This window comes from Amblyraja radiata, chromosome 2 (genome assembly GCF_010909765.2).
Source record: "Amblyraja radiata isolate CabotCenter1 chromosome 2, sAmbRad1.1.pri, whole genome shotgun sequence".
In the NCBI taxonomy this organism is placed as follows: domain Eukaryota; kingdom Metazoa; phylum Chordata; class Chondrichthyes; order Rajiformes; family Rajidae; genus Amblyraja; species Amblyraja radiata.
In genome coordinates this window covers 35,816,298-35,888,386 of record NC_045957.1, presented here as the reverse complement: position 1 = coordinate 35,888,386, position 72,089 = coordinate 35,816,298, and the positions used below count along the sequence as shown (strand labels likewise).

General features: G+C 43.3%; 1 long non-coding RNA gene across 1 annotated transcript; it reads left to right on the top strand.

Moving 5' to 3' along the window:
* Positions 1-31,963: 31,963 nt before the first annotated feature.
* LOC116984137 lies at positions 31,964-46,554 on the top strand. Its single transcript, XR_004414893.1, has 3 exons — positions 31,964-32,101; positions 36,605-36,609; positions 46,544-46,554. It is a non-coding gene; the product is annotated as an uncharacterized LOC116984137 (long non-coding RNA).
* Positions 46,555-72,089: the final 25,535 nt, after the last annotated feature.

Below are 72,089 nucleotides of genomic sequence, written 5' to 3'. Positions count from 1 at the left end.
TCAGACTGATGTGGGGGTGGTGGGGGCAGGAAGAAGAAAGGAAGAGGTGGAGACAGTGGGCTGTGGGAGAGCTGGTGAAGAGTGTTGTTTCTGATGACAAGTCTGCGACCAGTGATGTACCTACCACAAGGGTTTGTGCTGGGACGTTAGATCTATGTGATATCATTAGCAGGTAGCATCTGTGGAGGGAATGGGCAGGCACCATTTCAGGTCTGGAATCCATCTTCAGTGGATACAAGATTGGCTTGAGTCGGAGGTAGTGCTTAGAGGTAGGGGGTGCTTTTATCTGATTAATGGTCTATGACCACAAGGGTTGGTGCTGGTACCCTTTGAAGTTTGTGATATAATTAACGTTGAATGTAAATGTAAGGTATGTGATTAGTAAGCTTGTAGTTAACACAAAACCAGAGGTGCTGTGGGGTTGTCTACACGTATAGCATAAGCTAGATCAGTTGGAATGTTGGCCGGATGGAATTTAATCCTAGCAAGTGTGAGCTGATACATTCTGGGGTGTGTGCTAAGAGACATTGTGGATGAGCTGTGTGAATTTCTTCCCATATAACCAATCCATGCACAAGATTCAGGTCCATTTCACTCTGGGACCCTCAGATCCACCTGATGCATCACCAATGGACAGTTTCAATGGATTCCCCACAAGAAGTGACATTGCATAACTTCTTGGCTACATTCAATGTCTGTTACTTTTAACATGATGCTGCATTTTCATGTTGAATTTATTTCTACGAGCAACAATGGTTACAGGGAGAAGGGAAAAAATAGATCAGCCATGATCGAATGGCAGAGCAGACTTGTTGGGTTGAATGGGCCAATTCTGTTCCTTTGTCTTATTGTCTATGCTATATTCCCCAGCCATTAGCGGTGTTAAGTAACACAGACAAGGAGTGAACACGAGCCTAAAGAAAGAAAATGTGCAGGGACAAACCAAGTGAGCTTCTAATAAAATAGAAGGCGGAATCAAATTTGCTTAAAAATAAATTTAAAATTGGCTATCAAGCTTTTTGACACCATCCTTGTTTGGAGAATGAATAAATGAGAACTGTGCAATAACTTAGGCAACTTTTCACCTAAGATCCAATTAAAATTGTGGTTGAGTACACCATTGAGAATTCATGGAGTAGGCATGACAAATAACATTAAGGTAATGGTTGCTTAGTGGGCAATGACCTATGACAGAAGTCCATTAGTAGCGTGCATGTGTGTTTGTTTTGCATTACACCAGTTAAAGTGCCATCCTTTATTTTGATAAAATATTTGCTGGCAGTGTGTTCTGCGCTAGCACAGAAGAATTTATGACATTTAAATTTAATTGTATCGTATTTTAAACTGAGAACAGATACCGTTGCATGGCATTTTTTTGGATATAGTGAAAAATAATTTTTTAGATATAGTGAAAAATAATTATACTAAAGGAAATAGGAAAATTATAATTTGTTTTAGAGATACAGTGCAGAAGCAGGCCCTTCGGCCCACCGAGTCCATGCCGACTATTGGTCAGCCATACACTAGTTCTGCATAATCCTGATTTTGCATGCTACACACTAGGGGTGATTTGTAAAAACAATGAATGTACAAGCCTGCAGATCTGGAATGTGGGAGGAAACCTTAGCACCCGGAGAAAATAGTTTTTGAGATACAGTGCTGAAACAGGCCCTTCGGCCCACCGATTCCACACTGACCAGCCATCCCCGAACATTAACACCACGGGGGGGAATCGAACATCGGGAAAAAAATTAAAATATAACACTTTATTCATCTAGGATTTAATCTTTATTTATCAGGATCATGTTTATTAACAAGTTATAAAAAGAAGAAATGGTATAGAATCACGGATTATCCATCTATACGGCATCAAAGTAGATGGGCAACAAAGTAGACACATTGAAGAATCACCCATTTAAGAACACCATTGGATAAATTAATAGTGCTGTGGACTCTCCTGTGAATATTTTTAACGGACAGTGTTGCTAAAATTGTCCACTACTTGGCACATTAGAAACAATCAGATCAGGTAAACAAAGATTTCTGGACATGTTCTGATCTCTTCGTAAGATCGCTAAAGGATGTATTTTACCAGGCTGTCGGTGCTGCCTGATTCAGGAATATGACTGATCATATGTGAGATAACTGACATGTGGAAACACATGGTGAAATTTCATCGAGGGTCCGGTCATGGGGGTGACACAGTTAAATGAAAAAAGCACAATACAAAAGAGCAAATGCAACTCGTAAGAGTAAAGTTCAAGTTCAAGTTCAAGTGAGTTTATTGTCATGTGTCCCTGTATAGGACAATGAAATTCTTGCTTTGCTTAAGCACACAGAAAATAGTAGGCATTTACTACAAAACAGATAAAATGTGTCCATATACCATGATATAAATATATACACACATGAATAAATAAACTGATAGTGCAAATAACAGAAAGTGGTTGGTAATAATCAGAGTTTTGTCCGAGCCAGGTTTAATAGCCTGATGGCTGAGGGGAAGTAACTATTCCTGAACCTGGTTGTTGCAGTCTTCAGGCTCCTGTACCTTCTACCTGAAGGTAGCAGGGAGATGAGTGTGTGGCCAGGATGGTGTGGGTCTTTGATGATACTGCCAGCCTTTTTGAGGCAGCGACTGCGATAAATCCCCTCGATGGAAGGAAGGTCAGAGCCGATGATGGACTGGGCAGTGTTTACTACTTTTTGTAGTCTTTTCCTTTCCAGGGTGCTCAAATTGCCGAACCAAGCCACGATGCAACTGGTCAGCATGCTCTCGACTGTGCACCTGTAGAAGTTAGAGAGAGTCTTCCTTGACAATCCGACTCTCCGTAATTTTCTCAGGAAGTAGAGGCGCTGATGTGCTTTTTTGATGATTGCATTAGTGTTCTCGGACCAGGAAAGATCTTCAGAGATGTGCACGCCCAGGAATTTGAAGCTCTTGACCCTTTCAACCATCGACCCGTTGATATAAATGGGGCTGTGGGTCCCCCTCCTACTCCTTCCAAAGTCCACAATCAGTTCCTTGGTTTTGCTGGTGTTGAGGGCCAGGTTATTGCGCTGGCACCATATGGACAGTTGCTCGATCTCTCTTCTGTACTCTGACTCATCCCCATCAGTGATACGCCCCACAATAGTGGTGTCGTCAGCGAACTTGATGATGGAGTTCGCACTGTGGTTCGCTACGCAGTCATGGGTATAGAGTGAGTACAGCAGGGGGCTGAGCACGCAGCCTTGAGGTGCTCCCGTGCTGATTGTTATTGAGGCTGACACATTTCCACCAATACGAACAGACTGTGGTCTGTGGACGAGGAAGCCATTTGAAATGATCAAGACTGATTAGTATGTGTGTCTGGGGTTACAGGGAAAAGGCAGAAGATAGGTAAAGATAGATCAGACATGATTGAATGGCGGAGTAGACTTTTAGTTTTAGTGTTAGAGATGCAGAGTGGAAGCAGGCCCTTCGGTCCACCGAGTCTGTGCCGACCAGTGATCCCGGAAAATTAAAATTATCCTACACACACTAGGGACAATTTTACATTTTTATGCCAAGTCAATTAACCTACAAACCTGTATGTCTGTGGAAGAAAACGGAAGATCTCAAAGAAAACCCACGCAGGTCACGGGAAGAACGTACAAACTTCGTACAGACAAGCACCCGTAGTCAGGATTGAACCCTGCTCTCTGTCACTGTTACGCAGTAGCTCTACTGCTACGCCACCGTGCCGCCCTGGAGTCATACAACATTTAAACAGGCCCATTGACCCAAACTGTACTATGGAGTAGTGATCTCCACACAGAGCGAAAAGCAAATCTTAAAGATATCACTCAGAATTGCTTCAATTGCCTATTTTCTGTTAGATGAGGAACCGAAAGATATGAAGGTAATGTACGTGAATTCACCTGTGGTACAGACCAATATAATTCTTCCATATTCCTGCATTCCCTTGTGCCTTTGTCGAGGTTTAATTTTTGTCACAGTTTTCTTTTTCTGCCTTGCGTATCTGCTTGAGTAATTGTTTCTGAGTTCTAAGTCTTTCTCAAAAGTGCACGCATTCGGTTAACGATGGTTATGCATAAGATCATAAGTGACAGGAGTAGAATTCGGCCATTCAACCCGCTCAATCATGTCTGATTTATCTGTCCCGCCTAACCCCATTCTCCTGCCTTCTCCCCATAACCCCTGACACCCAATGGCCTCGATGGATACAGTTCCAACAGCACTCATGAAACTCAGCAATGTGCAGGTCAAAGCATTTCACATAATTATCACCTCATAACCACCCCTCTCCACCCTGCCGCTGGCCCGCTCTATACTGAAAGTTTCAGATAGAGTAAACAGGATGGGAGGAGATTCACATGTAGCACAAATATCAGTGCAGGCCAGTTGGGATGAATGGCTTTTTTCCTAACCTTTAGAATTCTATGCATTTCTAAGTAGCTTTGGGTATATCATTGCCTTTGGCAGAAGAGTAATCAATATTTGGGGTGTGGGGGAGGGGAACTCTCTGCGATACTTCATTATAACAGAAGGTAGACCCACAAATCTAGGAGTAGGCATCTGTAATATCACTCTGCCATAACCCTTACATCCCATGTAATCAAGTTAAGGGATAGCTGATTGCTGATATAAGCTTCGGGGTAAAATGCATAGCTGTGTCGCAAATGTAAATCTAACGAATGATGGAGCACTAGAACTAAAAGCACCAGAGTTGGCCTCAAAGTCGATCAACAATGCGGCGCAGCTGAGAATGTGTAGATGGAAAGTCAACTTAACTGTGAAAGTAATTCCTCAGAGTACCAGTTATAACAGTACTAAGTGCCAATGTGACCCAAGAGCAGGCTTCATTGCTTTGCAGTGTACATGCTTCAGTCATATCCCACCAGCTGGTATAATCTGGTGCGTTCAGGCAAGAAGTGAATCCAATTTTACTTTTAATAGAGAGGTTGCCTTTGCAAACTACAGTTTAAAAGTGGTAGCAGGGGGAAATAGCAATACTTTGTGTTCAGCTCAACTCCTGACTCTGCAAAAGTAAATATACATTTTTTAATAAAAATAGTCATGCCACTTCAAAAGCAGTTGCATTTGCTCTTGCACACGGTCTATCCTCCATTTGTCCAATATACTGTCTGATTCACAAAGGGCGATACGTAAATGGCACTTGCTGCCTGTGGAGGTGGTCGAGGAAGGTGCAATATCAACATTTAAAAGACAGATACCTGGATAGAAATGGATAGAGGAATGTGAGTCAAATGCAGGCAAAGGGATGAGCTTAGATGGTCATCAAGTCATACAGTCATAGAGTGTGGAAACAAGCTCTTCAGTCCAACTTGCCATGCCTGCATTTGGCCTATAACCCTCTAATCCTATTCTATCTATGTACTTGTCCAAGTGTTTTTTAAAGGTTGTGAATATACCGGACTCAAGGACCTCATTCCAACTGCATGTTACATATCTGAAGTCTGAAGAAGGGTTTCGGCCCGAAACGTTATATGACATTAGGTGAAGAAAGCAGGAACATAAATGATCCAACCAATTGGTCATCTGTTGACATTAAATAGGAAACCACATTTCCATCTTTGTTTTTTTTTCATACATATCTTAGCAGAAAAGGGATTAGAAATGCTTTGCGCAAAACATGTTGGATTAAGCTGGCGATGCATGCGGTTAGAGGATTAAATAATTTATTATGGTTCCTTTAAACAACAAAACTCTGTTGTGCAAGAGGGTGAAGGTTGAATGGTATAAAGACCATTGTTCCACCAATGCAGAAAATCAGATAGGCCTTGCATTATAGAAACAAGGAACTGCAGATGCTGGTATTTAAACACCAAAGGACACAAAGTGCTGGAATAATTCTGCAGGTCAGGCAGCATCTCTGGAGAGCATGAATAGGTAACATTTCAGGTTAGCTTAGTTTAGTTTATTGCCACGTGTACCGAGGTGCAGTGAAAACCTTTTGCTGCATGCTAACCAGTCAGCAGAAAGACTATGCATGATTACAATCAAGCCATCCACAGTGTATGATAAAGGGTATACCGTTTAGTGCAAGATAAAGTCCAGTAAACTCTGATTAAAGATAGTCCGAGGACCTCCAATGAGTTAGATAGTAGCTCAGGACCACTCTCTAGTTGTTGATAGGATGGTTTGGTTGCCTGATAACAGCTAGGAAGAAACATAAGACAGTAGATAATATATCTACTCATATTCCTTGGCTGTTGAGGGATTTCACTTCGTCGGTATTGGCTGCATCATTTTCTATTCTGAAAATCTGAGGTAAGGAATTCCATATTCCTGAATGATGTCTCAAAATTGGGAAAGGTGATGTAAAAAAGTAAGATTCCCTTTTCTCCCATCGATAAGTCCAAAAATGCAGACAACACAAACTTATATCGACCCAATATCCCTACCAGACAGGTGATGCAAAAAAGAGCAATTCGTATTATCCATAATGCTAAGTATCTGGGTCATACGAATCCATTATTTTTAGAGTCAAAATTATTAAAATTAGAAGATTTGGTTACATTCAAAACAGCTCAGATAATGTTTAGGGCCAAAAATAAAAATTTACCTGGAAACATTAAAAACGTATTTAACGAGCGTGTGGAGGGTTACAATTTAAGAGGAATATTTAACTTTAAGAAACAAAGAGTCCGTACGACTAGAAAAACCTTTTGTATTTCGGTTTGTGGAGTAGGAGTGTGGAATAAATTGAACGGGGAATTAAAGCAATGCACAAACATGAATCATTTTAAAATGATATATAAATAAATAATTTTCAAGGGGTACAAGGATGGTTGACAAGTGGGGGTTAATGTTTATCTATTGCTTTACTATTGTTTACTTATGTTTGGGTACTTCAGATATGAAGTTTGTATGTGCATAATAGTTGTATGTATATATATGTCTGTAGGTAGTATGGGAAATTGCCTAGGGTAGTATTATTATTATTAATTAATTGATTTTTAAACATGGTAGAAGTGTTGGAGAAAAGGGGTGAGATTTAATAAGTTATTCTTCTTCTCACTCCTTTTCGAGCTTGTACAGACACATTGGAACTTTGCTTTTGTTCTTTTCATTGCTTTGTAAATATTGATTGTAATGTCCAATTGTTTGATAATTTCGATTTTGTTACTATTAATGTCTTTAATGTCTTTACTTGTTTGGAATAAATAAATAAATAAATAAAATACTTGGAAACTGTCACTTTAGTCCTTCAAGTGTAGGAAGAAACTGCAGATGCTGGTTTCAACTGAAGATAGACACAAAAAGCTGGAGTAACTCAGCGGGTCAGACAGCATATCTGGAGAAAAGGAATAGGTGACGTTCCAGGTCGACATCCTTCTAAAGACCCGAAATGTCAATGGATATTTTTAGTCACCTTTCCCAATTTTGAGACATCAATCAGGAATACGGAATTCCTAACTTCAGATTTTCAGGATAGAAAATGAAGGCAGAGATAGATAGATTCTTGATTAGTTCGGGTGTCAGAGGTTATGGGAAGAAAGCAGGAGAATGGGCTTAGGCGGGAGAGGGAGATCAACTATGATTGAATGGCAGAATAGACTTGATGGGCCACATGGCCTAATTCTCCTCCGATCAATTACAATATGACTTTATGACTGAAGATGGGCCTCGACCTGAAACGTCAACTATTCCTTCACTCCTTACCCGCTGAGTTTCTGCCTTACCCGCTGAGTTGCTCCAGCATTTTTTCTATCTTCGATTTTTCCAGCATTTGCTGTTCTTTCTTAAACATTATGACTACAGCATTGTGTGTCTAACTTCAGTCTTCAAGCCGAGTTTATTGCATAAGCAAGACAGCCGGACTGCTGGTGAATGCCCTCACTTAACAGCAATCTTCCCAGCACCACAGAAAGACCGACAGACAAACATCCTTTAATGAGAGAGCTTAAAGGCTTTTGCTGCACTGCAGATCCTTTGGAATTACTGTAAATCATTATGGGTTGATAACTTACACGTTTAAGTCTTATAACAAGACAAGACATTACAAACTATAAATTAACCTGGGCATGAATTCTTTGTTCTATAATGAGTAATTTCCTGAACAACTTAAATGTGATTAGTTTGCACTGACTACCGTGAATTTGTTGGGAAAAGATTCCCTTCTCTGTCGTACGCTGCTGAAAACCAGAAATAAAAGTTGGGCAAAGCAACAACAAAAAAAAAGCCTCCATAAATAACGGCGCCAGATGTTTTGTCAGATAAAACTGAAAGGTTCTGCACACAGCAGACAAATTATCAGTGGAGGAATTCTGTGGCAGTCTCACCCCGGTGGCTAAATGATGGTCACCTTGACTCTGCCTTTCATTGAAGGTTGCTGTCACGGGCTTCTCACTCCACTAACTCGAAGGAGAGGTGATGTACGACTATGAGAAAACGCGGCTGATGTGAATAGTGGCTGGCATCTTATAATCGGCAATCTTAACTGGCTAATTTACTGCTGACTCTGCCATAGCCTCATTAGTCTGATGTAAGAAAAATGAAGTGAGGGTTGCCAATAGCTGTGCAGGTGATGTCAAGGATCTCTCGGCAACGGAGAGACAGACTGGTTCGCCTCACTGTTTGTGTCATCTGTTATCAGGCCGGCTCTTGATTTCATTCAGTGACAGATCCTTCTGAAAGGAAACTGAAGTTGCCTTTCTAAACGTACAGTGCCACCGATGAGCATTTACGTTAAAAAATTAATTGTGTCCTTGCATGAATCTTTCAAAACTTCAGGACATCACTCGATCGACTGGGCTTATATTCAGTGGAATTTAGAAGGATGAGGGGGTATCTTTTAGAATCATATCACATTCTTAAGGGATTGGACTGGGTAGATGCAGGAAAAATGGTCCCGATGTTGTGGGGAGTCCAGATCCAGGGGTACACAGTTTACGAATAAGGGGTAGGCAATTTAGGACAGAGATGAGGTTGTGAATCTGTGGAATTCTCTGCCACAGAAGGCAATGGAGACCAATTCACTGGGTATATTCAAGAGAGAGTTAGATATAGTTCTTAGGGCTATCAGAATCAAGGGAGATGGGGAGAAAGCAGGAACGGGGTACTGATTTTAGATGATCAGCCATGATCATATTGAATAGCGTGCTGGCTCGAAGGGCCGAATGCCCTAATCCTGCACCTATTTTCTATGTTTAATGTTTCTATAACATGTTGGTGACAAGACAGGGAGGCGAATCTGTGGAATTAATTGCCACAGAAGGCTGTGGGCGCCGTCAATGGATATTTCTAAGGCAGAGCTAGAAGGATTCTTGATTAGTAGGTGTGTCAAGGGTTATGGGGAGAAGGGAGGAAAATGGGGTTAGCAGGGAGAGATAGATCAGCCGTGATTGAATGGCAGTGTCGACTTGATAGGCCGAATGACTTAATTCTGTTCCTATCACTCATGAATTTATGAACATGATGAGGTGGTGGCTAGTAATGCATATGGAAACTTAGATCTGAAAAAGGGACATATGACACAAACTAGGAAATTAATACCAGATGTTTAGCAAACACTCAGCTAGCCAGGCAGCATCCGGAAGGAGAAACTATTAATGTTTTGTGTTCAGCTCCCTTCCACTGACCCGAAACATATTATATAAAATATGTATATAAAATTATGAGGCACTGCTTGGGTAAATAGTCAGATAATTTCTCCCAGGTGGAATGTTAATGACTTGAGGACATACACTGTAACTTTAAAGTGAGAGGAACAAACTTTAAAGTTGATGCACAGGGCATGTTTTTGAATACAGAGAGGGGTGTGAGCCTAGAATCTGATCAGAAGTGGTGGTTAGGCAGATACAATAGCGGCATTAAAGAGGCTTTTAGATAGATTTATGGATATGCAGGGAATGAAGGATAAGGATCATGAACAGGCAGTGAAAATTAGTTTATCTTGGCATTATTCTCCGCACAGACATTGTGGGCCAAAGGGCCTGTTCCTGTGCTGTACTCTTCTATCTTCTATGTAAAACATTCACCTTTCACATGATCCTGCCTGACCTACACCCATTTCCATCAATTTTTCTTTCCAGATTTCCAGCATCTGCAATCCTTGGATTTTCATTACAAAATACCAGTTGGGCCACAGAGGAAGCACAATGGTCAGCTCTGGCCACTTCAGGATGAATATTCAGCTCCTTGAGAGGATGCAGGAAAAAATATTTGGAATGCTTCCAGTGAAGAGAGATTTCAGATTGGATTGGAGAGGTTTGAATTGTTTTGAGCAAATTAAACTGAGTGGAGTTTTGATTGAGGTCCACAAGGTCACAACTAGTTTAGCCTAGTTAAATAATGTGGAGCTGCTCCCAAAAGTAAATACTTCAAGGATGTCACCTCCGAAACATCACCGATCCATCTTCCCCACAGATGCTGCCTGACCCTTTAAGTTACTCCAGCGATGTGTCTTTTTATTTCAAGGACCATTGGACACAGATTTAAAGTTTTTAGTAAAGGACTGCTTTGAGGAAAATGGGCATTAGGTCTGACAGCGTCCCTTCGAAGGAGAATGAGTTAACGTTTTACATTAGAAGGGGACAGCACATAAACAGGCCCTTCGGCCTCCAATGACTATGTGGCGCATAATGCCAAGATAAACTAATCCTGCTTGCACATGATCCTTACCCCTTCATTCCCTACATATACATATGTCTATATAAAAGCCTATTTCATATTTTTGCAAATATTTTCTATCATCTGGAATTAACTTCTTGTAAGGATAACAGAAACAGTTAATTAAAGCTTAAAAGAGGGAATTGCATTCTCGTTTATTGGAGAATTGACAGTGGTACGGGAAAGTGTAAGATGAATTAGATGGATGGGATTGTTCTGCACGAAGCCATCACAGACTTGATGGGCCAAATGGGCTTCCGCCCTGTAACAGTTCAATACTTCTTTATGCTACAGGGAAAGGGACAGGGAGTAGAGACGCTGCCTCATCCAGAATCTGAACTCAAACCAAGCTGAAGTAAATTGATTCTCTTGTCTGTGGGCTGCCAACATCTGTGTGAAGTAAAATGACTTTGGCGAGCCAGCTTTCAGTAGAACAAACTAAAACAAATGACATATCAGAAGACATAATGCTCCGAAAAATAAAAAAAAAGCTGTTTTTATTTAGGACTGCTTGGAGCCGCATCATTCAGCTGAAGTCATCTTCAGATGACATGCTATTTTCAGTCGTATAATTAAAACTATTAATCTTTTATTTTCAGCACAATGATCAAACGGCATCCTGATCATGGACTAAGCTCACAGGTCCTTCATACTCATCATGGTTTGGGCATTACAGAGAAATCATGATTTACGCAAAAAGCAACTCTTGCTTTCTGAATAAGCTTCTCCAAACTTCTTTTTGCCTGGAAGCACGAAACATGCCGTTGAGTGGTTTAGTTTAGTTTAGTTAAGAGATACAGCATGGAAACAGACCCTTCGGCCCACCGAGTCCGCGCTGACTAGAGATTCCCCTACACTAACACTATCCTGGAGACAATTTACAATTTTACCAAGCCAATTAGCCTGCAAACCTGTATGTCTTTGGAGTGTGGGAGGAAAATCGGAGCACCTGGAGAAAAGCAACGCAGGTCAGACGTACAATGGGATCCATACACAAATAGAAAAATGTCTTCCATCAAACGTGTCCAAAGACAGGCAGCTTAATTTGTTACTAATACCTATGAGAGAGAAGCGAGTGTTACCAAACTTCTGAATTCACTGGGGTGGAACCCTCTTCAAGACAGACGTAAAGCTCACCGTTTGACCTGATTTTACAAAATGTTAAATGGCCATCTCGACATAGAAAACCAAATCGACATCAAACCCAAACCTATTAGGAGCAGACGAGGCCATTCGACCCAATTTGAGATACCAGGTATCAAGACAGATGTGTACAGCAATTCATTCTTACCCCGCACAATTAAAGCATGGAATAGTCTTCACCCTACCATAGTTACCCAACCAGACGCAACCAAATTTAAGGTAGCTCTTCTTCTCCAAGAACCGTTTTTTTGCTTAAGTCTACCCTCCGTCACCTCCAGTTTAAATTCCATTTGGAATATTTTTGGAGGACCAAGATCCAAGAAAAAGAAAGAATATGCTAAAATGCCAATACAAGTTATACTTAAAATGCTCTGGAACGGGGTTTCTACTCGCTAGCATCTAGGCCAGAAGGTTGCCGTTGAATCACGTCTCCATATCTCTTGAGCCTTTTCTGTGTTCCCTCAACCTTACAACTCGCTGGAGCAACTCAGCGGGTCAGAGAGCAGCTCTGGAGAAAAGAAATAGTTGACGTTTCGGATCGAGGCCCTTCTTCTGACTGAGAATCAGAGGAAAGTGATGCTGTCTGACCCACTGAGTTACTCCAGCATTTTGTGTCTATCTTCAGTTTAAACCAACATCTGCACCTTTCTTCCTACACCTTCCAATTCTTTGTATGATTTCAACTGCAATAGTATGATTTCAAGTCCTGAACTCCAATTCTCTCCCCAGCCTTGTCTCCTTCTGAGAGACCCTCCTTCAAAAACCATCTCCTTCTGGTTTATCTTCGCCATTCCATGCTAAAACTCTTATGATCACTCTCATAAACACACTCTACATAAACCAGAATTTTCTTTCAGTTTAACATCACAAGGAGGAATATCAATCAAATATTATCTCAATTTCAAAGCAAAAAAAAAGCTTTAGGTGTTTGAGCTAGGGAGGAGAGAAACAGGCCCTGAATAGAAATGGTTGGGTGGTATATGAGTAAAACCTGAGCATTTGGGACAAGCCCAGAGAGGGCATCTTGTTTGGCACAGACAAGTTTGATCAAAGGGCCTGTTCTCATGTTGTATGACTCCATGACTCTGTGGACTAAAGTCCATGTCAAACAAGGCGACTATGTGAGCTAAGCCCATTTGCCTGTGTTTGGCCCATATCCACGTCCCTGCCTAAACGTCTTTGGAAAACAGAAGAAAGATGGGGATCCCCGCTCACCAGGGTACAGCTGCGGATAAGCAGTGTTAATGCTACAGGTCAATGAGCTTTCATCAGAATAGGGGACAATATGCTGAGAGAATGGAGCAGCTGGGCTTGTATACTCTGGAATTTAGAAGGATGAGAGGGTATCTTATTGAAAAATATAAGATCATTAAAGGTTTGGACACACTAGAGACAGGAAACATGTTCCCGATGTTGGGGGAGTCCAGAACCAGGGGCCACAGTTTAAGAATAAGGGGTAAGCGTTTAGAATGGAGATGAGGAAACACTTTTTCACCCAGAGAGTTGTGAGTCTGTGGAATTCTCTGCCTCAGAGGGCGGTAGAGGTCGGTTCTCTGGATACTTTCAAGAGAGAGCTAGATAGGGTTTGTTGTGTTCGAGGGCTAAATAATTCACAAACTACACTTGGTGTACAGAACCCAAAGTGTATTTATTACAAGCCAAACATGGCTGCTGCTAAAACCCTGCAGATCTCCCAGGGACCCTCCCTGAGGAAACATTCATTTCGAGACGGACCCCTCTAGTGGTGACTCCAGGACACAACAGGGTTCTTAAAGATAGCGCAGTCAGGGGATATGGGGAGGAGGCAGGAACGCGGTACTGATTGTGGATGATCAGCCACGATCACATTGAATGGCGGTGCTGGCTCGACTCACCTGCACCTATTGTCTATTCTCTATTGTTCTTTAAACTTTGCCCCTCTCACCTTAAAGCTATTCAAATGCAACACAATGATACATCCATTTTTTTTTAAACATAGCTCGATTTGTTGCATGTTGTCGTGCAGCTGGTCTTGGACAAAGGCAGACAGAGGTACCTCACTGTCAACATAATAGAGGCCTGTGGTTGTACACTGTTGCCAGAAGGGGCGGCATGGTGGCACAGCAGTAGAGCCCTGGGTTCGATACTGGCTACGAGTGCTGTCTGTACGGAGTTTACACATTCCCCCAGTGGCCATGTGGGTTTTCTTCGGGTACTCCGGTTTCCTCCCACACTCAAAGATGTACAGATTTGTAGGTTGATGGGCTTCGGTAAAACTTGTGAATTGTTCCTAGTGTGTAGGTTAGTGCTAGTGTACGGGGATCACTGGTTGGTATGGACTCGCTGGGCAGACGGGCCTGTTTCCACGGTGTATCTCTGAACTCAAACTAAACTAAGAATCAAATCTTCACCAAATAAATACCAGCCCAACGTAGAAAATAGTTTGCAGGCCATTGAAACTTGTCTGTGCCACAACAATTATTTCCTGATTGCTACCTTGGGGTACCGCAAGGCTCGGTGCTGGGACCGCAGCTATTTACAATACACATCAATGATTTGGATGAAGGGATCCAAAGTAACATTAACAAATTAGCAGATGACACAAAGCTGGGTAGTAGTGTGAACTGTGAGGAGGATGCTATGAGAATGCAGGGTGACTTGGACAGGTTGGGGGAGTGGGCAAATGCATAGCAGATGAAGGTTAATGCGGATAACTGTGAGGTTATCCACTTTGGTAGCAAAAACAGGAAGGCAGATTACTATCTAAATGGCGCCAAGTTGGGAAAAGGGGAGTACAACGGGATCTGGGGGTCCTTGTAAATCAGGCTATGAAAGTAAGCATGCAGGTACAGCAGGCAGTGTAGAAAGTGAATGGCATGTTGGCCTTTATAACAAGAGGAATCGAATATAGGAGCAAAGAGGTCCTTCTGCAGTTGTACAGAGCCCTAGTGAGACCACACCTGGAGTATTGTGTGCAGTTTTGGTGGTCCCCTAATTTGAGGAAGGACATTCTTGCTATTGAGGGAGTGCGGCATAGGTTTACAAGGTTCATTCCCGGGAAGGCGGGACTGTCATATGCTGAGAGAATGGAGCAGCAGGGCTTGTACACTCTGGAGTTTAGAAAGATGAGAGGGAATCTCATTGAAACATATAAGATTGTTAAGGGCTTGGACACACTAGAGGCAGGAAACATGTTCCCGATGTTTGGGGAGTCCAGAACCAGGGGCCACAGTTTAAGAATAAGGAGTAAGCCATTTAGAACGGAGACGAGGAAACACTTTTTCACACCGGGAGTGGTGTCTGTGGAATTCTCTGCCTCAGATGGCGGTGGAGGCAGGTTCTCTGGATGCTTTCAAGAGAGAGCTAGATAGGGCTCTTAAAAATAACACCTATTGTCTATTGTCTATTGTCTACAGTTGGTATGGATGATAATCTAAGTGTGTTTCAAAATGCAGAAGTAATATTACCATCGGCATGTGAAATTGAAACAGTCCAAGTATGCCTTCACACAGCCAGAGGTGGTATGCTTTGGCTGAAGCTGGCGGCTAATGGACTGAGACCTGCTACAACGAGACTGATGTATTCATGGGAGACAAGTGCCCACAATGTTCATTTCTTGGAATGTTTCGGCATCATTTCCGTTCTTTGCCCAAAAAACAAGAAATCGAATTGAACTGATATGCACCAGAAGGTGTCTGAATAATGTCAACACAGTTTAAGTAGTTCACTATGATATAAAGCGAACTTTAAAGGTAGCTTATGATGCTTCCAGTTGCAGTGTAGATGCTGGCAGTGACAGTATTATGGATGATGGGCAGAAACAGGCAATGACACCTGACAATGGACCACAGTTCAATTATGGAGAAACAACTTACTGCAGGTTTATAAAACAAAAGACACAGAGTGCTGGGGTAACTCAGCAGGTCAGACAGCGTGTCTGTAGAACATAGGTTCTGACGGTGTCTCTGCGTAACCTATAGGGCGGCACAGTGGCGCAGCGGTAGATTTGCTGTCTTACTGCGCCTTCAGCGTTGGAGACCCGGGTTCGATCCTGACTACGGGCGCTGTTAGTATGGAGTTTGTACGTTCTCCCCGTGACTGCGTGGGTTTTCTCTGAGATCTTCGGTTTCCTCCCACACTCCAAAGATGTACAGGTTTGTAGGTTAATTGGCTTAGGTTTGTATAGTTAGTATAAGTGTAAATTGGCCCCAGTATGTGTAGGATAATGTTAATGTTAATCGTTGGTCGGCGCAGACTCGGTGAGTCAAAGGGCCTGTTTCCGTGTAGTGTATTAAAATGAAACGAAAAACTAAACTATAAACCTTTTTCCACACAGAGGGTGGTGGATATATGGAACAAGCTGCCAGAGGAGGTGTTTGAGGCAGGTACTATAATAACATTTAAAACACAGGTATATGGATAGGAAAGGTTTAGAGGAATATGGGCCAAATGCAGGCAGGTGGTAATAGTGTAAATAGGGCATCTTGGTTGGCATGGGCAAGTTGGGCCGAAGGGCCTGCTTCCATGCTGTATGACTGTACCCCCAGCAGTATCCAAGGTACACATGAAGCTTCAAACTAAAATACCATCTGCTTTCATGAATCTCTTATGGAACAAGTTGCTTCCAACCTCGTCTGTCTGAAATATATATAACGGCAGACTTATCAACATGGTTGCTTCCTTGCAGGCCTCTAGAATTAGCCTATGGGGACATTGAGGCAATTAGGGATAGAAAATAAATGCTGGCCATATCAGTGCTTCCCACAACTAAGAAGGAATAATGAAAAAATAAATGGAAGTGAAGTGAAGAAAATTGTGATGTTGGGGATTTTATAAGATGCACTCTTTTGAGCATTCCTCCTGGAGACGCTGAATTGCAGAATCACAGGTTATGATTCTTAAACTGTTTCTCCTGGTGGAGTGTAAAGGTTCAGTTATTGGGTGTCACATTGTGCTTGCATGATGTGGCAGCTGTTAGACCATGGAGAAATTGAATGCAAACAATTAAGTACCTGATGAACCTTACCATAAACGCAAGAAGCTTAGGGTTTGACTTGCGGCTAATAATCTATTAGCGTGGGCGAGAAAAAACAGTCCGGATCTGATCACTAGGAGAATAAGACAAACATTGATTAAAACACGAGGCAGTCAAGATAAATCAGCCCCAGTCACTATTAATGTTGGGGCTAAGCAATCTGAGAGAGGGAAGATCTCTTTGATTAGTATCAGTCTACGGGGAATACCTCTGAGATAGTAGTGGAACTTTAATTAAATCTCAAAGGTCACAGAAGAACAATTAGAATTATTTTGTCAAAGGAATCTTCGTCGAACATGACTGAAATTACTTAAATTGTGGTGAAGGACAGGACAGATCGGAGATTCTCTTGGGACAAGGCATTATTAGGATTCAGAACAATGAATGCAAACACATCCTACAAGGCTGATAGGGGAGAGGCGGGAAGGTTATTTAGAAGTACTTTGAGTTTGGGCGGCACAGTGGCGCAGTGGTAGAGTTGCTGCCTTCCAGCGTCAGAGACCTGGGTTCGGTCCTGACTGTGGTTGCTGTCTGAACGGAGTTTGTACGTTCTCCCCTTGACCGCGTGGGTTTCCTCCGGGTGCTCCGGCTTCCTCCCACACTCCTAAGACATACAGGTTTGTAGGTTAATTGGCTTCTGTAAATTGTAAATTGTCCCTAGTGTGTAGGACTGTGCTAGTGTACGGGGTGATTGCTGGTCGACGCGGACTGGGTGGGCTGAAGGGCTTGTTTCCATGCTGTGTCTGTAAAGTCGAAAGTATGAAGAACACAAGTGATTGCAGAAAGTAACAAAAAGGGAGAAACAGCATTTCTATTGCATCATTAAAGACAGAGGGCAGTGCCTAATTATTTCCCATCAAATTAATTTTTTTAGAAGCCGTATTGGGGCCAGACATCCTGGCGAATACCAGAGATCTTGATCAGAACTGTCAGCATTCAACAATTTAAGCTGCAGTGGATCCCAGACTTCAGTGCATGCACTATCAAACACAGAAGACTGTCAGTTGCTACCAGATACTGAAGGCTAAATTTACCAAGTCTCCATATGACAGAGTCTATAGTCTGGTTGATGTTTCTTCACAGATCCAGAACCAGTTTAAGGCCGGCTCCAGAAAAACGATCCTGATTTCAAATGGATTCTGTCAGCATCAGAATATAAAGGAGAATTTAACCATTTTATTTTAATTGTTTTGCTTTTAAAGTTTTTTATTATTCGTATTTGGACATTTTAAATGTCTTTATTAATCCTTTCTGAATGTTAAGTAGTTTTAATTTTGAATTATTTCAGTTTAATTTGATTTTAATTGTCTCCGAGTGTCTGAGTGGTTTGAAACATTTAAACATCAATTACTAATAACAGTGAGGGGCCGACAAGATTTCTTTGGTAATAGAGTCTACTCCCTTTTTTTGGGAAAGGCTCTTCTCCTAGTGGATAGACTAGGGAAACAAACTCAGTCTATCCAGTCCCCCCTTGTAGCTAAAGCACTCTATCCAGGAACATCTTGTCAAATTGTCTCTGTACTTTTTCCAGTGTAAACACACCCCTCCCATTGCTTTTTTGCCAATCACAAGGGCGGCACAGTGGCGCAGCAGTAGAGTTGCTGCCTTACAGTGCCAAAGACCCGTGTTTGATCCTGACTACAGGTGCTGTCTGTACGGGATTTGTATGTTCTCCCAGTGAGCGATAGAGTTTTCTCAGGACACTCCGGTTTCCTCCCACACTCCACAAAGACGTCCGGGAACATCTTAGCAAATCGCCTGTGTACTTTCTCCATTGCAAACACAGGGGAGCTTTGGTAATGGTGTCTACGCCCTTTTTTCTGGGAAATGTTCTGCATCAGGGACGGCACGGTGGTGCAGCGGTAGTGTTGCTGCCTTACAGCGCTTGCAGCGCTGGAGACCCGGGTTCAATCCTGACTACGGGTGCTGTCCGTACGGAGTTTGTACCTTCTCCCCGTGACCGCGTGGGTGATCTTCGGTTTCCTCCCACGCTCCAAAGACGTACAGGTTTGTAGGTTACTTGGCTTGGTAAAAATGTAAATTGTCCCTAGTGTGTGTAGGATAGTGCTAATGTGCAGGGATCACTGGTCAGTGCGGACTCGGTTGGCCGAAGGGCCCGTTTCTGCAGTGTATCTGTAAACTAAACTAAACTAAACTAAATCACTGCGATGAATCAACAGGACCAGGGTTTGCTTCAGGACCTCTGCACTTAGGCTGGGTAAATGCAATTGCTATGGCGACAAAGGCAGTGATTGCTGGGAGGGAGGGGGGGGGGGGGGGGGGGGGGGGGGGCAGATGAGCAAGTGCTGTTGAAATGCAGCTCCCTGCCTGTACACAGTTCAATCCCACAGTCTGCAATGACCTACCTCACAGATGTTGGAGAACATTCACAACATTACTACATTGTAAAGCCATGGAGGGCATTTCCAACGTTATACAATGTGCTAGAAACTGGTGTCATCAACTAAACTAGCAAGACTTACAGATGTAGAAACAAAGAACTGCAGGTGCTGGTTTACCAGGGGGAGACACAAAAGGCTGGAGTAGTGGGAGAGTCTAGGACTAGAGGTTAAATTAGGTCAGAGTAGACTTGAGGGGCCAAATGGCCTAATTCCACTCCTATCACTTATGTCCATATGACCTTATGACCTCAGAAATAAAGGACGTTATTTTAGGAAGGAGATGAGGATATATTTCTTTAGTCAGATGGTGGTGAATCTTTGCCACAGAAGGCTGTACGGGCCAAGTCAGTGGATATATTTAAGGCAGAGATAGGTTCTTGATTAGTACAGGTGTCAGAGGTTATGGGGAGAAGGCAGAAGAATGGGGTTAGGAGGGAGAAATAGATCAGCCGTGATTGAATGGCAGAGTAGACTTGATGGGCCTAATGGCCCAATTCTACTCCTATTCCTTATGACCTTATGTGTAAATCTGCAGGTCTGGCAGTATCCCTGGAGAACATGGATAGATAACATTTCAGCTCAGGACCCTTCATCAGTCTGATGAAGGGGCCCGACCAGAAATGTCACCAATGCATGTTCTCCAGAGATACTACCCGACCTGTTGAGTTACTCCAGCATTTTGTGTCTTTCCCTGGCAAGACTTCGAGATCAGGATTCTCACTAATGAGAAGTTTTGTTCATCGTTTTTATTCATGGGCAACACCAGAAATAAGCTGGTCCTTCTGAGCACAAATCATAGCTTAAAGGCGTCAGAAGTTATGGGGAGAAGGCAGGAGAATGGGGTTAGGAGGGAGAGATAGATCAGCTATGATTGAATGGTGGACTTGAGGAGCCGAATGGCATAATTTCACCTATCACTTATGACCTCATGACCTAAAATAGTAAATTTTAAAATATTGATTAAGATAACACATCCTCAATGTAATTTTCAAATCTATACAGAACAAAAGCACCATTTGTGCGTATAATCTATATTGCCAGCATCAAAGAATGCAGTTGCCTCTTTTCCCACATTCCTGCAATTTATTTTCTTTAGATGATAATTTTGAAGGCTGGTTTTAGATCTTGTACCCATATGCCTCTCAGGCAATACTTTCAGAACCCAAACTCCCCTTACATTAAGACACTGCTCCTGATATTTCTGATTAGAACTCAGAAACATGTCCTTCAGCCCACCACATCTATGCTGACAGTCAAATTCCCATCTGGAGTAATTTCATTACGATCATTCATTAGCAGGTCGAGTGCTTGTCAACATTCTTAAAAGAGTACCTGGCTCCGCCATCTTCACAAAGTGTTCTACATTGCAGTGACCCTCAGGGAGAAAAAAGCTTCCTGACATCTTCGTCAAGGTTTCCTGTCCCCACTCCAAACAAGTGCCCTATGGTTTTAGACCTCTGTTGTCGTGGGGAAAGATGTTTACTATCTACCAAATCAGTAATGTTGTATTCTCACTCAGGTCCTCCTCTATTCCACAGAGAACAAACCCAGTTCATGCATTCCCCCTCATTGCTGAAACATTCTATCCAGCAACATCTTGGCAAATGGTCTTTGTACTTTCTCCAGTGTAAACACATCCTTCCTATAGCACCTTTGCCAATCACAAGAGTGTGGCACAGTGGAACAGCAGTAGAGTTACCACCTTACAGCGCCAAAGACCCGGGTTCAATCCTGACTACCAGTGCTGTCTGTACAGAGTTTGTGTGTTCTCCCAGTGACCACTTGAGTTTTTCCGGGTGCTCCGGTTCCCTCCCACATTCCAAATATGTACAGGTTTGTAGGTTGACTGTCAAAGCTGCCACAGCCAGACATAAAAACAATGTTTATCCACGAGTAGTTGCTCTACTCAACAGAAAAAAAATCTGTAGCCTCCCTTTGATCTGGTATTTTGTTGATTCACATGCGTGATCAATGGTGTTTTATCATTAATGTTTTATTATTATTAATGTTTAATGTTTTCTGAATCATTCGTAACTGTCACTGTATGTCATGTTGTTACTTGTGGGCGGAGCACCAAGGCAAATTCCTTGTGTGAATACTTGGCCAATAAACTTACTTACTTACTTACTTCTGTAAATTGTCCCTCGTGTGTAGATTAGAACTAGTCTATGAGTGATAGTTCGGCACGGACTCAGTGGAGTGAAGGATCTGTTTCCACGCAGTATCTCTACACAACACTAAAAACTAAACTAAATGCATGCCCTCTTTCAATTGTCCTTTCACATTGGAAATTGATCTAATATTTCAGATTCTGCCTAATAATTTTATGATTAAACCATTTCAATTAAATCCCTTCTAAGGCTGTTCTGCCCTGAGCATGATAACCTTCAACCTGTCAATTCTATCCCTTCAAATTACCGTCACAACTGAGTAGAATCTCAGTGCCCAGGACACCATGCTCCTGTCCTTCATCCTGTCCTTCATCCTGTGAATTGGATGAGTAATCATCATCAGCCTACATGGATCACTTGATTAGGCTGACAAGACCCCATTTTAATCACGTCACCAATTATTCAATCAAATGCTCTTGTGGTGCAGTAGTTCAGTAAGAAGGTGCTGATTGGGAATCACAGGGCTACATGCTAATATTTTCCCACCATTCCATGATGGGATAATTGGATCATTCCAGTGTTCCCACCCTGTGCTCCTGTACAGCGTTGGCATGTCACTGTGCTGATGTTAACTGGGAAACTGGGTCATCATTTCAAGTACGCATCAAACAACCATTTGCCTCAAGGTTCACAATCTAGCGTAAATACAAGGGACTGCAGTTGCTGGTTTACAAAAAAAAGACACAAAGTGCTGGATTTACCCAGCGCGCCAGGCAGCATCTCTGGAGAATATGGATAGGCAATGTTTTGAATCGGGCCCTTCTAAAGTCTCCGAACATGGATAGGTGATGTTTCATGTCAGAACATGGATAGACGATGTTTTCTGTCGGAACCTTCTTAAGACTCTGAGGAAGGGTTCTGACCCGAAACGTAGCCTATTCATGTTCTCCAGCAATGCTGCCTGACCTGTTGAGTTACTACAGCACTTTTTGACTTGTTCACAATCCAATCTTGGGAACAGTGCTGAGACCATTGGCCTGTTTGTCATAGGTCTCTGCAACTACCAGAAGTGAAGTAAATTCTGCGCCTGATTATTGCAAGAATGGGCTCTGCGAAAAACATTCAGCCACTCTGAGTTTATAATGTTATAGAATAATAGAGTCATAGAGTGATACAGCATGGAAACAGGCCCTTTGGCCCAACTTGCCCACACATGTCCCACCTGCCTGCTCTTAGCCCCTATCCCTCTAAACCTGTCCTATCCATGTGTCTGTCTAAATGTTTCTTAAATATTGCGATAGTACCTGCCTCAAGTACCTCCTCCGGCAGCTCGTTCCATACAACCACCACCCTTTGTATAAAAACATTACCCTTCAGGTTCCCGTTAAATCATTCCCCGCTCACCTTAAGCCTGTGTCCTCTGGTTCTCAATTCCCCTACTCTGGGCAAAGGATGCTGTGAATTTATCTGATATTTTCCACTTTGACAAGGCTGTTCCATTTTGGATCTGTGGATCTTTGGATTTTGCCCTCTTCACATTTTCCATTTTTGTCTTTTAAGTCCCCATTAATTACTAGCATTTGCATCAATGTTTACAGTCCAGCACTGAATAAATGAATACTCATGGCTAAGATCTTTGCAGAGATGTGCATTTTCGGAAGCAAGTTTGATATTTAGCAAGCGGGTAATAATTCCCACTAGAACTTAATATGCTGTGAGATCATTGACTTCAGTTTGCCTGGGATCAGGTGTTACATTCTGTGAACCTTCTGCAAGTAAATAGCAGGAACGTTATCAGCTTAGCTGGATTTAGTTTACTACGCAGTCTTCCACCACCACTGGGCACTTGCCATTCCGTAAAGGTTAAATTGGAAACTTTCGCTCAACTCCTGTGCAAGTGGTCAGAGCTTCCAGTACAGGCCTCGTAAAAAGGCCTAGTATGCGATGCCTGATAAAACAAGTCCATCCGGCAATTCACGCAGCCATGAACTGCGTGCCAGAGCAAAAGTGACCAAAATAAATAATGGCAGCAAAATGATTTCACTGGCACCGGTATAGAGCTGCTGCCTCACAGTGCCAGGGACCCGGGTTCAATCCTGACCTCAGGTGCTGTCCGTGTGGAGTTTGCATGTTCTTCCTGTGAGTGGATGGGTTTCCTCCGGGTGCTCTGGTTTCCTCTCACACCCCAAAGACGTGCGGGTTTGTGGGTTAATTGGCCTGTGTAAAATTGGCCCTGGTGTGTAGGGAGTGGATGGGAAAATGGGATAGCATAGAACCCGTGTGAACATGTGATAGGCGTGGACTTAGTAGATCGAATGGCTTGTTTCCACGCTGTATCTTTCAGTCAGTCTTTCAAAATCCAGCAACAACTTACTGACCTGATAATTAGATATCACTGTGCTGCATTTTTCAATTTAAAATCAGGGGCTTCACAATGTGGAACTGGACTGCGTGTGATGGACCTTATGGGCACTTACAATATAATCTGGCACCATACAGGGTCATTTTCAGTCAACTGCCTGCAAGTTATTAGATTCCTTGTTTTTAATCTTTCAAATTACTCCAATAACCAATAGACCTTTGTAGCCTTATTTGCAGCATTTGGTTTTACATTTAAAGTTTCTGTTAAATAACATTTGCGTCAATAAATTAGATCACCTTTTTAAACCCAAAATGTACCAACCTCCCTGCGTTACAATCTCTAAGGTCAATTTCAGTCCATTTAGTTCAGAAACATATGCAGACAGGGTAATGAAATTGGACGGACAGAGGCTACTATGAAGCATTGGGGAGTGGATCAAATGGACTCTATCAATGCTCTCAGTATTTTTGTACTCTTAACTGTGAGTTTCGGTCTATTTGGTTTTTCATTGCTTGCGATGATATATCACAAAGAACTGCTGTCGGTCTCTTTCAAGCATTATTTGATGCATTGATATTCCCCCAGGCGTAAGATGTCCAGAACTATAGAGATATCCATAGACCGGTACAGTGCAGCTACAGGCCATTTGGCCCACCATGCCTGTGCAGAACATGATGCCAATCTGTAACTAATCCCATCTGTCTGTACATTTTCTACATCTCTTTATTCCATGCATGTTCATGTGCCAGTCTTATAATAATAATAATAATACATTTTATTTACGGGCGACTTTCAAGAGTCTCAAGGACACCTTACAAAAATTTAGCAGGTAGAGGAAAAACATGTAAGGGGAATGAAATAAATAGTAGAGACATGACTAGTACACAAAGTAAAGACAGAATTCAATACAAAACACAATACGAGGCAATTAATGCACAGATGAAAAGGGAGGGGGACGTGGGGCTAAGGATAGGCAGAGGTGAAGAGATGGGTCTTGAGGCGGGACTGGAAGATGGTGAGGGACACGGAATTGCAGATCAGTTGGGGGAGGGAGTTCCAGAGCCTGGGAGCTGCCCTGGGGAAGGCTCTGTCCCCAAAACTGCGGAGGTTGGACTTGTGGGTGGAGAGGAGACCGGCTGATGTGGATCTGAGGGACCGTGAGGGTTGGTAGGGGGAGAGGAGGTCAGTGAGATATGGGGGGGCCAGATGGTGGAGGGCTTTGTAGGTGAGGACCAGGATTTTGTAGGTGATCCGGTGGGAGATGGGAAGCCAGTGAAGTTGTTTGAGGACTGGAGTGATGTGATGCCAGGGTTTGGTGTGGGTGATGAGTCGGGCGGCTGCGTTCTGGACCAGTTGGAGTCGGTTGATGTAGGTGGAGCTGATGCCAAGGAGAAGTGAGTTGCAGTAGTCCAGTCGGGAGGAGATGAAGGCATGGATGAGTCTTTCAGCAGCGGGAGGTGTGAGAGAGGGTCTGGGTTTGGCGATGTTGCGGAGATGAAAGAAGGAGGTTTTAATGACATTTTTAATGTCTTATGCCTCTTAAACGGTGCTATTGCATGTGTTTTGACCTCTTACCATGGCTGTGCCTTCTAGGCAACTAGCAATCGCTGAGCAAAATAAAATCTATAGTTCCACATTTCCTTTAAACTTTCCCCCTTTCCGCTCAAGCTCATACCCTCTGTTATTTGACATGTCCACCCTCAGACAAAGTCTCTGACTATCTACCCTACTTGTGCCTCTCATCATTTTAGTTTTTTGTCCAAACCCTTCTTCGATTTAATACTCTCTAATTTAGGCAAGAAGGTTGAGGGGGCACCTCATTGAAATTTACCGAATACTGAAAGGCTTGGATAGAGTGTATGTTGAGAGGATGTTTCCACTAGAGGGAGAGTCCGGGACCAGAGGTCATAGCTTCAGAAAAAAAGGATGTTCCTTTAGGAAGGAGATGAGGAGGAATATCTTTAGTCAGAGGGTGGTGAATCTGTGGAATTCTTTGCCACCGATGGCTGTGGAGGCCAAGTCAGTGGATATTTTTAAGGCAGAGATAGATAGCTTCTTGATTAGTACAGGTGTCAGAGGTCATGGAGGGAAGGCAGGAGAATGGGGTTCGGATAGAGAGATAGATCAGCCATGACTGAATGGCAGAGTAGACTTGATGGGCTGAATGGCCTAATTCTGCTGCTATCACTTATGACTGTATGACCTTTTGAATATCCTGGTGAAGCCCTTCTGCACACTCTCCAAAGCATCCACATCCTTCCTGTAATGTGGCAACCAGAATTGCAGTGACTCACATTTACTTGTCCAGATGAGGTGTTAAAGCAGCTGCTGCTGTTGAAAGGACTCTGAGCCTTTTGAGTTAATAAGCTTCATCGATGGATCTTCATATGAATAAAATATCATTATTTACTGGAACAAGCAACATGAGCGGTGTACACAATTAACTTATCTGTATTCTCAAAGGTGGGAAAGGAAAGTGGTTTCAGGGTGATTATTAGCCATTCATTGGAGATGTCTATTCAATGTGAAATTGCCATGCACAATCATGTACATGGTGTAGAAACAAAAAAACTGCAGATGCTGGTTTACACAAAAGGACACAAAGTGCTGGAGTAACCCAACATTTCTGGGGAACATGGCAGCATTTCTGGGGAACATGGATAGGTGATGTTTCGGGTCAGGACCCATTTTCAGACACGTTCATGGGACTAAAATGAAAGATGTAGTAAGTTTCTCGATCATTAGTGTTCCATATTTAGAATATTACCTCATGTTGTTGAAACTCTACTTTCCAGATCACATTGAAGGGAGTTCAGCTGAGTGTGGTGAAGGGCAAGCTTGATGGATCAGTTGGGCTTCTCTAATCCATTGTAAACTCTAACATTTTAGCTCCTACATTAGTAATTAAACATCCAGATCGCTGTTAACTGAAAATTAGGTCACGGCTACTCATTTATTATCCTGCGTTAGGAACCACACATGCTGCAGCCCACAGGGTTCTTAAATGGGAAATGCATGGTGGCGTTTGAAAGGGATGCAATAATGTGACATTGATACACTCTCTCTCTCTCTCTTTTTTTTTTTGCCCAGACTTTTATTTAGCGTATTACATTTAATTTACTTTATTTTGTAGATGCAGCACAGGGTCAGAGAATCTCTTGCCCAGAGTAGGGGAATCGAAGACCAGAGGACATAGGTTCAAAGTGAAGAGAAAAATATTTAATAGGAATCTGAAAGGTAACCTTTTCACACAAAGGGCAGTGGGTGTATGGAACATGTGCCAGTGGGTGTATGGAACAAGCTGCCAGAGTTGAGGCTGGGACTATCTCAAAGTTTAAGAAACAGTTAGACAGGTACATGGATAGGACAAGTATGGACCAAGGGCAGGCAGGTGGGACTAGTGTAGCTGGGACATTTTGGCTGGTGTGGGCAATTTTGGACGAAGGGCCTGTTTCCACACTGTATCACTCTATGACTCTATGATTGCCTACTGGACCATCTTTTTTGTTACTACCATGATCCTTCACGAAAGAGCATATATTCCAGGCTGCATTTCCACTGACAGAGAACTGGAGATGGTTGTGTCTGACATTAACCTAAGGCTTTTAAGAGAAATTATCCTACCCAACGAGTTGCTTGACCTGGAGTCTTAAAAGGAGGGTGTGATAGATTCAATAAAGACTTTCAGCAGGCGATTCAATAAATAATATGGAAGGAAGAGTTGGCAGAGATTAATGCTTAGGACTATGACATAGTGGCCACTGCAGAAACATGGTCACCAGAGGGACATGACTGGCAGCTCAATGTTCTGGGGTTTCATAAGGTCATAAGGTCATGTGATAGGAGTAGTATTAGGCCATTCGGCCCATCAAGTCTGCTCCGCCATTCAATTATGGCTGATCTATCTCTCCCTCTTAACCTTCTCCCCATAATCCCTGAAACCCATACTAATCAATCTATCTCTGCCTTCAAAATATCTATTGACTTGGACTCCACAGACTTCTGTGGCAAAGAATTCCACAGATTCACCACCCTCTCACTGAAGAAATTCCTCCTCATCTCCTTCCTAAAGAAATGTCCTTCAATTATGAGGCTATGACCTCTAGTCCTAGACTCTCCCACTAGTGGAAGCATCCTCTCCACATCCACTCTATCCAGGCCTTTCACTATTCAGTAAATTTCAATGAGGTCTTCCCCCTCATCCTTCTAAACTCAAGTGAGTACAGGCTCAGTGATGTCAAATGCTCATCATATGTTAACCCACTCATTCCTGGGATCATTCTTGTAAACCTCCTCTTGATCCTCTCCAGAGCCAGCACATCCTTCCTCAAATATGGGGGCCAAAATTGCTCACAATATTCCGAATGCGGCCTGACCGGCACCTTATAGAGCCTCATCAGTTTTGATGTTTCAAACATAGTCAAGGGGGATGGAAAACAGATGGAGTAGTTGTGCTGCTAATCAGGGACACTGTCACAGTGGCACACTCGAAGCAAAGACAGAAAGGACATACTCTAAGGTTTGTCCCTGAAGCGATGTGCGTAGTGTTTAGTAACAAGAAAGGTATGAGCACTCTAATAGGATTGTACTATGGGCTTCCATTAGCAAGCGGGAGATAGAGGAACAGATATGTAGGCAGTTTACATAAAGAAGCCAAAGCAACAGTGGATTCTGACCTCAGGTGCAATCTATGTGGAGTTTGCACATTCTCCCTGTAATCCCGTGGATTTCCTCCGGGTGCTCCAGTTTCTTCCCATTCTGGGTTAGTAGGTTAATTGGCCTCTGTAAATTGCCCCTGGTGTGCAGGGAGTGGACGAGAAAGCAGGATAACATAAAACGAGTGTGAATGGGCGACCGCTGGTTGGCATGGACACAATGGGCTGTTGGGCCTGTTTCTATGCTGTATCTCTAAAAACAAAAAGAAACTTTAAAAAAGTAAGATTGTCTTATGGGTGACTTTAACTTCCTCAATATTGACTGGGACTTGTTCACTGCTAAAGACTTCAAATGGGCAGAATTTGATCTGAGGAAATCTTGTTCTTGAGGAAAGAGAGTTTTTGAAACTATTTGTGGATAGTCCAACCCGAGAAGGGAACATACTGGACCTTGTGTTGGGAAATGAGCCTGGCCAGATGACTGGTGTTACAGTGGAATACCATTATGGGAATAGTGGTTACAACCTCTAATTTTGAAGCTAAAGGTTGAAGCTTGTGGAAAGTTACTAAATTGGAGCAAGGAAAATCACAACGTTATTAGACAGGAGCTGGGGAGGGGATGCTGGAAGCAGTTCTTCTTGGGCAAGTCCCACATCGGACATGTGGGAGTTATTTAAAGGCCAGTTTATTCAGGACCTGCATGTTCCAGTAGGAGAGGGATGAGAACTTCGTATGATGAGGGAGGTTGTAAGTTTGGTCAAAAAGACAAAGCAACTGTATGCAAGGTTTAAGAGGATGGAGTCAGACAGAACCTTTGATGAATATAGAGAAAGGAGGAAATAACTCAACTGGCTGATTAGAAGGGCAGAAAGGGGCCACAAAATGGTTTTGGTGAGTCAGATGAAAGAAAATCTCAAGGTTTTTTTACACTTACATTAAAAACAAGAGGAGAAGGTGGGCTGCTCAAGGATAAAGGAGGGAATTTTTGCTTGGAGTCAAGATATGTAGGTGAGGTACTTAACAGGTACTTTGCATCTGTTTTCACCCCAAGGAGAATTACATGGAGGACAGTGAAATCAATGTGGAGAATACTAACATGCAAGGGCAGTTTGAGATTAGGAATGAGAAGGTGTTAGAGTTTTGGAAGACCATTAAGGTGGATAAATCCCTAGTGTCTGATGGAATTTACCCTAGGTTATTGGGAGAGACAAGAGAAATTATTGCAGGAACCTTGACAAAGATCTTCATATCTTCTCCTGCCACAGGCAAGGTTCTGGAGAACTTTCTTCAGAGTACTTTCAGTCTGAAGAAGGGTTCTCGACCTAAAACGTCACCTATTCCTTTTCTCCAGAGATGCTGTCTGACCCATTGAGTTACTTCAGCTTTTTGTGTCGATCTTCGGTTTAAACCAGCATCTGCAGTTCCTTCCCACACATGCGGAGTACTAATGTTGTTCCATTGTTTAAGAAGGAAAGTCGAGCGAATCCCGGGGAATCATAGACCAGTAAGCCTCGTGTTAGTGGTAGGGAAACTATTGGAGACAATTCTTCAGGATGGAATTTACTTCCATTTGGAAGAGAATGGGTTAATAATGGACAGTCAGCATGGCTTTGCACATGCAAATGGTGTTTTGCTAAATTGATCGAGTTTTTTGAGGAGGTGACGGAGATGAGGGTGGGGCAGTGGATGGTCTCTTTTAGATGCCGGATATTAATAAGGCATTTGATAAAGTCCCCCATGGTGGGCTGATCCAGAAGATTAAGATGCATGGGATTAACAGTGACTTGGTCGTATGGATTCAGAACTTGTTTACTGTTAGAAGACAGAGGGTTGTGGTGGAAGAACAATATTCAGGTTGAGGTTTGTGACCAGTGGAGTTCTGCAGGATCTATGCTGGGACTTCTGCTGCCTGTGATTTATATAAATGACTTGGAGGTAAACACAGATGGGCTGATTAGTAAGTTTGCAGTTGACATCATGATTGCTGGTGTTGCAGACTGTGAAGAAGGCTGTTAAACTGTACAGTGGGATATAGGCGCTGGAGAAATGGGTGGAGAAATTGCATTCAAGCAAGTATGTAGTGGGATTTTGGGGTCCATGTTTATAACTCCCTGAAAGCAACAACACAGATTGATAAGAGTAGTAAGGAAGGCATGTCGTATGTTTGCTTTTATTGGCCACGGCATTGAGAATAAGAACCAGGAAGTCATGATGCAGCTTGATAGGACTTTGGTTAGGCCTCTTTGGTGTATAGTGTGTAGTTCTGGTCGCCCCAGTACATGAAAAGTATGGAGGCTTTGGAAAGGGTGCAAAGGAGGTTTACCAGAATAATGCTTGGAATAGGGTGTATTAGCTACAGGGTGAGGTTTGACAGATCTGGATGGATTTCTCTGCAACATCAAAGGATGAGCAGAGACCTGATAGAGGTATATAAAATTATTAGGCATAGATGGGGTAGACAGACAGAACCTTTTTTCCAGGATTGAAATATTAAGAAATACGAGAGGGCATAAATTTTAAGTGAGATGGGCACACTTTAAAGGGGATTTGCAGGGAAACATTTCGACACAGATAGTGATGTGAGCCAGGAATCCACATGCTAGGAGTGGGAGTTGAGGCAGATACGGTAGTGACATTTAAGAGAGTTTTGGATTGGCAGGGAGTAGAAGGACATGAATTATGTGCAGGCAGATAAGAATTAGTCTCGATGTCATGTTGAGAATAGAATTTGCGGGTTGAGGTACATGTTTCTGCGCTGTACTGTTCCATGTCTTTTATTTTTCTCTACAATGCTTCGTAACATCTAGAAAAATTCAAAAAAACTGCAAAAGAGATGTATTTAACAATTATAATCAACAAAATAAAATGAACTAAAGGCTTATACTTTTGTAGTTCCTCTAATCAGAAATATATATATTTTTAAGTGCGCTCACTGTATTCCTAACTTTCCCATGAAACCTGTGGTGAAGTCAATAGGCTCGTGGATCCTGTCCCAGCTCTCCCAGGCACAGTATTCATGAGCCAATTCCCTGATGTAAGTCAAGTCAAGTCAATTTTATTTCTATAGCACATTTAAAAACAACTCTCGTTGACCAAAGTGCTTTACATCAGTGCAGGCGCTAACGTGCTACATACAATGGTACATAGATCTAACAATACATACATGAATACATACATACAGCACTCCCTCAGAGGGCCTCAAGAAATGCTTGTGAGTAGAAATAGGTTTTAAGTCTAGAATTAAAGGAGTCGATGGAGTGGGCAGTTCTGATGAGAAGAGGGAAGCTGAGGAATCTCAGCGGGTCTATGTGCCACCATGTGGTCATATGCAAAGTCCTGCAGTGGAACTCACTGATACCTGAAATCAGTCCGTAAGTTCTGCACTTGGTTCTTGGTTCTTGGTTTCTTGGTCCTCCAAAATATTCCAAAATGGAATTTAAACTGGAGGTGGCGACTTGAACAATTAGAAAGGAAAAATCATGCACATATCTTCTGGAGTTGCCCAAAAATAGAACCATTTTGGGACAGAGTGAATTCAGAATTAAAGGAGGTATTAGAATATTTAGTCTCCAAGAAGTGTTCCATTTCATACCTGGGTAACATAAATACAGTGGTGCTGAAGGAAGATCATTACTTGGTTAAAATACAGCTGGCAGAAAGGCCATTACCAGAAACTGGCTTGCAGCGGACACACCCAGACTTAAACAATGGTTAGACATAGCACAGGAAATATTTCTCATGGAGAAAATGACATATTCTCTAAGAGTGAAAGAAGACGAGTTTAACAGAAAATGTCAACACTATCATTTTATTGACAATAATGTAAGTTGTTGGAAAATGTTTTAATGAGAAAATAGTTCTGTATACTGCATCATTAATTGTAAACTGAACCCCCTGCTGCACTGTTGCACGTTTCACTGCATTGTTGTATGTTTCGTTGGTATACTTATGTTTTATTTGTGTATGCATAAAAGCAATAAAGACTAAAGTGAAAAAAAGAAAGGATTTGCCCTGATTTAAGGTGTTGACAAATACTGAAGTGAATTTGATTCACCTTGCTAATAATTGATTTATTTTTGCTTATTTTTTTAATAAATCTATCCTCAAAAGAATGCAAGAACTTTGATGAAAGCTGGAATTAATAGCTATTAGCAGTGGATCAAAAGCACTCGAGAAAATGTTGCTTTCATTCCAGTCAACGCAACTATAGAGTCATTGAGTGATACAGTGTGAAAACAGGCCCTTCGGTCCAACTTGCCCACACCGGCCAACATGTCCCAGCTACACTAGTCCTACCTGCCTGCGTTTGGTCCATGTTCCTCCAAGCTTGTCCTATCCATGTACCTGTCTAACTGTTTCTTAGATGTTGGGACTCGACTCCAAGATGGCACCTGCTTGCGGCGACTTTTACAAAACACCAGAACAGAAAAGGATTACTTACAACTCCCATCAACTCACCTGGATCAGGAAAAGAGCAGAAATTGGCGCCGTAACAGACAAGCTGCTTGGGCACCTGAAGGCTCTTGCGATTTCGCGATCTCTCGCAGCTGCGGGAGCCCCGAACTTTAAACCTTCCCACACTCGCTGGAAAACACCCGACCCGATAGAAGAACGCAGGTACTGTATCTGGAAACTCCAGGATGACTTCCAGAGCCAACGAGCTGGATCTTCCAGGAACAACGGAGATGGAGCTGCCGACTTTGAGGGAACACCCGTTTGTAACGGAGCTGGAGCTGCCGTCTGTGATGGAATCCCCGTTCCAGCGCAGGTTCGCAGAAACAGCAGGTACAGTAAACACCTTACCTGGAAACTACGGGGAGGCCTCCATTGTGTCCGGAAACGTGGCCGACGGGCAGGACTTCAGGTCAGACTGAAGCGCAGGGAACTTCAGCCCCCTCTCCCTACTATCCTACTGGCCAACGTACAGTCCCTTTAAAATAAAGTGGAGGACTTATGGGCAAGGCTGCTTTATTAAAGGGAGCTGAGGGAATGCTCTGTGTTGTGTTTCACAGAGACATGGCTCACCCCCAGCTCCCCAGACTCAGCGGTCCAGCCTGAAGGGTTCTCCATCCACCGTATGGACCGTACCCTGGCATCTGGGAAAGGGAGAGGAGGGGGCATCTGCCTCGTGGTAAACTCTGCGTGCTGCACAGTCCTGTCCAACTCCTGCTCTCCAAACCTCAAACATCTGGAGGTGAAGTGCCGTCCCTTCTATCTCCCAAGGGAATTCACCTCCATTATCCTGACCACGGTCTACATCCCACCCCAGGCAGACTTCCTTCTGGCACTGGAGGAGCTGCACGCCGTGATCAACAAGCACCAGACCTCTTAAACCGAGGCATTTACCACCATAGCCGGGGACTTCAATAAAGCAAACCTCATGAAATGGCTCCCAAATTTCCATCAACATATCTCCTGCTGCACCAGAGGACCAAACACCCTCGACCACTGCTGCACCACCATCAAGGATGCCTATCGCTCTGTCCCTCGCCCTCACTTCAGTAAATCCGACCATACCGCGGTGCTGCTTCTTCCTGCCTACAGGCAGCAATTGAAGAGCGCACCCCCAGAGGTGGGGACTGTACAGAGCTGGTCGGGGGGGGGGGGGGGGGGGGGGGGCGAGAAACAACTGCAGGACTGTTTGAAGTCTGTAGACTGGGCAATGTTCAGGGACTCGGCAACGGACCTGTCGTTACAGTCATCATAAAGAAAAGTGTTGATGACTGCATCTCAACAAAAACCTTCCGAGTGCTTCCCAATCAGAAGCCTTGGATGAACTTTGCGATCCACACACTTCTGAAGACCAGACGCCGGGCATTCATGTCTGATGATAAAGTGGTCTACAAGATGTCCAGATACGACCTTGGTAAGGCCATCAAAATGGCCAAAAGGGACCTGCTCCAAACTGGAGGATGAGACAGATGTTCGGCAGCTGTGGCGGGGCCTGAATGCAATCACCTCCTACAAGGCGAAATCAGGAGGTAGCTCGAATGTCGGCATAGCATCACTCCCTGATGAGCTCAATGCGTTTTACGCACGCTTTGATGTGCCTTCTCGAGCCCCCATTCGCTGTGATCGTATTTCAGTCAGTCACAGAGGCTGTACTCACTGTATACTCATGACTGTATCGCCGGTCATAGTGCGAACTCCATCATCAAGTTCGCTGACGACACCACTGTTGTGGGACGAGTCAGAGTATAGAAGTGAGATCGATCGAATGACCTAATGGTGCCAGCACAATAACCTGGCCCTCAACACCAGCAAAACCAAGGAACTGATTGTGGACTTTGGAATGGGTAGGATGGGGACCCACAGTCCCGTTTATATCAATGGGTTGATGGTGGAAAGGGTCAAGAGCTTCAAATTCCTGGGCGTGCATATCTCTGAAAATGTTTCCTGGTCCGAGAACACTGATGCAATTATAAAAAAAGCACATCAGCGCCTCTACTTCCTGAGAAGATTACGGAGAGTCGGTATGTCAAGAAGGACTCTCCCTAACCTCTACAGGTGCACAGTGGAGAGCATGCTGACTGGTTGCATCGTGGCTTGGTTCGGCAACTTGAGCGCCCTGGAGCAGAAAAGACTACAAAAAATTGAAAAACATTGCCCAATCCAACATCGGCCCTGACCTCCCTTCCATCGAGGTGATCTATCGCAGTCGCTGCCTCAATAAGGGTGGCAGCATCATCAAGGACCCACACCATCCTGGCCACACACTCATCTCCCTGCTACCTTCAGGTAGAAGGTACAGGAGCCTGAAGACTGCAAATATCAGGTTCAGAAATAGCTACATCCCCACAACCATCAGGCTATTAAACTCGGCTCGGACAAAACTCTGAACATTAATAGCCCATTATCTGTTTATTTACACTTTATCAGTTTATTTATTCATGTGTGTATATATTTATATAATGGTATATGGACACACTGATCTGTTCTGTATTCATGCCTACTATGTTCTGTGTGCTGAAGCAAAGCAAGAATTTCATTGTCCTATCAGGGACACATGACAATAAACTCTCTTGAACTCTTGAACTTGAACTTGGGATAGTCCCAGCCTCAACTACTTCCTCTAGTGGTGAGTGTTGTTCCAGACACCCACCACCATTTGTGTGAAAAAGTTACCCCCTCAGATTCCTATTAAATATTTTCCCCTTCACCTTGAATGTACGCCCTCTAGTCCTCGATTCCCCCACCGTGGGCAAGAGATTCTGTGTATCTCCCCGATTTATTCCTCTCATGATTTTATACAGCTCAAAAAGATCATTGCTCATCCTCCTGCTCTCCAACTAATAGAGACCCAGCCTACGCAACCTCTTCCTGTAGCTCAGACCCTCTAGTCCTGGCACCATCCTTGTAAATCTTCTCTGAACCCTTTCAAGCTTGACAATATATTTCCTATAAATGATCAATTAATCACAACAACAGAAATCAGCATTTATTACACCACATATTGTACCGTAAATCATCCAAAGTGCATTATGACGGCAAATTTGATGCAATGCACTTTGCAATGCAAATTAAGGCACATTGAGGGTGATCAAAACTCACTGAAAGGCATCTGCTTTAGAGACTGATTTAATGAAGGAATGAGATACAGTGTGTAGGAAGGAACTGCAGATGCTGGTATGCACCGAAGATAGACACAAAAAACTGGAGTAACTCAGTGGGACAGGCATCTCTGGAGAGAAGGATTGGGTGACATTTCGGTTCGAGACCCTTCTTCAGACCTTCTCGACCAGGAACGCTAGAGATGCTGCCTGCCCCGCTGAGTTACACCAGCTATTCGTGTGTCTCTTCAGTTTAAATCTGCATCTGCAGTTCCTTCCTACACATTTCGTCTGAATAGACCTATTCCTTTTCTCCAGAGATGCTACCTGACCCGCTGAATGAGATCATTTGACATAAGCCACATTAAAAGGTGATCAAAAAAGGTCGCTGAAAGACATCAGCTTCTGGGATTGATTGAATGAAGGAATGGGATACAGAGTTGGAGATGACTAGGGAGGGAATTCCATGGTGAAGGACCTAGACGTATTGACGGAATATCATCCATGATGGATTAATGGAAATGGGGGTGAGCAAGAGGGCGTAAAGGAAATTGTTGTGTACATTTTTGTAGAGACAAACAATGATCCTGTGGCACTGGTGAGTGATGTGGTATATCCGCATTATAACAATGTCACAAAGACACCAAATGGAACAAGTAGTCTGTGGCTTGATGCTGCAGATTCAACATGGATGGTAGGGTGTTAGGGCTGAGGGAAGATGCACAGACAGGCAGGGCTAAGTCCAGGGGAAGTCCGAAAACGGGCATTTAATTGACTCACAATGTGGATTGTAATGCGGCGCAGATATTTTACTCCATTTTTATTCGGAGTTGTGTTTCTTGCTGGCATTTCAGGAATCCTGAATGGAATTATTCATCTCCTCCGGACAGTGAGAAAACATGGAGTGGGTCCAGGACAGTGCCTGATAATATATGGTCTGTTCGAAGAGAAATGTTTGATGGATCAAATAATATTTCAAATTTTCTTCACCGATTGAGCGTGAAGTACCAGAAGTTGACCATAATGTTCCTCAAGTAATTTGTTAATAGTTCAAAAGTTGGCAAATAATGAGGTGCCAGCCATCACTCAAGCCAACTGCATCCAATAGATAATGCTTAAGCTGCAGTGTGGTGAACTCGTTCAATTGACTTAATGCCATGAAGAATATAACGTCTGCACTGCACACAGAATGGACAAGTAGGTAAAATTGTGCTTACTAATTCCAAAAATCAACTTTCGATAGCGCAGAGGTCAGTACGCATGATGGACAGGGCAACGACTGGGCAACTTTCCTCCCTTCTTCGATGAGCATTCGATAACCCAACCAGGCCAAGACAGAACTAGTCGGTATGCTCTCTACCTTAGGAGCTCAATACAGTTTGCAGTGACATGCCACATCTCAAGAGTCAAGTAGAGATTCAAGAGTGTTGTAATGTCAGATGTTCCTGATACAGAACAATAAAATTCTTACTTGCAGCAGCAAGCAAACCTCAAACCTGTGAGGAAGTAATGGATGTATTTGTGCAGGAAGGAACTCCAGATGCTGGTTCACACCGAAGATCGACACAAAATGCTGGAGTAACTCAGTAGGATGGGCAGCATCTCTGGAGATGCACCCTGTCCCATTGAGTTACTCTAGCATTGCAGCTCCAAAATTCATCAGCCCCCTATGTAAATTGCAAACTATTGTGCTTCCAAATGGATTAAAAGAGTCAAATGTACAATACTCATTGGGTAATAATTATGACAGTGCCATCTTCTTCTCTGTCATGTGCTGGGGCAGCAGGGCAAAGGCTGCGGACGGCAACAGGATTAACAAGCTCACTGGGAAGGCTGGCTCCGTCCTGGGGGCGGAGTTGGATTAATGGAGGTGCTTTTGATGGGGATGATGCTCCTCAAACTGCGGAGCATCTCGGACAATACAGCTCACCCCCTCCATGACACACTGGTCAACCTGAGGAGTACCTTCAGCAACAGACTGGTTCCACCAACATGCAGCACAGAATGCCACAGGAGATACTTTCCCCCTGTGGCTATCAAACTGTACAACTCCTTCCCCTTCTGTTGTGGGGTAAACTGACTCCCCTTCCTCCCCCCTCCCCAATCTTTGTACATCCCCAATCCTTTCCACTCGTCACTTTAATTTCATGTTTCGTGTATCTTGTTGTGTTTTATATGACTGTTGGCAGACCGATTTCCCTCCTGGGATTAATAAGTTCTGGTATCGTATCGTATGGTAAAATGCATTTGCTTGCTGACCACATTGTTTTAATGAACATGAAAAACTATTGGGAATATAGTTATAACAATAGTTCCTACTGTTAAATTTGAAGAGGGTGTAGAAGACCTTCACCAGAACGCTGCCTGGATTTAAGGATAAGGGGAGGTTGGACAAAAATGGATTGTTTCTCTCAATCATTTGAACTGAGAGGAGACCTGATAAAAGTTAATAAAATTATGAGAGGCATGGATAACATAGACTGTCAAAACCCTTCTCTCAGGGTGGAAATCTCATACTAGAGGGCATAGCTCTAAGATCAGAGGATAAATTTTCAAGGAGATGTGTACAAAATCATGAGAGGAATAGATCTGGTAAACGCACAGTCTCTTGACCAGAGTATAGCAATGTTACAAATTTTGAGATTTAAAAAATCAAGTCTGCAATTTATCCCATCAGATAAAGCATAAAAAGAAGTTTAATTTGACACTTAATTCACTTTCATATCTCAAGTATTTAAAAGGTTATGGCCATTTTCATACTCGGAAATTAGCATCTTGTTCCCTATTGATTTTCTATGGACATAACAAAAAAGCTGTGATCGTGGACAGTCAAACCCATGAATGAAATTTTCAGTTATCATAGATTGAAGCATTCTGAAACAAATATAAAATAATCTTACTTGGATGACCTGAAATTAAAGCATATAATTAGTTAGTTACCCAATTGTAGCTAATTCCAAACTTCAATTACTAGATGTAAACATCTATCCATTTCTTAAGAAATTATTAACATTTTTAAATAGCCTAAGTGTCCAAATAATATTCACAAAGAATTCACAATAAAACATGATTTTAAATCTCATTTACATTATTTATAGGCCAAATGGAAGGAATTTAATATTCAATTGCTGTAAATTAATGGCCATTTAAATCAGCTTTTGAGTGGGATCCTGTGGAACGCGCTGGTTTAGAACGTTCCCATTGCGGTAGATATGTGCCCCCAAATGCCCAGAAAAATACTGCGGGATTTAATATGGGCCCCAAATTAGCTACTCGCAACATAAAACTTTGTATAAAGGGATCTTAAGAAGCGCTTTTTAATGTAAAAATAAACAACCTACCTTCCGTTGTCCCCTGTATGAGATCCGACCCATTGTCGGTGGTCGCGGGTTTAGAGGTTAATTTTTAACTTACTCTAATAATTAAATAAACCCGTAAAATGTGAAAATAGCTCCAGCGAGCGAAACTTCAAGCGATTTTCCGTCAGCAACTGAGGTAAGCTGAACAAGCTCGATTTGAACAGCCTAGGGAAAATCGCGTTTTAAACCCGCCCCCCTCTAAATGGCGCCATAATCGCACACACGGGCTGGGACAGATCTGCAGCGACGCTAAGGTGGTTTTGCAACATACCTACAGAGTAGGGGAATCGAGAACCAGAGGACATAGGTTTCAGGTGAGGGGGGAAAGATTTAATAGGAACCTGATGGATAACCTTTTTCACACAAAGGGTGGTGGGTGTATGGAACAAGCTGCCGGTGGATGTAGTTGAGGCAGGTACTATCACAACTGTTACGACTCCCGAATGCAGGTACTTCAGAGCCGCGTAACATAATTCAAAAACCAGGTTCAAAAATAGTTTTAATTTTTCAATGGAACACAAAACCCAAACCTGATTCAAACAACCCAGTCAGGGATATGGATGGACTAACAAACAATTAAACAGTGCTCCAGCCAGCCACGTAATGGGCCGTTGAACCGGAGACTCTAAAACCTGCCTAAAGAGATATAACCCTGAAACAAAATACCCGAAAACACTAAGGTCAGCCTTTATCCGTCCCAATTCAATATTTGTTAACAAATAATGGTGAAAGTACACAAAGTTCTATGCCATGTGGCCAGGCCTTCCTCAGCTCACACCAGCAGGCTGCTCACAAGTCAGGGTCTACGAAGAAGAGAGAGAATCCTGGGAAACTCTGGTATTTAAGCTTCAGATGAGTCACCCGTCACCTGACGCAGCTTGGCCAATTGGGTACAGGAGCCTTTAACCCCTTGATTCCAGACTCACAGCCACGAGGCCTGTACTCGGGAGAGAAACAGAGAAAGGTAAGTACATAGCATTCACCAGGGGGGGGGGGGGGGGGGGTAAGCGCCTAACAGCAACGTTTAAGAAACATTTGGACAGGTACATGGATAGGACAGGTTTGGAGGGATGCGGTGCAGATGCAGGCAGCTGGGACTGGCATAGATGGTGCATCTTGGCCGGCATTGGCAGGTTGGGCCGAAGGGTTTGTTTCCGTGCTGTAAGACTCTCTAACTGTAAATAATGTGGAATTGTTTCTCACATTGAGGATAAATTGCTACAAGCACGAGAAGTGGAGAGGAAGGAGAGGGTTCTCAACAGACTTCCTGCACCATTATCTCAGATTGACTTGCAAATCAGCAGTGATGGGTTAAACATCCCAAGCCGGCAGTGCTTATAGGGAGACAAAGAAGTCTGTCCTTACACGGGAGACCACCCGACTAAGGTTTGCTGTTAGTCTCGTGGGATGAGCAGTCTCAGTCACAATCATCAGTCGCAGTCTTCCCAACTAGGCTGAATGCTGTGGAAAAAGATGGATATGCCCGTGATTCTGTGAGGGCAATGAACAATCGGAAGACTGTGGAGCATTGGCTTTCTGTCGCTCGGAGACAAACACCACATTTTTATTGCATGATTCAAGGCATGAGAATGTAAGGTGTCAAAGCATGATTAGGCCCCTGTGCCTGATCCACCATCCAACAAGATCATAGACGTTTAGCAGCATTTTCCTGCACCAACTCCGTATACTTTAGTTTCCCGACCATCTAAAAATCTATCAATCTTTGCCCTGAATGGATTTAGTAACTGAAGCAACATAACTGTTTAGGTAAGCAAGCCCAATGATGCAAAATCTTGTATTTGAAGGCATTTATTTTTATTACTGTCCTGCATGGCCAATTATTGTGGTTAGGGCCACACAGTGGCGTAGTGTTAGAGCTGCTGCCTTACAGCGCCAGAGACCCAGGTGCAATTTTGACTGCGGGTGCTGTCTGTACAAAGTTTGTCCATTATCCCTGTGACTGCGTGAGTTTCCTCTGGATGAGTTTAAGTTTGAGTTTAGTTAATTGCCAGGTGTAACAAGGTGCAGTGAAAAGCTTTTGTTGCGTGCTAACCAGTCAGCAGAAAGACAATACATGATTACAATCGAGCTCCACACTCCAAAGACGTACAGGTCTGCAGGTGAATTGGCTTTGGTAAAATTATAAATTGTCCTCCATGTGTGTAGGATAGTACTAGTGTTCTAGGTGATCACTGGTGCGTGTGGACTGGATGAGTCGAAGAGCTTGTTTCTATGCTGTATCTCTAAAGTCTAAAATCCACTTACCGCGGGTTCCAGACATGCTGGGCAAGGGGGAAACAATAATTTTGTGTCTGCACTGGTAAGACTCATATTAATTCTATATATTTAAGAGGTTACCTCTCATTCTTCCAAATTCAGGAGAACATAGGCTCAACTTCTCTTCTGATAACAAATCCGCTGTCTAACTAATTAATGTGTTGTTCCTTCACGATTCCCAGATCCCTCCGACCACCATCACCACCATCTCTCACTGTTTTAAGATACTTCACTTTTCACAACCAATATCATTTTCTGGAGAAACTTAACAAGCCATATTACACACAGCAGGATCCAGCAAGATCAATTTGGTAAAATAAACAACTCCAGTGACCCTGTGTCCTTTTCATTTCTAGCCTTTATCCACTCATGTGCCAGTCAGCCCCCTCTCACCTGTATCCACCTATCACTGTAATGAAAAGTAACTCCAGATATCGGTTTATACCAAAGACAGACACAAAATGCTTGAGTAACTCAGCGGGTCAGGCAGCATCTGACCAAGAGAGGAGGAGAACTTATTTAAAGTAGGCATTCCCTGAAGATAATTCACAGTGGAGCAGTCAAAATGTAATAAAAAGGAACTGCAAATGCCAGTTTTCAAGTCCCAACTTGAAGCATCACCTATCCACTTTCTCCAGAGATGCTGCCTGACCCACTGGGTTACTCCGGCATTTTCCTCTATCCTATTCCCTATCTGCCTATCACTTCCAAGGCTTTGTCTCCCCCAACTGTTTTCCAGCTGTCTCTCCCCTCTACAATCAGTCTGAAGAAGAATCCTGACCCAAAAGGTCATCTATCATCCCTTACACAGATGCTGCCTGGCCCATTGGGTTATTCCTGCGCTTTGTGTTTTACTCAAGATTCCATCATCTGCAGATCCATGGGTCTCCTGTGACATTGATCAATCCTTATTTGCCAAAACTTCTGCACTCTCTTTCAAATTATTCCATTGGACTACACTTCCTGCCTCAGAGGGCAGTGGAGGCAGGTTCTCTGGATGCTTTCAAGAGAGAGCTAGATAAGGCTCTTAAAAATAGCGGAGTCAGGGGATATGAGGAGAAGGCAGGAACGGGGTACTGATTGGGGATGATCAGCCATGATCACATTGAATGGCGGTGTTGGCTCGAAGGGCCGAATACTCCTACACCTATTGTCTATTGTCTATTGTCTTCCATTAGAACGGGTAGATTTCTTAAATGTCACAACCGAGAAACAGTTCTCCAGTCAAACAGTAGGCCCTCAGCATATCAGTGTGTTAGGACCACTGTGTTTAGTTTAGTTTAGTTTAGTTTAGTTATACATTGTGGAAACAGGCCCTTCGGCCCACCGAGTCCACGCCGATCCCCATACATTTACTCATCCTACACACACCAGGGCCAATTTACATTTATACCAAGCGAATTAACCTACTAACCTACATACGTCTTTGGAGTGTTGGAGGAAACTGAAGATCTCAGAGAAAACCCACGCGGTCAAGGGGAGAACGTACAAACTCCGTACAGACAATAGCTGCTATAGTTTTGCTGCATCTCTGTGTAATGCCACAAGACATAAACCAGATCACAATATGTTGTGCTACATGGCAATAAAATACTTATACTATTTTGAGCACATAGTCACTGCACAATGACTGGAGAGCCGCTGGTAGTTTAACAAAATGTATTATTAATGTCGGCCAAGTTTGATACACTCTCGACTAAAGCTTGGTTTAACTTACATCACCAGTACAAAGACTCGGAGTTAAACCTTAAGACTTGAGAGTTAAACGCTTTGCAAGATGATCGTAGTGGCATGGTCATAGTGAGGTCTGATTACTCTGAAAATATTCTCTGGAATCACTATAAAATTCATAACAACATATAATAGTGACTATGGGGAAATGTGCAGAGGGTAACCAATAAACACAAATATAAAGGTTACTAGACTGAGTGGGACCCGTTGGGTCCCAGCTTCACATGGGAGGGCTGATCCCCCAACGCAAAATTCCACCTATCCACCAATTCCAATATACACCCGCACACTGACACACACACACTCACTCACACTCGCACACATACACACACCATCCACCTCACACACACACTCACACACATACATTTACACATAAACACACACTCACACACACACACATACATTTACACATACACACACACTCACACACACACTCAACCTCCAACCTGGAGGACCAGTGGATCGCTCTTCATCTCGCCTCTTCCCTTCGACCTGTCCAGCACGGGAGACCCTAACAGGAGACAAATCTCCCACTGGCATAGCTTTAGGGTCACTGAGACACACATCTCCCCGACCACGACAAGGTTGCAATCCAACGGGGAGGTACCCTGCTGTAGCCTTAGACAATCTTCCTCATTGTCCAAATGCAACTAACTCTAATGTTATCCAGAAAATTACTAATTACACATTCTGCATTGTACATATATTGCATCAAAGTCATTTACACATATATCACAAATAACAAGAGTCCCAACAAAATCCTTGTGGTACAAAGTTTACTGACCCACAGTTATCTTGTGCAAACAGACACATGAATTTCTGTATTAAAATAATACGTTAAGGGTAGCAATGTTACAAAATTTTGAGATTTTAAAAATCAAGTCTGCAATTTATCCCATCAGATAAAGCATAAAAATAAGTTTAATTTGACACCTAATTCACTTTCATATCTCAAGTATTTAAAAACTTATGGCCATTTTCATACTGGGAAATGAGCATCTTGTTCCCTATTGATTTTCTATGGACATAACAAAAAAGCTGTGATCGTGAACAGTCAAAAGCCCATAACTTTCTTAAAAATTAAGAGAACTGAATGAAATTTTCAGTTATCATAGATTGAAGCATTCTGAAACAAATATAAAATAATCTTACTTGGATGACCTGAAATTAAAGCATATAATTAGTTAGTTACCCAATTGTAGCTAATTTCAGACTTCAATTACTAGATCTAAACATCTATCCATTTCTTAATAAATGATTAACATTTTTAAATAGCCTAAATGTCCAAATAATATTCACAAATAATTCACAATAAAACATGATTTTTAAATCTCATTTACATTAATTTATAGACCAAATGGAAGGAATTCAGTGTTTAATTGCTGTAAATAAATGACCATTTAAATCAGCTTTCCAGTGGGATCCTGTGAACGCGCTGGTTTAGAATGTTCACATTGCGGTAGATTTGTGCCCCAAATGCCCAGAAAAATACTGCGGGATATAATGGGCCCAAAATGAGCTCCTCGCAATATTAAACTTTGTATAAAGGGATCTTTAGAAGCCCTTTTTAATGTAAAAATATACAACTTACCTTCTGTGGTTTGCTTTATGAGACCCTGCGGTTGCTGGCGGTCGCGGGTTTAGAGATTGATTTTTAAACTACTGTAACTATTTTACGAGGCCTTTAAAACTAATAATAGCTTTTGCGACGGGGTCTTCCAGTGATTTTTCGTTAATAATTAACTAGGCTGAACATCTTTGATTTGAACAGCCTAGAGAAAATCGCGTTTTAAACCCGCCCCCCTCTAAACGGCGCCAAAATCGCGCACACCCGCAGCGACAGATTTTCAAAGACGCTTCAGGTAGGCTTTGCAACATACCTATTAAGGGTACCCCGAAATCTGAAAAAACCCAGAAAGTATTGGAATTTCTCAGTAAGCCCAGCAGCAATTGTGAAGGAATAAACAGGCTTAACATATCAGGTCAATGAAGAAAGATGAAAATGCTAGTACGGACTGGCACAATAAGAAAGTGTCCAACACTATGATAGCGGTATGACATACTGTACCAGTGATTTACCTTCATCCCAATTGATGACCTTTCATCAGAAATATATATATTTATTCCTCCCACAGCTCTTGACTCTCACTAATTATAATGTTCCCACACAGATTTTTAAAATTCATATCTACTCAATTAAATAATAATTTCTCTTTGGGTCTTGCCACTTCTCACCCTTAAAATGTGTAGTTCCACTTGACTTCATCATGTACCAAACATCAGTGATTAGTAGCTATATTTATTCTCCTTGTGAATCCACTTCACCGTATCAGCAGTAAAGGCTTTCTAAGTTGAGTATAGGGCCCTTGTTGTGACTCTTGTTATTTGTATTATATGTGTAAATGCCCTTGATAGGGGCCACAGTTTAAGAATAAGGGGTAAGCCATATAGAACGGAGATGAGGAAACACTTTTTCACACAGAGAGTTGTGAGCCTGTGGAAGTCTCTGCCTCAGAGGGCGGTGGAGGCCGCTTCTCTGGATACTTTTAAGAGAGAGCTAGATAGGGTTCTTAAAGATAGCAGAGTCAGGGGATATGGGGTGAATGCAGGAACAGGGTACTGATTGGGGATAATCAGCCATAATCACATTGAATGGCGGTGCTGGCTCGAAGGGCCAAATGGCCTAATCCTGCACCTATTGTCTATTGTCTTTCAGATGCACATTGATCCTCAGCCTAATGTCGCAGCTGAGAGACAACACCTCTAACACTGTGGTACACTTGGCCAAGTTGGCCAACCGCGAGTCACAGCACCAGGCGGAAGAGGGCTCTGCCCAAGCCGGCTGCCTGCCCCTTTTCCAGGATTCCGTCCGTATCCTAGTGGTTTCAGAGAGGGACTATGAGCTGTCCACGAGCACCATGGGGGATTTCCGGGAATGTTGGGCATCGCAGAGGAGGGAGGAGGGGGGTGATGTGCATCCTCAATATGAATGCTGATATTGTTGTCTAGTAGTTTACATAGTATATTTGTTGGACTAGTATTACGGTGGTGGCTTTTGTTTTGACTTACTTTGTACTGTAAATACCATTGTAAATAATTGATTCAATTATTTTTGGTTAAAAAAACCCACTGTGGTGCACCTTCCTTGGAGTCAGGTTAGCATAATGTTTCTGGAACGGATCTTGAAGCCACCACAACACATGAATATGTTCACAATATGAGTCATAGCCCACAGACGAGTAAAATGAGAATTTTAAAGTTCTGATGAGTCTGCATGTAATAAAAATTCGACAGGAATATTTCCTTCGCTTTGGGCAGAAAGTGATGAGAGGCAAACAATTTAACCATCTCACTGCTGGGGAGAGTTAAGGAGGAATTTCAGAGTGTGGTGCGTTGCTGGAGCTTGGGTTACACTGGGGTAAAGGGGAATATTGTACAGACGTTGGCAGCAGTAGACACACAGGGGAAAAAAGGTACAAAATATGGAGTTATTCTGCTAATGATCAAGCAAAAAGCTAGCACAGGCATGACACGCCGAATGGTTTTCTAATTGAAAATTGGTGTTATGGTATGTTCCTTGATGAATATGTATATACCATATATATATATATATATATATATATATAGTTGGAAGTAGAATCCCAAACTGTACCGTGTTGTGGAAATTACAAACTGCCTTGAATGCATGAGAGATTGAGCACAGAATTGCTTGCCTAAGTGCAAGTTTATGTTAAGTCACCTACTGCACAAGTCGGGGAGTGTCTGTATATATAAAGACACAAAGTGCTGGAGTAACTCACTGTTCTTTCAGCATTCTTCAGTCCCAATCCTGAAACTCCTTATCCAGTATCCCCAGAAGGCCATTTCCTTTTTTGCCATTCACTAAGGAAACTGACCACCACCTTCTCAATGCCGATTAAGGATAATAAATTAGGTCTTCCTAGATAGCCAGATCCTGAAAAATGGGTGAATAAGAGAAAATATTCTGAAAATACAAAAATAGGCTTAGATTTAAACCTAAGTTTGCACATTCATAAATTAAATACTCAGACGTGTGAATTAACCTATCATGTAAATGTTAATTATAAACACTTAAAATGCTTGTAAACATGCAAGCTTTAGAGACACACTCAGTGATTGATGTGAAGTAGTAAGCAGAGGTAAGAGATTGTATAAATCATTCTCTTATACTTAATAAATGTATAATCGTGTATGAAGTAAAATAAATGATTCCTTGGAAAAATCTTTCTATGTTTTAATGGAGCATGGGATTTAGTAAAATATAAAATGGCATCATTACTGTAATAATAATGGACTCGAGCGCATTTGCACGGTTACATCTGAAACATCTGTAGTTGGTGAATTTTACTGCTCGGGAAAATATCAATGTCATCTTTATGAGCTTAAAAGTGGTTATATAACGACTGGATTGGAGAGAGTTGAGTAATTACTTTAATATTGAGCAACACTGCCACTTTTACAGAAGTGATGGTAGTTCTTTACAAGTGAAGAGTTAAGATAAACTGAGCAAGCAATAATTCATTGTTATAATATTTTTTGGTTGCACTGACAATAACCCTGTGAGAGTTAATGTTCCGGAGCCACAGTTGGTGTGAGATATAATGAGAACAAGGCAGTCCCCATGCAAATTACAAGCACTCCTATTCATGATCAGAAGTATATAAAACTCTTTCCTTATTGTAATGACACCACTTCTTTCTGTCACATTGGGTGGAAATGGCTCTCAGAGCAGGCATCAAGCACCCCAGAGCTGTGTAAAAGAGGATAATATTGTAGATCTTCCTATCGTGATCTTCTATGTTAAGGATCTTGCCTCTTCTAGTCTTCTAGTTTAGTTTAGTTTAGAGATACAGCACAGAAACAGACCCTTTGGCCCATCGAGTCAGCGCCGACCATTGATTCCCGCATATTAACACTATCCTACACACTCTAGGGGTAATTTACATTTATACAAAGCCAATTTACCAACAAGCATGTAGGTCTTTGGAGTGTGGGAGGAAACTGAAGATCTTGATGAAAACCCACGTGGTCACGGGGAGAACATACAGACTCCGTACAGACAGCACCTGCAGTCGGGATCAAACCCAGTCTCTGGAGCCAAAAGCGATGTAAGGCAATTCTACCACTGCACTACCGTGCCGCCCCTCTTCGCTTGGGTAGACAGCTTGGTCTTCCGTTCCTCTACCATCAAATGTCCAATAATAGAATAGGGCAATCCATATGGTCTAGAGGGATGGTGGGACGGAGCAGAGATATAATAGTACAGGTACACCATCGATTTTCTAGCACCCTTGGTTCAAAGGTTTCAAGGGTCTTTTATTGTCATGTGTACCAATTAAGGTACAGTGATGCAAATTACCATATAGTCATACTACAAAAAAGCAACAAGACACACAACTACATAAAAGTTAACATAAACATCCACCACAGCGGATTCCCACATTCCTCACTGTGATGGAAGGCAATAAAGTCTAATCTTCCCTCATTTTTTCTCCCGCAGTCGGGGCAGTCGAACCATCCGTCAGGGCGGTCGATGCTCCTGCATCCGGTGGTCGAAGCCCCCACATTGGGGCGATCGAAGCTCCCGCGTTGGGGTGATCAAAGCTCCCGTGTCGGGGCGGTCGAAGCTCCTTAAGCTTGGTGTTCCCGATGTCGGTCTCTAACTAGAGACCGTGGGCTCCACGATGTTAGAGTCCGCAGGTACCCACAATAAAGCTCAGAGGTCAATCCCTGGCCAATGGATCGCGGGCTCCGTGATATTAAGTCTGCAGGCTCCCACGGTGGAGCTCTCGAAGTCGGTCTCCAGCAAAGACCTCCAACTCCTCGATGTTAGGCCCCAGTGCAGATGGAGATATGATACGGAATAAAATCGCATCTCCATCGAGGTAAGAGATTAAGAGAAAATGTTTCCCCCTACTCCCTCTCCCACCCCCTCGCCCCCCCCCCACATAAAACAAGCTAAAGAATACAATACAATACAATATTTATTCCATTTGAAACTCAGTGAGGCTCAAACGAAACTCCGTTTCCACAGCCATATAAACAAAACAATTCCTACACGACACACAAACAATTCAATTCTCACAAACATTCAGCACAGTGAATCTCCACTAAAAACATACATTTGACACATACTCAAAAAACAATGAAGAAGAAAGGGACAGACAGACTGTTGGCGAGGCAGCCATTGCTGACGCCACCCAGAGCCTTGCCGGATTATCCATTTTGCCGGACCAACAGAGGTCACACAATAATAATTCAACAATACACCTCTGACCCACTAATTATACCATCCCGTGTCTGTAAAGCACTATGGACTGCTAGAAATGTAAATAAAGATTTAACAATGAACAAAGAAGTAAACAATGAACCTTTTCAGGATGGAGGCACACGTCCTTAAGGAGCGTATGCCCCACGCAATGCTCTCGGAATTTTGTCCGGATTAAAGGGGGTGCCGGACTACCATTGCCGCAAAATCAGTGGTGGACCTGTATTTCAGTTGGATTTCATAGTTTGTTTCAATATTGATTCCATAGGTGAGAAGAGACTCAATGTTACGGAAGCATAGGTGCTAGAGATCTGAAAACTATCAAGGTAGATAAATCACCAGGACATGATCAAATGTGTGCTATCATAATGTGGGAAGCTAGAGGAGAAATTGCAGAGATATTTGTATCATCGGTGGAAGTGCTGGAAGACTGAAGGGAGGTGGATGTTTTTCTTCCGAACGGTCCTTCCATAAGGCAGGGTGCAGTCTGATTCTCCTCTAAGACTTTGCTGACATTGGACTCTGCCTTAGGAACGGTTGCGTTTAATGTTGACAACAATATTCTGCACTCTGTATCTTTCCCTTCACACTACCTATTGTACTTGAGATTGTCTTGATTGCATTTATGTATAGGATTATTTAACTGGACAACATGGTGGAGCGGCACGGTGACACAGCAGTGGAGTTGCTGCCTTACAGCACTTACAGTGCGTAGGACATTATCAAATATGCGCTAAGATAATGTGGGAAGCTAGAGGAGAAAACGTACAGGTTTGTAGGTTAATTGGCTTGGTATGAATATAAATTATCCCTAGGCTGTGTAGGGTAGCATCAGTGTGCAGGGATCACTGATTGGCACAGACTTGGTGGGTCTGGGGGGGGGGCCTGTTTCTGCGCTGTGTCTCTAAATTAAACTAAACTAAGACAAGAAACAAAAGAAAGCATTTCACTGTACCTCGGTACACCTAAACCTCTGAAACATTGACTTCCTGCAAATGCCACTTGACTTGCTGACTATTTCCAGCTTTTCTGTTTTTAATTTGGATTTCCACCATCTGCAGATCTTTTTTTGAATTTATGACGGGTCTGAGGATAATTTTGAAATTGGCCGGGAAGGATAAAGTAGAGATGTGATTAGAATGGGAAAGAGTACCAGAGTACCAATTTTTTTCAAGTAAAAATTCCCCTCTGTGAAAGTAACCTTAGACTTTTGTGACAACTATTTTACATGACATTAAATGAATTGTTGTTTCTTGGTTTGCTTCTCCAACTCCAATGGACGGCAGGATTGTAATCATGTGTTGCCTTTCTGCTGACTGGTTAGCACACAAAAGATTTTCACTGTCCCTCAGCCCACGTGACAATTATCTAAACTAATCACAATAAAGAGACGAATGATAAAATTTCAATTTTCAAAAAGATGTATGATCGAAACATGTTTTGATTCAACATGATTGAGGAATTTTGATTCAGAAAAAAATGTTACAAATTTTGTCGCTTTACAAAAATGTTACCGATACTGGCAAAACAAATTTATGTTTATTATTAGGGTTTCCAATGATTCGGGTCCAGGCCAATCACGGCAACAAATATTCTGTCAGTTCATCAGCACCAATGCAATCACTGAGTTACCTGACAGTCTTTAAAAACCTGCAGTAAAATTATGCATTCTAATATATTTTGACAAGAAAATTGCTTGCCTTCTTGCTGATAGTCAACCACATAAATAATGCATTTGCAGTAATAGTTACAGCAGTGATGTAAAACTACGTCTGAATACCCATGCAGCATATTAAATATTAATTGGCCATGTGCATTCAGGTGTAGGTTTTCAGTCTGGACGTTACTACAAACATTTATCGACAATCATTATACCTTCAGAACAAAGAAAATCTACTTTGATTTTTTCTTTCCTCCACACTCAGCCTGCATCTGTTTGTGCGGCACTGGTACACAGCTCCCAGCTTAACTTTTTTTCTCCCAAAGTGCGGTGTTTTAGTTTAGAGAAACACCATGGGAACAGGCCCTCTGGCCCACCGGGTCCATGCTGGCCATCGATTACCTGTTCACAATAGTTCCATGTTAATCCACTTTCGCATCCACTGCCTACATGCTTGGGGCAATTGACAGAGGTCAATTAACCTACAAACCCACATATCTTTGGGATGGCGTGTGAAACCAGAGCAACTGGAGGAAACCCACAAGGTCACAGGCAGAACGTAAAAACTCCACACAGACTCCTTCTGAGTTCAGGGACGAACCCAGGTCTCTGACACTGTGAGGCAGTAACTCTACCAGCTGCACCCGTGTGGATCTCGGTTATGTTATAAGCAAGCACAGGAGTTGTTCTGCACACACAGTGCTGTGACTGCAGTTGCTTATAACATAAGCACATTAGTTGCTTATAACATGAGATTTAATCTGAGTGTATAAAATTATGAGAGGTCTAGGCAAGTTAACAGGAAGTGCCTATTTCCATTGGCCGAGGCATCAGCTCGGACAATAGACCTAAGATAATTGGTAGCAGAATGAGAGGAAGGATGGGAAGAAAGCTATTCATGCAGAATTGTGCGGCACTGACATTCAGCCACCACACACGACAGCATAGACAGAAGACCTTATTACTGGAATGAACACTCAGTTTGAGAATGAGAAGGGGAGTTAAAATAGTTAGCAACCTGGTGATCCAGTAGGCCTTCACAGACCGAGCGCAAGTGTTCAGCAAATTAGTCACGCGGGTTGTTAGCATTCATAGCCAAAGGATTTGAGTATAAGAGCAGGGAGGTTCTACTGCAGTTGTACAGGGTCTTGGTGAGACCACAACTGGAATATTGCATACAGTTTTGGTCTCCTAATCTGAGGAAAGACATTCTTGCCATAGAGGCAGTACAGAGAAGGTTCACCAGACTGATTCCTGGGATGGCAGGACTTTCATATGAAGAAAGACTGGATAGACTCGGCTTGTACTCGCTAGAATTGAGAAGATTGAGGGGGGATCTTATAGAAACTTACAAAATTCTTAAGGGGTTGGACAGGCTAGATGCAGGAAGATTATTCCCGATGTTGGGGAAGTCCAGAACAAGGGGTCACAGTTTAAGGATAAAGGGGAAGTCTTTTAGGACCGAGATAAGAAAATCATTTTTTACACGGAGAGTGGTGAATCTGTGGAATTCTCTGCCACAGAAGCTAGTTGAGGCCAGTTCATTGGCTAGATGTTTATGTGAATTGAATTGTGTTGGTGTGTGTCTTGGTTCTTTTTTTGTATGACTGCAGAAACCAAATTTCGTTTGAACCTCATGTGAGGTTCAAATGACAAATAAAAGGTATTGTATTGTATTGTATCGTATTGTATTGTATTGTATTGAAGAGGGAGTTAGATGTGGCCCTTGTGGATAAAGAGGGCAGGTACAGGATACTGAGTTGGATGATCAGCCATGATCATATTGAATGGCGGTGCAGGCTCGAAGGGCCGAATGGCCTACTCCTGCACCTATTTTCTATGTTTCTATGTTTCAAGAACCTGATGGTTGAAGGAAAGAGGCTGTTCCTGAACATGATCGTGTGGGACTTCTGGCATCTGTACCTCCTACTGACAGCAGCAGTGAAAAAAGAGCGCGACTCAGATAGTGGGATCCATGATGATTGTTGCTGCCTTCTTGAAACAGTGCCGCAAGGTAAATGGTGAGGCGTCAACTCATGGTTATGGCCCAAGTCTTGGTCTAGTTTAGAGATACAGCGCAGAAACAGGCCCTCCGGCCCACCGAGACGGCAACGAACAGCGATCCCCACATACTAACATTATCCGAGGGACTATTTACATTTATACCAAGCCAATTAACCTACAAACCTGTACGTGGAATGTGGGAGGAAACCGAAGAGCTCAGAGAAAACCCACGCAGGTCACGGGGAGAACGTACAAACGCCGTACAGTCAGCACCCGTAATCGGGATCAAACCTGGGTTTCCGGCACTGCAAGTGCTGTAAGGCTAACGCGCCGTCTACGATCCTCTGGTTGAACAGCTGATGCATTGGTTATTATTCCCTGGTTGTAGGACAAGTATGTTATTTCATATATTTAATTAAAGAATTATATCGGTTTCTCAAATGTCATAAATTATATCAAATGGTTATAAACTATTGTAAGATGGCTGATTAGATTTCTGTCAATGTTTCGATGGCTTTTCTGTGAGATTTGTTTTAAGTTGTTTAATAAGTTGATCTTGCCTGTGAATAACATTGTTCCCTGTAATTCCTGAATGACGAATTGTTTACTTTATACTGCTCTCCTTCTTGCAATTCTACTTCCAATTCATAACTTTAAAGATGTATGAATCACCTTTGTCAGAGCAAATATTCGAGAATCATTTCTTGCCTTTGGATGTAGACAAAAAGGCTGGAGAAACTCAGCGGGTGACGCAGCATCTATGGAGCGAAGGAAATAGGTAATGGTTTGGGTCGAGACCCTTCTTTGGTATACCTATCTTGCCTTTGGATAATATTTTGTGATGTCCTTGGCCACTTGGGAATGATTTTTTGTCTGCTAATAACCTGATTTCAGATTTCGAGGATAGACACAATAGACAATAGACAATAGGTGCAGGAGTAGGCCATTCGGCCCCTCGAGCCAGCACCCCCATTCAATGTGATCATGGCTGATCATCCCCAATCAGTATCCCGTTCCTGCCCTCTCCCCACATCCCCTGACTCCACTATTTTTAAGAGCCCTATCTAGCTCTCTCTTGAAAGCATCCAGCGAACCTGCCTTCTAAGGCAGAGAATTCCACAGACAAAAAGCTGGAGGAACTAAGCGGATCAGACAACATCTCTGGAGAAAAGGAATAGGTGACGTTTCGGGTTGAGACCCTTCTTCAGTCTTGGCCTGAAACGTCACCAATTCCTTTTCTCCAGAGATGCTGTCTGCCTACTGAGTTACTCCAGCTTTGTGTCTTTATCTGCAATTTGAACTAGCATCTGTGGTTCCTTCCTACACATCCTTCAGATTTCAAGGCATTACTTTATGACATTTCGAGATCATGTTTTTAAATTTCAGGTCCCGAGGTTAAAAGAAAATATATTTGCTTAAATCTATTTCCTATTTTGTTTTGTGAAAACCTTCCTATTTAGATTCTGATTAAATCCTCACAATTACAGATAAACAAATTGATTAGTAGTGTGACCGAGTGCAGGTTGATCGCTAGTGTCCCAAAGGAAATTCTATTGATCCCTTTTTAAGTACATGGAAATTACAGGGCAGAAACCGTCTCTTGGCTCGACTGGAGTTGTTGATAAGAATGATTCCCCCAAGCCTCCTTGCACGTCATCTGGTCTCATCAGTAATCCACTCATTCATCGACTCCCCAAAGTTTTACCAATATCTCAGACTCAACAGGGAAATAGATTACAAAAAAGATATAGCATGGAAACGGGCCCTTCAGCCCAATCGAGTCCACACCAACCATCAATCACCTGGTCATGCTTGTTCTATGTTATCTCACTTTCACATCCACTCCCTACACACTGGGGGCTACTTCCAGAGGCTGATTAAACTCCATCCCACAAGTCTTTCAGATGTGGGAGGAAACCAGAGCACCTGAAACTCACACGGTGACAGGGAGAACGTGCATGCATACTCCACACAGAAAGCACCCGAGGTCAGGATTGAACCTTGTGGCGCTGCGAGGCACCTCGTTCTTTCTCAAATTCTTCTTCCTCTTCCTCTTCTTTTTCTTTCCCTTAGGATTGAGGCTGTTTTGTGTAGGATTGAAGCATTTAATGCAATACCTCAAATCATTTTTCCTACATCACACTTCTCAGCAGAACTTTTTTTAATCTTGAATATAAAATGGCAAGACTCAATTTTTGCAAACTATCTTGGGCTTGAAATTCCACATTCTTCCAAGCCAACCTGCCCAATTTTGAGCAAGACTAACAGAAATATTAGATTCTTGAATGAGCTGCATCCATCTTGAAGTGAAAAGTCAGTGGAATTGACGTTACTGGGATCAGGAATGAGATAATCAGTCATCTTGTGTAATTTTTAACAATTTGAGATAATATTTCTGGACTTTCATCTTTGGCATAACCTTTGTAGGTGATATAGGCTTGGATTTCCAGTGTTTATTGCCAAGTAATAAGTTTTCAATTAATTTGTTTTCAGTTGTGTTGTGACCCATCCGTCAAACTTTATCAAATCTTCCATCCCAATTTCAATTTACTCCTTTCACAGTCCACTGAAATTTGTTTTATCCAATTGCCTCAGAGCGAAAAGGATACTGTCCCTGATGCAGCCTCTCTCCAACCAGGTTTACGCTGAGCTCTTAATAATAATATTGCTTTAGGAGCATCAGCATGCTTTAGGAATGTCAGTAAGTCTCTCTCTGGAGGTTATGGACTCATTTGTACTTCCAGATATTGATCAGACAATCTAAGCTGATGCTTTAGTTCTGTGCAAGGAGTGTTGCTTTACTGAAATCCTCTTTAACCTTAATTAAATATTTTGTCTAGACGCAAAATTGTTATCCAGACAGTAGAGACATTGTGAATCTGCAGTAACCTCATGTCTCATATAATCCTGATTCTCGGAGCCCCAAGGTGGCAACGTGACTCTTGCGGACATTAGAATTCCAACAGCACTGGTCGGATTATTTTTAGAGAATCGTAGAAAGTATGTAATATAGAAGGAGGGTGCACATCACATCCTCTCAGTCTCAGAAGAACAAGTGTTCCCCAGCCTATTATGTTTATCTGGCACTGCCTGCTTATCCTGCAGGTTAGGGCTCTTCAAGAACATGTCCAGATCAATGTGTCTACCTCAGTTTCAGAGAATGAGTTCCAGAATGTTCCTACCTCCAGCCTGAAAATACTCATCCTCATCTCTCCTGGTTTTTAATCACTCTGTTAATACCATAAGGTCATAAGGAACAGGAGTCGAATTAGGCCATTCGGTCCATCAAGTCTACTCTGCCATTCAACCATGGCTGATCTATCTTTCCCTCCAAACCCCATTCTCCTGCCTTCTCTCCATAACCTCTGACACCCTTTCACATTCGCTCTGTTAACCTAATCACAATTTGACACACTTCAATTCAGTCTTTCCTCAACCTCTTTTGTTCCGAAGAAAGCAACTGCAGCAAATCCAAACTTTCATCACAATCATATGTTAGAGCTGGTAAACTCCTTGTAAATCTATTGAAAACAAGGACCTCTCCGCAACTCCTTGGTTCAGTCATCCCTTGCCACTCGGACCACCCCCTCCTTTCCCCCTACAACCTGTCCTTATCACTCCTCACTTGTCTTCATTCATGGGTCACAGCAGTCCTTCCAGGTGAGACAGAGATTCACATGCACCTCCGCTAACCTCATCTACTGCATCCGGTGTTGCCGATGAGGCTTTTTGTACATCGGTGTGACCAAGTGTAAGCTCAGTGACACTATTTCTGAACACTTGCACCTCATTTTCTGCTGGTGTAGATTAAAAACCAATGGTATGAACATTGAATTATTTAATTTTAGGTGACCTCTAACAACCCCTTCCTCCTCTCTTGGCAATTGAGGAGCTCATTTAGATGCATCCTAAAGGTCAAAAAGTCATGTGATAGGTCATTCGGCCCATCAAGTCTACTCCACCATTCAATCATGGCTGGTCTATCTCTCCCTTCTAACCCCATTCTTCTGCCTTCTCCCCATAATCACTGACACCCGTACTAATCAACAATCTATGTATCTCTGCCTTAAAATTATCCATTGACTTGGTTTGGCTTCCACAGCCTACTGTGGCAAAGAATTACACAGATTCACCACTCTCTGGCAAAATAAATTCTTCTTTATCTCCTTCCTAAAGGAACGTCCTTTAATTCAAAGGCTATGACCACTAGTCCTAGACTCTCCCAATAGTGGAAACATCCTGTCCACATCCACTCTATCCAGGCCTTTCCCTATTGAGTGGGTTTCAATGAGGTCCCCCCCCCCATTCTTCTAAACTGTAGTGAGTACAGGCCCAGTGCTGTCAAACGCTCATCGTATGATAAGCACCATAAAGCTTAAATGCAGTAACTTCTTTGACAAGCCATTTACGTTTAAAACTAAAATATTATTACAGAACAGAGAACAGTACAGCATAAGAACAGGCCCTTCAGCCCACAATGTCTGTGTCGAACGTAAAGCCAAGACCAGCTCTTATCTACCTGCATATAATCCATATCCCTTAATCCCTGCCTTATCCATATGCCTATCCAAAAGTCTCTTAATGCTACTATTGTATCTGCTTCAGATTTCCAGACTCTTATACTCAATGCCCCAACTTATGAAAGCATACCATATTCCACTTTACCAATCTATCTGCTTATGCAGCTATTTTCAGGGAGCTATGGACTTAGACCCCAAGACCCCAAGACCCCCCTGTAAATCAATGTTGTGAAGGGTCATGCCACTAATAGTATATTCTACCCTCATATTAAACCTCCCAAAGTGCAAAACTCACACTTGCTCACACTTGCTCGACTTAAACACCATCTGCCATTTCTCTGCCCATTTCTGTAGTTGATCTCCATTGTACTGTATACCTTGACTGCCTTCCTTCCAGTCCGCGACCCCAGCCTTGGTATAATCTACAAACTTGCTAACTAACTGTTCTATGTTTACTACCAAATAATTTATATATATATATATATCGCAAACAGCAGAGGTCCCAGCACAGATCCCTGAAGAACTCCACTGGTTACAATCCTCCAGCCTGGTTGTCCTTCCACCACAACCCTCTGGCTTCTACCAATAAGCCAGCTCTGAATCTATATGACCAAGTCACCGATAATCCCGTGCTTCTTAATTTTCTGGATCAGAATTCCATGGGGAACTTTGTCAAATGTCTTACTAAAATCCAAGTCGACAACACTGCTACCATTCCCTCACCGATCACTTTCATCACCTCCTCAAAAAATTTGATCGTTAGTAAGACACGATATGTATAACAAAAAGTGATAGATTGAGTATCAAAACTATTGAATTTCTGAGTCTGAAGAAGGTTTTCAACCTGAAACATCACCTATTCCTTTTTTCCCGAGATGCTGTCTGATCTATTGAGTTACTCCAGCATTTTGTGAATATCTTCATTGTAAACCAGCATCTACAGTTTCTTCCAACACATACAAATTTCAATACTAACTGTTTTTGAGTTATAAATACAGTCTACAATTATAACCCTCTTGGTCCAGGCACGGATCCAATTTTTGGTCAAATGTATCAATCTTTCTTGGATCCCATGCACCTTTATAATGTGGACCAGTTTGCCATGAGGGCCTTGTCATAGAGTCAAACAGCATGGACAAACAAGCCCTTCAGCCCATTGAATGCACACTGATCATCAAGTACCCACCTGTTCCATGTTAAAGGCCTGTCCCACATATGTGATGTTTTTGGCGAATGTCAGTCGTAGCAGGTCGCCGAAAAAGCGGCTACTGTACTCTCCCCTCCCCCCCACGACAATGTCCATGACAAGCTACGACAACCTACCACCTAGTCGACGTCAAACTACGGCAAGCCTACCAAAAACCGGCGACCGATTAGAACGTCCATCTACGACCACACCTACGACAACCTACGACCACACAGGCGACAACCTACAACAACCAAAGTCAACCTATGTCCACTCGCGACAAGCTACGACAAGCAACGACCCTCACGCAGAGAGTAGTGAATCTCTGGAACTCTCTGCCACAGAGGGTAGTTGAGGCCAGTTCATTGGCTATATTTAAGAGGGAGTTAGATGTGGCCCTTGTGGCTAAAGGGATCAGGGGGTATGGAGAGAAGGCAGGTACAGGATACTGAGTTGGATGATCAGCCATGATCATATTGAATGGCGGTGCAGTCTCGAAGGGCCGAATTGCCTACTCCTGCATCTATTTTCTATGTTTCTATGTTTCTATCGGTGACAACTGAAGGCAATACAGTCGCCGGTACCGGTTGATGTAGGTTGACGTAGGTAGTCGCCAATGGAATTCACCGAAGTCAGCACCTGGCGACAACCAACGTCACCTGGCAACAACCTGCGTCATCCTGTCGACAACCTACGACAGCACCTATGGCAGGAGAAGACAAGTTATGACAAGCCCACAGTCGCCAAAAAGTTTTGAACATTTTAAAATCCAGTGGTGACCAGAAAAACGTTATGACTCTTTAGGCGACCTTCGGAGACTACTCACGACCATACAGGCATCACTCCGCGACCATGTGGCGACAGCCTAGTCGCTTGTAGTTGCCGAAAAAAATCGCCTAAGTGGGCCAGGGGCCTGATCCCCCGACATTCCCATCAAATTTGCAATGGCTGATCAACTTATAAAGCTGTACATTTTAAACATGTGGGAGGAAACTGAAGCACGCGGAATAAACCCATGCATTACAGGAAAAACATGCAAACTGTACACTGACAGTACCGGTGGTGAGGATTGAACCTGGGTCACTGAAGCAGTGAGGTGGCAGGTCTGCTAGTGTGTCATTTAAACTTCTGAAAGTCATGCAAACCTCATCAAATGCATTGCACTCATGCATTACCTTACTTCAAAAAATGCAACCACCTTAATGTCCTTCCAGGAAAGAGATGAGGAGAAACTTATTTAATCAGAGGGTGGTGAATCTGTGGAAGTCTTTGTCACAGAAGGCTGTAGTGGCCATCAGTGTATATTTATGGTAGATTCTTGATTAGTACAGGTGTCAGAGATTATGGGGAGAAGGCATGAGAATGGAGTTAGGAGGGAGAGATAGATCAGCCATGATTGAATGATGGAGTAGACTTGATGGGCCAAATGGCCTAATACTACTCCTATTCCTTATGACCTTATGACCTTATGATCAACGTATCCCAGCTTTCCAGTGATTTATTTCAGGGAAGACTACTATTTTGTTCTAAATAATCCTTACTTACCTATCCCATTAAAGTCCAAATCCTTCTCTTTTAAAGGCACGTCGTATGATGTTTAGATTGCGGAATAAAATAACGATCCTCTTGACCTACCCTCAGGAACTGCAGATGCTGGTTTAAACCAAAGTTACACACAAAATGCTGGAGGAACTCAGCGGGCCAGGCAGCATAGAAGTAATGGGGGACGTTTTTGGTCAAGACCCTTCCTCAGATTGATGTTAGGGGAGAGGGAGATACATAGATAAGGAAGTGTAAGGTGTGAAAATAGGACAAAGGAATAGAGATCAAGGAAAATGTATAATTGTAGAACTTTGATAAATGGTTTGTAAATTTCTGAACAACACGATACATCCTGGCCCATCTTTTCCTTTGTACATTTTTTGGGAATTGCTGGCTAAACTGACATTTATTAATTATCTTTTAATTGGTGGTAAACCACCTTCTTGAATGACTTTAATCCATGCAATCTATAGGCAGTCCAATTGTTGCTGATTAGATTTTCTGGCCCCAGCCAGAAAGCAATATTCATATTTCTTCTTGGAGACACAAGGAGCTGCGGATGTTGGAATCTTGTTTTAGTTTTAGAGATAGAGCATGGAAAAGGCCCATCGGCTCATCGATTCCAATGTGACCATCGATCACTCATACACTAGGTTCATGTCATTCCACGTTCATATCCTACACACTACGGGCAATTTCTAGAGGCCAATGAACATACGGATAGACACAAAATGCTGGAGTAACTCACTGGGATAGACAGCATCTCTGGAGAAAAGAAATGCGTGACGTTTCGGGTCGATGCCCCTCTTCGGACACAATGAACCTATGTACTTGTTAGCCTTTGGAATGTGGTCACAGGAAGAATGTACAAACTCCACACAGACAGCATCGGAGGTCAGGATTGAACCCGGGTGTCTGGCCCTGGGAGGCAGCAGCTCTACCTCTGCGCCACCCTGCCACACGAAACACAAAGTACCGGAGGAACTCGGTGGGTCAGGCAGCATCTCTGGAGGATAAGACTCGGTGATGGATCGGGTCATGACTTTTATTCTTGTCTGGTCATCACTGAGGTTGTGAATAAAGAAGATGAAATTTAGTTTGGAATATAACAAAGCAGATTGTAATGTGGAGCTGCCATCCATTGACATAAAATGTAAAACAAAGTCTCAAGCAGTTCAGCCCATTAAAAAACAGGATATTCATCTCAATTATACTGTGTGCCAATTGTTTGAAGACTAATGAAACATGCTACCTCATAATAACAAGAGATTGTGGGGTCACGTTTCTGTTCTTGGTCATTACGAGAAGGAAATGTTAGCCGTTCTATACATCCTGAGATGGTTTTCTAAGGACAATGATGTGCTGTGGGAAATGCCTTATGGGCCTGTTCCACTTAGGCGATTTTTTTAGGCGACTGCCAGCGACTAGGACAATGGAATTAATCAAAGTCAATACCGGCGACAACCTACGTTAACCTAGTGACAACCTACGACAGCATTTACGACAACCCAAATTGTCGCCACTGTCGCAGAAATTTTTTCAACATGTTGAAAACTTTTCGGCCATCGCCTGTAGTCTCCTAAAAAATTGTCTAATTGGGACAGGACCATAAGGCTAACCTGCAGTTGATTTACAGTATCTGTAAAGCAGATAGAGTCATAGAGTGATACAGTGCGGAAACAGGCCCTTCGGCCCAACTTGCCCACACCGGCCAACATGCCCCAGCTACACTAGTCCCACCTGCCCGCATTTAGTCCATATCCCTCCAAACCTGTCCTATCCATGTAACTGTCTAACTGTTTCTTAAATGATGGGATAGTCCCAGCCTCAACTACCTCCTCTGGCAGCTTGTTCCATACACCCACCACCCTTTGTGTGAAAAGTTACCCCTCAGATTCCTATTAAATCTTTTCCCCTTCACCTTAAATCTATGTCCTCTGGTCCTTGATTCACCTACTCTGGGCAAGAGACTCTGTGCATCTACCCAATCTATTCCTCTCATGATTTTGTACATCTAAATAAGATCACCCCTCATCTTCCCGCCCTCCAGGGAATAGTCCCAGCCTGCGCAACCTCTCCCTATAGCTCCCTCACCATCTAGTCCTGGCAACATCCACATAAATCTTCTCTGCACCCTTTCAGATGACCAGCCATTTTGGGTGAAAGGCTATGGGAATACATCATGGCGGGATTGAACAGTACAGCTCAGGAATGTGCCCCATGGCCCACAATGCCAAGTTAAACTAATCTCCTCCACCTGCTCTTTATCCATATCCTTCCATTCCCTGCGGATCCATATGCCTATCTAAATGATTCTCTAATGCCACTATCATATCTTCCCCCATCAACACCCCTGGCAGCGTGTTCCAGGCATCCACCACTCTCTGTGTAAAAAACCTGCCCCACACATCTCTTATAAACTTTCCTCCTTTCACCATAAAGCTATGCCCTCTAGTCGTTCACATTCACATCCTGGGAAAGATCTACTGGCTGGCGCTTGGATGGCAGCCTCGCCAACAGTCTGTCTGTCCTTTTTGTCTTTTTTGTGTATTTTTAGTGTGTTTAAAAAGTATGTGTTAATGGTCTCTGGTTTGTTTTATGTGGGGGGTGGGCAGGGGGGTCGGGGGAAACATTTTTTCAATGTCTTACCTTGCCGTAGATGCGATTTTTATCTGGATCATATCTCCGGTCGCTCTGCGGCCTAACATCATGGAGCTGGAGGCCTTGCTCGGGACTGAGTTTGAGCTCCATCGCGGGGCATGCACTTACCATCGGAACTGATTCCTTGCCTGGGATCGATGCTCCAACCGCGGCCTGCGGACTTTAACATCAAGGGGCTCGCAGTCTCGGGTTGAGACTGACGTCGGGAAGCTCCAAAAGCCACATGACGTTCGACTCGCCCCGACCCGCGGTAGATCGCCCGGCGTGGGGGAGCTGAGATTCCCCCCCCGATGCAGGAGCTTGATTGCCCCGACGAGGAGGCCCACTGCCCGGTACGACCGTCCCGTCAACGGAAAGTTAGAGGCCCCCGACCACGGGAGGACAAAGAAGGGAGAGATTGAACTTTTTTTTCACTTTCCATCACAGTGAGGAATGTGGAGGAGTCACTGTGGTGGATGGTTATGTTAAAATGTATTTTGTGTGTTCTGATGCTTTTTATTGGTATGACATTATGGCAAATCAAATTCCTCGTATGTTGCAAAACATACTTGGATCATAAAGTATGATTATGATCATTATGGCATAAAAGGGTCTGACTGCCTACCCAATCTATGCCTCTCATAAGTTTATACACTTCTTTCTCATCAATTGACAAATAGTTGGCAACAAAGAAGAGTGGATTCCTCCGAGATTCCTTGCCTTGAAAGCATTCATGACAAGTGAGTATAAATGTCAATAGTGTGGCACATCCAAACACTTTTTAAGGTAGACCGGAAAGAGTAACGCAGTGGTGCAGCTGGCAGAACTGCTGACTCACAGTGCTCGAGACTCGGGTTCATTCCTGATCTCGGGTACTATCCGTGTGGAGTTTGCACCTTCTCCCTGTGGCCCTGTGGGTTACAAGATTTCAAGGTTTCAAGGTCAGTTTATTGTCACATGTACCATTTAAGGTACAGTGAAATTTGAGTTACCATTCAGCCATATTAAGTGAAAAGCAACAAGACACACAGCCACATAAAATAAAAGTTAACATAAACATCCACCATAGCGACTCCCCACATTCCTCACTGTGATGGAAGGTAGTAAAGTCCAATCTTCTCCCGCAGTCGGAACTGTCGAACCATCTGCAGTCGGGGTCTTCAAAGATCCCGCAGCCGGTGATCTGAAGCCCTCGCGTCGGGGTGATAGAAACTCCCGCGTTGGGACAGTTGAAACTCTCCGCGGCTTGAAGTTCCCAAATCGGTCTCTAACCAGAGTTTCCTCCCAGTCCTCCGGTTTTCTCCCAAACCCCAAAGATGTCTGGGTTGGTAGATTAATTGGCATCTATAAAGTTTGTTCTAATGTGTAGGGAGTGGACGAGACAGTGGGATAATATAGAATTAGTAAGAAAGGGTGATCATTGGTCAGCATTGAATCAGAGAGCCAAAAGGCCTCTTTATATCCTGTCACTAAACTAAACTAAACTAAACTAAACTAAACTAAACTAAACTAAACTAAACTAAACTAAACTAAACTAAACTAAACTAAAACTAAACTAAAACTAAACCAGAGCTAAGGAGACAAGGATTTTCATCAGCGTGTGGAATCAGCATTAATTATGTAATTAAATTTAATAATTTCCTGCTATCATCTCATTTAGCAGGTCTTTGCACATCAGGGACTTCCTGGATCTCCGACTAATTAATCCCTTCCCTTGCATCACACAGCCCTTCATCCATGGGAAGAACCGACAGCACAACTCTCCTGGTGCTGCTTTTGTCTTTACCTGCCGAATACAAAATCAATTTGGCATTACGGAGACGTGCTCACGAGAAGGCAGGAGGAAATGATTCATTCGTGGGTAAAAGTCATTAATAATGGACGAAGCAAGCAAAATAGTTTCATGTCTTCCCCTCTGTGCCTTGTAACTCTGCATTAAGCAAAGAGATAGACTTCCCTTCAAAGGGAAGCAATGTCAAAAAATGGACGTTGAAAGATAATGTCTTTTCAAATCCCAATAAAGGTTCTACTGAGAAGTATCTAAATTCCCCCAATTGTACAATTGATGCTGGATTTGGTGGCAGGTTGAATCATTAAAGGTTTGTAAACTGGATATCTTTGGTAATTGGCAAGGTTTGCAGTCCTCAATATTTAACTCCTGAATATTCAAGGGTTCCCTGAAGAATCAAAACGTCAATGAAACCACACTTAAGAACTGTACGCACTGTGTACATTTCTGTTTCCAGACTGTATGAAGGATATGGTAGTGATAGAGAAAGAGCAGAAGAGATTCACAGATATGCTCCGACCAGCGATCATTAACAATATCCTACACACATTAGGAACAATTTACATTGTCCTACAAACCTGTACGTGCTTGGAATGTGGGAGGAAACCGAAGATCTCGGAGAAAACCCACACGGTCACAGGGAGAATGTACAAACTCCGTGCAGACAGCACCCGTAGTCAAGATCGAACCCGGATCTCTGGCGCTGTAAGGCAGTAGCTCTACCTCTGCGCCACCGTGCTGCCCTGTTGTTGAAAATTATTGTTTTTTAATTTTATAAAAATTAATGTTTAAAAGATGATCTGCTTCAGAGCAGGGGACAAACACTATTAGGATCATTCTCATAAGTTTCTTGGGTCAGTGTTCTTTGAAGGACAAGTCCAATTATGGTCACTATCCTCCTATTTCCCCAATGCCGTATGAATTTGTCTATTTTATGTTCTTATTTTGTTACACCAACCTTCTGGGCAGTGTATCCCAGATCCCAAAAGTTTGTTGTTTACAAATGAAAATCCATCTCCCTTTTGCCAATCATGTTCAATGTAAATGGAAGCAGATTTATTTCTATATATTAGGGCTTTAGTCAGTGAATCACAGATCCATACAGCACAGAAATAGACTCTTCCAGCTCCTCCAATCTGAACAACTTGTCTAACCGACCTAGTCTTACTTGCTTAGAATCATAGTCATGGAGTCATGCAGCGTGGAAATAGGCCCTTCGGCCCAACTTGCCCATACTGGCCCAGCTACACTAATCCCACCTGTCTGTGTTTGGCCCGTATCCCTCCAAACCTCTCGTACCAAAGAACCTTGCCCTGGTTCATCGCCCTCCTAGCCTTTTCATATCCATGGACCAACTAAGTGCCTTTGAAATGTCATAATTGCAACAGCCTCTACTACTTCCTATGGAAGCTCATTACACATAAGTACCACCTTCAGTGTGAAAAGTTTGCCCTTCAGGTCCCTTTTAAATCTTGCGCTGCTCGCTTACACACCTTAAGGGCCTGTCCCACCTAGGCGATTTTTTAGGTGATTACAGCCGACTAGACTGTCGCCACATGGTCGCCGAGGTGTCGCCCGTATGGTAGTGCGTAATCTCCTCAGTCACCCAAAGAGTCGTAGCGTCTTTCTGGTCGCCGCTGGATTTTCAACGTTGAAAATTTTTCGACGACAGTGGGTTTGACGCCAATGAACGTAGCTTAACTTCACCTGACATAGGTGCTGTCGTAGTTTTCGCCGGGTTAACATAGGTTGTCGCCAGGTGACGTAGGTTGTCGCCAGGTTAGCGTAGCTTGTCGCCGGTGCTGACTTAGTTTTTTGTTGTTGGTAAAGAACAGATTCTATTTCAAATTTTATGTCGAAGGGGGGACCAGTCGCCGGTTTTTCAGCGACCTGCTACGACTATGACAGTCGCCTAAAAATAGCCTATGTGGGACAGGTTCTTCACTAGTCTAGTTTTGAGACTACCCTAGCTTGAGGAAACAAATTGTAGCTATTCGCTGGTCACTTGCCTGTGTGGTGAATTTTTTAGAAAGTAATTTTCTAAAACTACCACATGCAGACATTCAACTTGAGCCCAAACAAAAACTAAAGGAAAAACTTCCCCATGCAATACTCGTTGTCTGAGATCTTTGCTACTCACTTGAGGCATCATTATGGTCTAATTTAGTGAATGTATTAATACAGAGGAGAGAAGGATTCTGCAGGAATGCATCGAATGTTCATTCATCAATGCCACATTGCAGAATTCCCTAGCTTCTTGTTTCTTGACAAAAACATTGAGCTCTATCAAGTTAAGATAAATCTAAATCTTCCTCAGGGCTGCGAATAGCATAGGTTCGTATTATCTTAAATATGTGGTTAGCACTTCGGCACTTTCTTCAGTGAATTGTGGGGGTTAATATTTAATCCAATTCACTGTATTTGGCAAATGTCACCGCAGTGATCATTGTTCAAAGCAGGGCTACAAAAACACCCAACCCTTTCTCGGCATCACCTCGACCTGGCTCAAAATTCCCTGGTTGGAAAATTACATATTTCATAAAATATTCCTTTCAGAACTTGAGGCAAATTTACTTTGTGGTTTAGATTAAATTAAGTATCTACCTGGTGTTGCACAGTAAGGGCAGCGCAGTGGCATTGCCGGCAGAGCTGCTGCCTCACAACGCCAGAGACCTTGCTCGATCCTGACCTTGTGTGCTGTCTCTGTGGAGCTTGCACGTTCTCCTTCTGACTGAGTGGGTTTTCTACACGTGCTGCAGTTTCCCCCCACATCTAAAAGATGATGAGTTTGCAGGTTAATTGGCCACTGTTAAGTGTGAGGGAGTAGGTGAGAAAGTGGAATAACATAGAACTAGGGTGAATTGGTGATCAGTGATTGGCATACACTTGGTGGGCCGAGCGGCCTGTTTCCATGCTGCTATCCCTAAACTAAAACGTTTGTTTTATATAACCATATAACCATATAACAATTACAGCACGGAAACAGGCCATCTCGACCCTTCTAGTCCGTGCCGAACACGTATTCTCCCCTAGTCCCATATACCTGCGCTCAGACCATAACCCTCCATTCTTTTCCCGTCCATATAAATATCCAATTTATTTTTAAATGATAAAAACAAACCTGCCTCCACCACCTTCACTGAAAGCTCATTCCACACAGCCACCACTCTCTGAGTAAAGAAGTTCCCCCTCATGTTACCCCTAAACTTCAGTCCCTTAATTCTCAATTTATGTCCTCTTGTTTGAATCTTCCCTACTCTCAGTGGGAAAAGCTTATCCACGTCAACTCTGTCTATCCCTCTCATCATTTTAAAGACCTGTATCAAGTCCCCCCTTAACCTTCTGCGCTCCAAAGAATAAAGCCCTAACTTGTTCAACCTTTCTCTGTAACTTAGTTGCTGAAACCCAGGCAACATTCTAGTAAATCTCCTCTGTACTCTCTCTATTTTGTTGACATCCTTCCTATAAATATAATAGGCGACCAAAATTGTACACCATACTCCAGAATTGGCCTCACCAATGCCTTGTACAATTTTAACATTACATCCCAACTTCTATACTCAATGCTCTGATTTATAAAGGCCAGCACACCAAAAGCTTTCTTTACCACCCTATCTACATGAGATTCCACTTTCAGGGAACTGTGCACAGTTATTCCCAGATCCCTCTGTTCACCTGCATTCTTCAATTCCCTACCACCTATTTTGATTTGTCCAGCCAAGATGTAGCACCTCACACTTATCAGCATTAAACTCCATCTGCCATCTTTCAGCCCACTCTTCCAACTGGCATAAATCTCTCTGTAGACTTTGAAAATCTACTTCATTATCCACAACCCCACCTATCTTAGTATCATCTGCATACTTACTAATCCAATTTACCACACCATCATCCAGATCATTGATGTACATGACAAACAACAGTGGACCCAACACAGATCCCTGTGGCACCCCACTAGTCACTGGCCTCCAACCTGACAAACAACCATCCACCATTACTCTCTGGCATCTCCCATTCAGCCACTGTTGAATCCATCTTGCTACTCCACCATTAATACCCAACAATTGAACCTTCTTAACCAACCTTCCGTGAGGAACCTTGTCAAAGGCCTTACTGAAGTCCATATATACAACATCCACTGCTTTACCCTCATCAATTTCCCGAGTAACCTCTTCAAAAAATTCAAGAAGATTAGTCAAACATGACCTTCCAGGCACAAATCCATGTTGACTGTTCCTAATCAGACCCTGTTTATCCAGATGCTTATATATATTATCTCTAAGTATCCTTTCCATTAATTTGCCCACCACTGACGTCAAACTAACAGGTCTATAATTGCTAGGTTTACTCTTAGACACCTTTTTAAACAATGGAACAACATGCGCAGTACGCCAATCCTACGGCACTATTCCCGTTTTTAATGACATTTGAAATATTTCTGTCATAGCCCCTGCTATTTCTACACTAACTTCCCTCAATGTCCTAGGGAATATCCTGTCCGGACCTGGAGACTTATCCACTTTTATATTTCTCAAAAGTGTCAGAACTTCCTCTTCTTTGAATCTCATAGTTTCCATAGCTACTCTACTTGTTTCCCTTACCTCACATAATTCAATATCCTTCTCCTTGGTGAATACCGAAGAAAAGAAATTGTTCAATATCTCCCCCATCTCTTTTGGCTCTGCAGATAGTTGTCCACTCTGACTCTCTAATGGACCAATTTTATCCCTCGTTATCCTTTTGCTATTAATATAGCTGTAGAAACCCTTTGGATTTACTTTCACCTTACTTGCCAAAGCAACCTCATATCTTCTTTTAGCTTTTCTAATTTCTTTCTGAAGATTCTTTTTACATTCTTTATACTCCTCAAGCACCTCATTTACTCCATGCTGCCTATAATTATTGTAGATCTCTCTCTTTTTCCGAACCAAGTGTCCAATTTCCCTTGAAAACTGTAAAGAAGTGTTATCAACACACTGTGACTTTACTTCTTTATTACATTCATATTGTGGCATTACAGAGAGCACTAGCTGTACGTGGTCTGTCACGGAAACTAGAGAGCGATATGTGGGTGGGGAGGTTGTAATTATACTTGTGATATGGGGAGTGGTTAGTAGTGATGAGGTAACTATATTAAGGGTCACATGCATATATCATCTACATCCTTCCCCTTGGAAACGAAAGACAAACAAAGTAGTGACAGGGCGACCACGTCTCATGCGCTGACAATCAAATGAGTAGAATGGTAAGCAAATCGCCATAGCGGACAGGCGGCTTGACAACACGTCCCGACTGGGTTCGCATCTCGCCATCTCCCCTCCCTGCAGGAACAAGTGGAGGCAGTACGGCAACAGGTGCAGACGGCCGAACTGGAACAGGGGAGCCGGGCGGGGACGGAGAAGACAAGGGCAGAAGGGCATGAGGGGATGCGGGGCTCGCAGTGGACTGCGCGCGGACAGGTGAGGGAGGGTGAACCGGAGGAGGAGCGGATGGATAGAGCTGGGAGGGAAGAGACCGTGACATGCGAGGAGCGATGGGCCGAGCATCGCCTGGAGGCTGAAATTGCAGCGGGGGAGCAAAAGGATCTGCTGGTGGTGGTCGCGGCTCGTTGACAAGCCGCAGATGTTGGCGGGACCGGCGGTAGTTGGTTCCTGCACGGTCGACGAGATAGGACCGAGGCGACCCAGCAGTGGCGACTACGGTAGCGAGCCGGGAGTGACCGGTGGGGGTCTGCATGCGGACAACTTGACCGGGGAAAAGGCGCGGCAGGAGGCGGCAGGACTTGTCATGGGAGCGTTTCTGAACATCACGCTGAAGGGCAATGCGCTCCTGAACAGCAGCGGGCTTGAGGACAGAGGGGACGAGTGAGCGCTGTGCCACCAGGATCGGAGGTCTGGTAGTGCGAGACATGAGCCGCTGAGCAGGGGAGCCCATGGCAGGGTCACGGGATATGTTGCGAAGGTTGAGGAGGGTTAGAAAGAAGTCAGAGTTGGACAAACGACATTGTTCCAGTAAGTTCTTTGCACTGCGAACGGCGCGCTCGGCCAGACCGTTGCTTTGCGGGTACTCGGGGCTGCTGGTGAAGTGGCGGAAGTTCCAGCTGGTTGAGAAAGCCCGAAACTCGGAGCTCGTGAATTGGCTGCCGTTGTCCGACTGCAGGCTGGCCGGGGTGGCCAAAGGTAGAGAAATGGCGGCGCAGCTTTTCGACAACAGCCAAAGAGGTGAGGGAATGCAGCTGGTCAACCTCGAACCAGTTGGAGTAGGAGTCGACAAGCACCAGGAAGTGTTTGCCTCGCCACTCGAAAATGTCAGTGGCAACCGCCATCCAGGGCAGTTCGGGTGCAGGCTGCTGCAGAAGCGGCTGTTGTTGCTGGTGGGGGGGGCGAGGCTGTTGCAGGTGGAACATGAAGAGACCCTCTCCCGGATGTATTGAGCCATACCAGGCCAGTAGAACTGGCTCTGGGCGTGAGACAAGGTGGCTTCGGCCCCAGGATGACCGTTATGAGCGGCCTGAAAATAGTGGTCGTGCAGAGCAGCAAGCACAACAACCTTGTGTCCTTTCACAATCACGCCGTCGTGGAGTACGAGCTCATCACGGACCTGGTAGCAGAGGATGGTGGAGTTTCTTGCAGTAATTGCACGTTTTGCCCAAAGCAGGGCATACATTGTACTGATGAGTGGCAAAGTTACAATTGGGGCACCTTTGCTGGGAACGTCCCCCGGGAGCAGTGCCGGACCTCGGGGGTCGTGGCGGGGTAGGGTTCTGTCGAGGGCGGGTAACGCTGGCAAAGTTAATGTCCTGATCAGCCGGTGACACTGCCGTAGTTAATGTCCTGATCAGCCGGTGACACTGCCGTAGTGACGGCTTCGGCTAAACGGCAGGCATGCATAGCCTCGTTGAAAGACAGGTCGGGCTTGCGCAAAAGTTCAGTCCTTAGCTTTTCATCGCGGAGACCGTAAACCAGAAGGTCCCTGGTCAGCTCCTCGGGGGTCAGCGTCTCAAGGCGGCACCGTCTGGCCAGGTGTCGCAGCGCAGCAACATAGTTCTCAGCAGATTCACCAGGGCGCTGACGCCGCCCGAACAGTTTGAAACGTTCTAAAATGCAATTAGTTGGAATGTCGCAAATCGCGGTAAACTTAGCCAATAAACATACCGGGTCCCGAACAGATTCACCCACATCGTAGACGAAGAAGTCTGACCGAGCCAGGGCATCGGGACCAGCCAGGTTAAGGA